Here is a 72,089-nt window from a genome sequence, read left to right on the forward strand (position 1 = left end):
GTTTAATAAACCACCAGGCACACATATAGCAGGAATCTCCCCTTTGTCTGCAGACTGGCCACAAAGAAGTAATTTTCTGTTGGATAATTCCAGTTCTGATTATGTACTGATGGGATCAACCCATATTATAGGAGTTTGAAAAAAGACATTAAAAAAGGCCAACAGAAAGTAATCTGTGGTGTCTTGCAATTAGAGCTGCTCGATACCGTTTGTAAACATGCTCCTTTTGAGCGCAGTGATAGTCTATGGGGATTTGAGCGTGAGGTTAAAAAAAAAAATAATAATAAAATAAAAAAAACAACACATCTACACCCCTCTTTCCACTACAGCATCTTACACTGTGGGGTTGGATCATTAAATAGATTGATTCCCGCACCTCGGATCCACAATGATTACTTTTCCTCGCTGCATACAAGTTAAAACATACAAGTGACCGATATCGCTTGTCGTTCCAACCACAAACTGTTTCTCCCTCATTACATTCCTCATTGCTCAGGCAAACAGAAATTCAAGTTATTTAAGGCTGCTTAAATCTATTGATTAACCCAACAAGTCACTTATTATTTAGACTTTGTAAGGAACAGTGCTCCAGGTAAGCCATGCTGCATATATCACAGCACTAACACTTTGTAAAAGAAGGGGAAAGCAGAGTCGTGTGGATGAGGGAGTGGCTTCTGAGTCATGAGGAGAGAGGAGCAGATCATCATCTTTGAAATGAGCTGTGCTTCAGCTACTCACGCTCATAGAGTTTATCCTGATTGGCTAAACACAAAATGTTTCTCAAAGTAGAACCCTGGTCTACTCTGGGAAACATGTTCCCTTGTTTCTGAAAACCCGGAAACATCCAGCATACACGAGGAAACATTTTGTCGGGAAACATGTTTCCTCATGCATGCTGGGCTTTACGTGCCCAAAATACAGTTTACGCACATGGTGTTTAAATTGGAGAGTACATTGCTCAATGACCCAAAACCTTATCTGGAGCACTAGTAGGAATAATAGAAAACATTTTAAAAAGCTAAATAATTTTCTAAAACCAGGCTTATCTGTAATACAATTGGAATGGTGTAAAACACACACATGCAAGAAATCTAGTACAATAGTATTTTATCAATCCTCATTCATATTGGCCTAAATATCTTCATAATCAATACAGATGTAATCTATTCAATCTGAGATCATGTATTTTTTTTTAGCTATTAAGAGCACTGCCAGAAAGCAAAAATACCTACAATGAGTTATTTTCCAGTATTATCCAGAAATAAATGTCACATGAGTTTGCTATCCAAGAAAAAAAAACAATCTGACATACATATATGTGTTTATTTACAGAATGCAAGTTTTTTTTTTTAAATATTTTCTTTAATTGTTCTTTTGTTGACTTTTTGTGCTTCATTTATTTATTTTATATTTTATTGAATGGAATCTTTTTTTTTTCAAAGTGAGATATTTCCCGTGGTACTACTTAAGCAAAATAAAAATAAAAAAAGCTACTTCTATTGTACCTGCTCCAAACAACCCAGTTACCATGGCAATATGTTTACAAGCATCTCAGACTTCTTAGTTGCAGCAAAAAGTATTTGTTCTGTACAGTTTATAGAGGTTTGGGTTTCAATTTGAGATACAAGCATCATACAGGCCTTTTTATAAACAGTGCCAAAAGCTTGAAAAATGTGCACAATCTCCAAATGGCTGGATCAAGGCTGCCAGACAAATATCTTTACTGCAGGTCTGTTTGCAAAGCTGTTATGAATTTTAAAGTCTCCTATACAGTGAACTGCAATTAACACAAACAACGGTAAAGTACTCATTCACAAAACAAACAAACAAACTAACCCTAATATGTAAACAGGTTTTCTAGTCATGTTTACATGTTACCAACACATGCTTTTAGAATGAATGTATTTGTTTGTTGGATCAAAGGCTCAGTTTATCAATCATTTGTATTTGTAACTTTATTTCCTAAATGTAAAGACACTTACTACACCTTTAGGTTTTCAGACTCCTATTCACCACTGGACAAATTAATAAAATTTGTATGCTTAAAATCAATGAACAGACTTCTCCAAAACTGGACCATAATAAAAGACAATTTGCAGAACTGCTGAAGTGGATTAGTATGACTGTGCAATTGTTTCTTCGACTGGTGCCCAAGCATATTCTTCTTAACCGTCAGTGCATTATTCTTACAGCCCAAAGGGCAATGTTTCATCATAGACCTTGCCCCTTGGCCTGTGGGAATGGACCAGTCACTGTCTGTTATTTAAAGCACCACTGTAAGCAAATGCCTAGCATAAAGGCATTAGCTTGTCCTTCTTTAACCATTGTTTGACTATGGCTTTGCATCATCTCATACATACTTAGCGTTTTGTTGACAGAGCCCTGTTTCAGTTTCAAGCTCTCTCCACCTCACCATGCTTGCTATGATACAGTCCAAGAGGGAAATGACTGGTATACATCTTTGCTGTTTTCTTTAGCACATCAGGTGATCACACGAAAAAATACATTGTTGGAGGCACTGAGAGCTACAGTTCTGGAGAACACGTGATTTTCTGAGCGTTTTCTAATTCTTCCTCTAGTGCCCTAGACACAGCTGTCAACCAACCTTGACAGAATTGCTTATAGTACTCAAACAAAATATTTGGAAATGTGTCAGGAAATCTTGACTTGTGTGTGGCTGTCTGGTGGAGAACACACAAAAACATGGATTTATTTTTTCACTATAATAATTCTGTTGTTTTGAATTAATAGTTTTAATGTCATTGCCCTTGTAATACAGCACTTAGCAACGAATGTAAATAAATAATTAAAATCGACCACATTTATCATATTTAAACAAACGTATTTTCCCAAAAACATTCAGAATGAACTGTCTGTTTGAATTTGAGTTTAATGTAACTACTGTAGCGATCTCGGTTCCCGCACGCCGGCGCATCACGCAGGCGAGGCAATCCACACGCAGGCGGAGAGCGGACGCGAACACGATTTTGTACAGTCGATACCGCTGTACAAGAGAGTCGGCTCCTTTGCAAGGAGCGTATATCAGCCTCTTCATATGTGATTACATCACCTACCAGCCCTGCTGCTGCCTTCCCCGTGCACGCTACAATACATTGTATTCCTAACATTATTAAATGATTTTCAGATCATTTTAAAGAAAGTTACACGATTGTTTGCACCATGACAGTGACCACCCTGACCAAATCAAAGTAATACCTAGGGCGTTTTAGGGAGGGTGATTGATTGATTGATTGATGTATTTATTTATTTTAATTTGCTAAATACCGTATTTAGGGCAATTCATAGAAGGTTAAATTATGACAAAAGTTAAATTCTGATGAGTGATATGAGGTTCCCTGCATGCCTCAGCAGCTCACTTTATAACAGCTTTCTTAACAAGCAAAAAAAAAAAAAAAAAAAAAAAAAAAAAAAGAAAGAAAGAGAAAAAACTCCTCAAGCTTGAACCTTTGAAATGCAAATATCTCGCCACGAGATAGATTTGCATCAGCCCCGCCCCCTTTAACCCCGCTCCTGCTTTTTTATTCTTCTTTGTATTCGTGAAACTCAATCTATATATACTGTCGAGTGGGAGCTCTGCTGTGGGTCTCTTGAATAGCACATAGTCATCCCAGGGTGGTAAAAAAAAAAAAAAAAAAAAAAAAAAAATCTCGCGTCTCGTTTTTTGTTAGTCTCAGTTGAAGTGGCATTAGGAGCTGAGGCAACTGAGCATGATTACCTTTCAGCAGTCCGGAGCTCCAGAGACCCTCAGTTCACTGCGCTGTGTGAGTCTGCAAGTTGTGCTGAATTTGCCCAAAGCTGCTGTAAGTGTAAGTTCTCACTGGAGGAGCTAACAACAGCTACGCATATGCCAGTGATACAGAGCTCTGCTTAGGTAAATTCCTTGGAAGCATCCAAGTTAAAAGGACTGCAAGAGAGAGGTAAGAAATACGCGCTTTTCTTAAACGTCGTTCAATCTGATGTACAGTATATTTGCAATGCCATAATCATAATTCAGTTGCGCCGGAAACATGCTGTGCCTAGTCTAAATCAGTGCAAAATGCGTGAGATAGTACTGGTAGAGTAGTCAACAAAATGAATTGAACGTCTGAGTCACCGCTGCTCAAACCCCAATCACATGGAAAAGTTGTATTAGTCAAATGTTTGCAGCTGCAACACTCCAGTATAGTAAATAACAGTGACGGAGCGAGTGTGATATACCGGGCATGAAATGTAACGGTAAGCCATTCCAAACGTATGGTATTCAGTAAAAAAAAAAAAAAAAAAAAGTGATTGCTTGGAATTTAAAAATCATTAAGTGTATAAACGAGCCACCGATTCGTCTGATTTCAACAGTTGCATGTTTCTGCTTCTAATATTATCAATGCTGGTTTGGATGTTTGAAGTTTTTAGGTCCCTAATTTTAGTTTTTAATTAGTATTCATAGGATAAGGTTCGCGCTGCAGTGCCTGTTCTGTTTGATATTGACCCCCGGTCTATCTTTGTTTCCCTATAATGTAGTAAACCACGAAGACTGGTAGAGTGCAGGATCATTACCAAATCGTATGTGATCGAGTCCAGTGGAACAGAGTTACTACAGGTTGTGGATGAATACGGTTTAATCAGAGTACGTGTAGGTGCATTTTTTTCGGGTTTTTAAATACCGGCACGACAATTATTTTTATATTTCTGTATGTAGAAGAGTGCGCACATAATAGGCTATATAGCTCCGGAATAAAACAGACAGCTGCATTTGACAAAGCATCGAAAGCCGTTCCGATTTTGAAGTGTTGGGTGAGCTTACTGACTATCGCTATACAGTTCCACTAGTACTGATGCAGTAGCTAACACATCAATTATGCATTATAAAACAATCGATGCTTATATTTCTTGACTACAGTAAATGCTTAATTCGTGCGTCTCTATTGTTTAGTATGGCTCATTTTAAGGGTTGATTTGCTATTGTGCATCGATTGGTTTAACTGCTGTATAGAGGTCTGGCATTGAGAAGGACATTGTTAATAATTCCAAGCACTACAATGTACAGTACATAGATAACTAGCGCAGGAACTGCAAATATTTCTTAACCCTGACAGATTTCTAAATACGTCTATTAAGTATTTGTTCTACCTCTGTTCTTAGATCTAGAAGTCAGTCAATAATAGCACAATTAACACAAAAAAATGTGTTTTTGTCCTGGTTTACGTGTATATAATAGTGAGGGTGTCTGGAAAGTTTAGAAAGCTTGTCTGCCACCAGAATTCTTGCCATCATTTGACTTACTGCTGTGTGATATGAATGCTAATGTACACACTCTTCCAATTTAGAAGTTTCTTTTTTTTTATATAAGTGGTGTGCTCAGAGTAACCTACACAGTGGCCCAAATAATACATTAAAGCCTATTTTTGTTTTTTGCCACTAGGTGGCATATGTACTGGCCAAAGGAAATAACCCAGCTCTACAAGCTATCATTTATGCACCCAGACTGTCCTTGGGAAGAAATACATACCACAGTTTTGTTAATGACTGCCACAGGTGCAATAGCCTTAAGTGCCTGGGGGAAGGTGAAAGAGTGGATAAGATGGGCTTTTCTGTCTTGTCACTCATTCTGAAAATATTTAGGATTTAAAGTATGTTAGATATGTATGCATGGATTGGGCTTGAGCAATACAATAACTGAGGAACAAGTAATGCAAGTATAAATCTTAAGTCTCCCTCTCTTTGCATGCATCAAAAAACTATCTATCTATCTATCTATCTATCTATCTATCTATCTATCTATCTATCTATCTATCGATCTATCTATGTAAATAGATATATATGCACACACACACACACACACACACACACACACACACACACACACACACACACACACACATTTTGATATAGCAACAGGTATTTTGTCATTTAAATTGCATCATTCGATTGTAGCTAACCTCTTCCAAGCTTCAATCTAAGGGCATTGTGCCCTGATATTAATAGTTATTCTTACAATTAGGAGCTGATGGAGGTTATTCGAATAGTACTATAACATATCTTGCAGCTGTACCTTGCTTTTAAGCCATTTCTTAAAATCTTTTGAAAGCTTGTATTGTTCTTATTTCATTGTGAGTGCCAAACAATTTAAGCAGTTTAAAAAGACTATATTGCTTAAAAAATCAATATAAAACAATATGGTTATATATATATATATATATATATATATATATAATATATAATATATATAATATATCTATATATATATATATATATAAGGTTCAAGGGGGGGGAATTCTGTACAGCCGGGCTGCAGAACATTATAGCCGGGAGCACTTTTAATGGAAAAATAAACCTTGTTTACTTTAAATATATAATAGGACAAATAATTTGAGTGATGTGTTGTCTTTCGTTGACTGTGTGGCTGCTCTTTTTTATGTTCTACATTTTCTTTTTCATTACTGTTTTTATTATTGGATATTACCCGTGCTTATTTAGCCACTATACGATTTGACTGGGGAAAGATAACGCAGGTTTATTGGAGTTCACAAAAAAAGGTCTTATATGCAAAATAAAGCCGTTGAAAAATATTTTGTTTTGCGTTGACAGGACGCACAGAATAGGACGCAGACATGCATATTAACAGTCATCCATTACACTGCAGCAAAATAACCGTAAAATACTTGCTTCTTTAAAAAAAAAAAAAAAAAAAAAAAAAACTGTTCTGCAATATAACAGCCTTGATTAAGGTACACTCCTGTCCTGTAGGTGGCAACAATAAGCCTCATATTTGGTTTACGCAGCAATAAGGATATTACTTTTAGACCCTGTCCACACTACGTAACTGATCTCGAGAAAAAAAAAAAAAACATTTTAATTAATCCAGCTGTTTACAGTTCCTAGCAGCGACATGAACAGTGGACATTAATACAATGGTATACCACCATGCACGGTATTTTATTTAAAAATAATTAATGTGTTATGCCCCCATAAAACCCGTATTACTAAGAAATAAAACAAGTAGTTTGGAAACAGCAAATGCGAACACACACACACACACACACAAGTAGAGCTTGAAGTTTCTGGGTTTTATTTTTAATCAGGTGACGTCCCTTTAAACAAATTTATCTGATTCTGTTTCATAATTAAACTCAGAAAAACCTGTTAATTACAAAACAATCTTTGCTTTTACCTTCATATCTTGCCTGAGTCTAAGGGGGCGATTACATTTTCACACGGGGGCATTGGGTGTTGCATAACTTTCTTTAATATTATATTATATTAATAAATAAATGAAATAAGTATCAAAATGTTGTGTTATTTGTTCACCCTGGGTCCCTTTTATCTAGTATTAGGTTTTTGTTGAAGATCTGATAACATTCAGTGTCAGAAATATGCAAAAATGCAGAAAATCAGACAGTCAGTCAGAAAAAAATTCAGACAGGGGGGCAAATACTTTTTCACGGCACTAATATATATATATATATATATTATATAATATATATATATATATATATATATATATATATATATATATATATATATATATATATATATATATATATGTGACGGATCCTGCACGGGTGACGGAGTGCCCAAACCCTTATTTATAAACATCAAACACACCAAATGAAGTGTTCAATATTGAACTATATTTAATTGTCAGAATGAAACAGTACGTAATAAGAACATTTTCTACTGCCGTACTTTTTTATTTTGCGTACATCTTTACATCCAACATTACACTCTTTCTAATCATAAACGAACAGGTTTAATCACCAATCCAATCCTAGCAGGATTCTGCGATCACAGAAATTATTACAGAATTCACAGCTACAGCTACAGCTACAGTCATACAGATGTGTAACATCTGCAAATATAAACCGCAAAGGGCAGTAACATTGTTATAAACAAAAACAAAAAAATCTAAACTTTCAAACCAGCAACTCTACAAGGCGCCGCTGCCGTATACGGAGCAGGGTATAGTATGCAAAGCAGTGGGCTCGTACCTCTAGTTACTAGTAGTTGTCTTGCTTCAGTAAAATATGTACTGAATACCTAGTGTACAAGACAGTGTAAGAGAAGTGCTATGGTAGAATCTGTTTGAAACATACAGAATATACGCTAACACTAACAATTTTAATTTCGAAAAGCCCCTCCCGATCATGTTAACCAGAAGCAAATTTCTTCATTTGCCATCTCGACAGCAAAGCGCTGTATAGCGTAAGCGGCACTGTAAGAAATGTCTGGAAACTCCTCAGCTGTTTGGGATTTTTTTTTGTTAAATACCCAGACAACCAAATAATAATAATATTATTATTATTATTATTAATAATAATAATAATAATAATAATAATAATAATAATAATAATAATAATAATAACGCAAATTGTACAAGCGACTCATATCATGGAGGCATAACCAATCTCTGAGGTCACTTGATAAGCGTAAGTTCATATTATTGTTAGTATTATTAATATTTTTAGTAGTAGTAAAATGAGACTGATAACCTGCTTGGAACGGTGACTGAAATAAAGCTTTGTCCGGAGCAATTGGTGCTGGTTCAATGCAAGCTTACTGTATAAATCGCAAGCAGCCACAATCACGTGTAAATAAACTGTGTATTTTTATTTTTATTTAAATTATAAAAACATGATTAATGTTATATACAATGTATTTTTAAGCTATGTGTGAATGTGTTGTTCCATTTATATGGATTACCTGTAAAATAATAGGATTTTCAATCAAATGTAAACAAGTAGCTATGATGACATCACCAATGAATTATGCAAATGAGTACCATTGAAGGTTGGAACCTTCCTTCGGTAATGTGTTCCAAACCTTCAAAGGTCAAAGTGTACCCATTTTTTGCATCCCTTATATATATTAAACTAGATATGCCATGTGCTTAGAGCTGTCTTGACCCCTTGTTTGAATACAGATGCAAACTGCTGCCATGTGAAATTTAAGGCCGGTTAACAGCATGGAGGTGTTGCAGTATCATATGCCAGTGGCAGCTAACAGGCTTTAGCCTGCTGGCTTTGATGATGTTATAGCTATTGGATAAGTCTTGCTAGGATGTGTGGTAGAAACACAAAGAGGAGGAATGCATGTAGTGACGATTTAAATTACTTGATTTAACAGATACTCAAACAAAGTGCTGCATAAAAGATTAAGTCTCAAGCTGAATGCAGTAGGAGATGCATGCACATGGATTAGGGCGAGGTTAACGTGTAGAAAACAGAAAGTACTGAGTAGAGGAGAAACCTCAAAATGGAGCGAGATAACCAGTGGTGTACCACAGGGATCAGTATTAGGCCCTCTGCTATTCGTAATCTACATTAATGACTTTGAATCTGGTATAGTAAGCAAACTTGTTAAATTTGCATACGACATAAAAATAAGAGTGGCAAACACTATTGCAGGAGCAAAGGTCATTCAAAATGATCCAGACAGCATTCAGAACTGGGCAGACACATGGAAAATAACATGTAATATAGAAAAGTGTAAGGTACTTCACGCAGGCAATGAAAATTTCCATTATAAATGAATACTGGGGTGAACACGGTATTTTAATGTTCGGATATTCACTCATATTTTAAATATTCTTTCGGATATTTTTCCGTTTTTCCAAAAGTAATAAATGCCATTATATTGTACTGAATGCAGGCACAGGCAGCATAACACCAGGGGGGTCGTGGCCGTGGCCTGTGCCTGTGTGTGCTTTTATTTTACAGCAGGACCTTACAATATGTAACATGTTAAAATAGAAAAATATCCCAGGAGTAATGAATAACTTGTGTAGGACTTACATTACCCCAGTGAATTAACTACAAAACAAAGAATGCCAAATAACAGTTCAAGTTAACCGTTGTTCTGTTTATACCCGAAATAAACAGTACTTTTAAAACGGAATGTTTGGATGCTGCATGCTGATTGGCTGCTGAGGGGTTTTAAACCGTGCATAAATATAGCTTAATGCATAGCGGAACTTATTTTTGTCTAATTACAGTTCAATTAATTATTTGATCTCAGCTGTATTTGTTGTTGGAAATGTTTAAAACCCCCAATTTAACTGTGTCTGATGGATATTTTTTCTTCAAAGCAGAAGAATATACAATCAAATTTTTTTTTGTTTTTTTTTAATATAAAAAAGTTTATTTTTCTGTGTATTATTGTGTCAGTTTTATAAGCAGAATAACACACTTCAGGGCTTGTGGGTTGTGTTACATTGACATACAGCTTTGAAACGCAATTTTTTGAAACTGTTGCGCTAATTCTGATGAGGCGGTAAATAAGTGCATGGTGTTTTTGTTATTTGTAGCAAATTTTTACATTTTTGTAACCGAATACATGTCAAAAATATTAATTTAAATATTTGGATATTTGTCCCAGAACTATTATAAATACCATATGGGAGATACTGAAATTGTGGAAGGAATCTATGAAAAAAGTCTAGGAGTTTATGTTGACTCAGAAATGTCTTCATCTAGACAATGTGGGGAAGGTATAAAAAGGCCAATAAAGTGCTCAGATGCATAGTGGAAAGTGTTGAATTTAAATCAAGAGAAGTAATGCATTAGTAAGACCTAGTCTAGAATATTGTGTTCATTTCTGGTCACCTCGTTACAAAAAGGATATTGCTGCTCTAGAAAGAGTGCAAAAAAGAGCAACCAGAATTATTCCTGGTTTAAAAGGCATGTCATGTACAGAGAGGCTAAAATAATTAAATCTATTCAGTTTTGAACAAAGAAGACTATGCAGCGATCTCAATCAAGCATTCAGCATTCTAAAATGTATTGACAGTGTCCACCCAGGGGACTTTTTTGCAACCTGACAAAAGAAACAAGGACTAGGGCTCAGAACTGTGGGAGTCTGAAACCAACTCCCCAGTAATGTCGTTGAAGCAGATACCCTGGGATCCTTCAAGAAGCTGCCTGATGAGATTTTGGAACCAATAAGCTACTAACAACCAAACGGGCAAGATGGGCCGAATGGCCTCCTCTCGTTTGTAAAGTTTCTTATATCTATTAAGTACTACTGACAAAAGAACATGGGCATTACTGCTTAAGTCGCGCATTGGTAGTATTTTGTTATAATCTTTTTAGAGAATCTTTTCTCAAAAAATGATTTTCAATTTAATGTACAGATATGGCTAACTTTACCAAGTTGCCCATCTGGTCCACCTGCAACACATGAGACATAATTAAACATGTACATAGCTGTACAGTGAAGGGTTTATTATACACATTTATTCAATTCGTTGTCATATTGTATTTCTGTGTTTGTGTAATGTGGGTTAAATAGATTCATATGTTTTTTTTTTTTTGTTTTTTTTTTAAACTATCTTTTACCAAACCTTTTAATGATCTAAAATAGACCCTGATTATAATATAATACTGATTTAACTTTAATATTGGTAACAATAAATAAAGAAATGGCATGCTAAAACAGGAGTCGAAGGGTAAGCAATTCCCTTGCAAGCTATCTCTATGAGACCACGACAGTATGAGCAGAAGACACAAAATAATTACTGTTTAATAGAACAAGCTTTATGCTCCTTACAGTTTAAATGTCTGCAGACAGCCATGCTTTCCCCTCAGGCATGGTCAGATAGTTAGGGCTAATGAGAATTGAAAGAAGCTGCATTCCATGTGGTGTTAGAGGAAATGCATGATGTTGGAGAATAATCTACATTCTAAAAAGATTCCATGTCCTGAAACATTGTACTTCATGCTATAAATGTACTCTTTTATTTCACAAACCATCCCTTCTAGTGTGCTCATTTTATAAAATAATGACATGATGTAGTCTGTCAGGGATGGGTAAGCCTCAAAAGACTTAGTCAGTTTTGGAATTCAAGCACCAGTGGCTGAGAAGTGCAAATCTTCCCTAGGTTAACAAAACATAACTTGCTTTCAATTCTTGCAACAATACTTAGACCAAATTTCAGTGAATGCAGTTCTGTTTAAGGGAAACTTTCTTTCATATTAGAATGCATTTAATGCCCTACAAAACAATGTTCTTTGTATTTATTGGTGCTATTAAGGAGGTTGTGATAGGGGTAGGTTTGGGTTGTCTGCTGGTCACACAAAGAGGTGTAGCTGACATTGTCACACCACACAGGCATGCAGGATTTATTTCTCAGCAGCAGACAGGTAAACCACAGCTGGTCCTAACGATGGTAACAGCCGGGTGACAATACGTGGTAATAATACAAAAACTAAAAGAAAACACAGATGTAAAATAGAAGGTTATTTCACTCTTTCAGTGATTAAACCACAATCCCAGTATCACACACACACACAGTGACTTGTGGTTGGACACACTTTAACTTTTAAGTTTAAGTTGTTGCTCTCGGCCCAGGGGTGTATCTAGGGTTGCTGGACACACCCACCAGACAGTCAAGGAAATGCCGCCATCCAGTCCTCAGCTCTGATTACCTGTAAACAAAACACAGCTGGTAGTGCATAACAGGCGTAGTGTCTCTCTCTCCTGCAAACATACACATGAGCCTGAGAAGCCAGTGACAGAATGAAGTCCCTGTTACACACCCTTCCCTTCAGAATTGCACGAACAATCCATTGGAATGTCCTCCAACCCTGTGCCTTCCAGAGAGAAGAAGACTGCATTACTGGTGCAGTTTTCCTCTTTGACGGACAACCCTGAAGGTGTGAAGGGCCAGGTGCCAACTTTTGATCCTGGCGTTGGTGTTCCAAATCCAGTAGAGCCACTTCAAGAGGTCATGGTCCACAACAAGGGTGAAGTGCCAGCCCAGAGTTTAAAACTGAACTGTTTCAATTGCCCAGTTTTAAGGCGAAACACTCCTTCTCGATGGTACTATAGCTTTTCTCAAGGGAAAGAAGACTCGATAGAGTTGGTCTCGAGTCAGTTCAAAGTTAAGGTACATGGCGCCCCATCTCGGGGAGACCACCTGACCATTTACCACAGATGCAGCTGTCCCAGCACATTGCCGCATCCATGCTCAAGCCTTAAGTCATGAGAGTGTTCTAAAAAACTGGCCCATGTGGCTTTAAGCTCAGGGTTGCTGATGTCCCGCGCAGATCCAGAGAGGCCTGCTTTGACCGCTAGCTCCACTGGGTCTGCCCCAGAACCACCTCTTGCTTCCACCCCCAGTTACAGAGGTCAGCTGATCATAACTAAGGAAAAACACTTGCAGGAATAAAATAAAGTTTAAGATTGGCTGTTTAAATAATAATAAAACAAAAACTATTGTATTATAAATGTTATACATGTGTAGCGACAGCTATGCTTCTTACAGCACTTGTTTAAAGTAAAAAATGATGCTCACCAAAGTTGTTCACTGATAGCAGTCCTTGTTTCTTTTTTCTGATAGGTGCCTATTACACCATTTTGCTTGTGAAGTCTGCAGCAGTGACCTCTTCCAATCCACGGCTCCTGACTGGAATTGTGCCACAAGAAAGCATTTAGGAAACAGTATCAGCATATTTTTCTTTTGTATTCTTTTTGTTTTAACACTGAAACCAATGAAGCCAGGTGCAGCAGAAATCCATAATTTCCTGGAGACAATAATTATCCTCAGTTGTCTTTGTGGGATTGGTCTATCTGAACTCTCAGGGTCCAATTTAAAGTCCTACCAAACAGAAGAGACCTCCCGAAGGGTGAAGCGCAGCTGGGTTTGGAATCAATTCTTTGTGTTGGAGGAGTACACAGGCGACGATCCCCTCTATGTAGGAAAGGTAAGTACTGTTTGCCACTCTTTAAGACGATTAGCATTGAGATTTGTGGTGGGTATGTGTGTGTGGTGATGATAATGAATAGGCTTTATTTAGATATATACCGTATGAATGTGCTTTTTTATGTTTGCAAAAAACAAAAGCACATGCAAATGCACTAAAAAAAAGAACAGTTTGTAGTGACTTGTTTCCCATAGTGTTACTTGACCAAGTATGTTTGGTTTGATCTTTAAAAAAAAAAATAAAAAATACTGTAGAAATATACCATGGTAAACTTTTATCATTTTCATGCTTCATGGGAACATTCATTTTCTTTTTATGTTTACCTGCGATACTAATTTCTCACTTGTACTGCTGTATGGATTATCCCTATGGGTGGCCTGTTTCTTATTAGGATCTGTACAGCTTTGTTAAAGAATCCAATAATCTTTTTTTAAACACAATGGGCCATATTTTCAAAGTGTTTCCTCCATTTTAACTAAAGAGTAAGCAGTGACATTCAGAAAATGACTTATATATATATGTGTATGTGTGTGTGTGTGTGTGTGTGTGTGTGTGTATATATATATATATATATATATATATATATATATATATATATATATATATATATATATATATATAAATATATGTTGCTTTTAATGAAAATGATAGAGAAAAACAAGTGATAAGGCACAATAGAGTACTAATAATCATAATACGTCCCCACACAAGTCTTTAAATAATGCACCTGTAATTTTTTTTTTCATTGTTCTTACAATTATAACTTTAAAGTCTGTTTCAAAGCTATTTTCAAAAAGGTTGCTGCAGTGCACTGGAGTTTGAGATCCGTCCTCAAAATCACTGCAGGAAGAGCGATTAAAAAACAAACAAAAAAAACATGACAAGTGCTCTGGCTTTTCTGTTCCGTACCACCTCATGGATCGTTATTGCTGTGCTACACTATTTGACAGTGTGGGCAATAATCCTTACACTATCAGTGTACTAGAGCGGACATTTTGAAAAGAGCTTTGAAACAGATTTTAAAGGTATACATGTAAAAAGTTACCAGGATGTTAACAATGCACAGAAAAATTACAGGTACATTATTTAAACAGTTGTAGCAACACGTGGAGACATGTAATGCTATATTGTAATGCTGTATGCTACTTAATCTTTAACTCCTGTATTTTTGGAAAGAAGAAAAATGTATCTTAATTTAACAAAATGAGAAACAAACACCTTGAGTATTTAGGAGAATTTAGATTACTTGGTTTGATTGTAGTTCTGTAAAGAGGTTTTACCTCTTTCAAAAACAGGAGATAATTGGAGTAAATGCTTTGAAAATGTGGCCCAATAGATCCTACTCAACACTTACAAGGTTTAAGAAAATATTAGGACGTAATAAATTCTCATAAAACACACTTTGGAAAATATAATCCAGTTGTATATCACCATTAAGCATTCATGAACTTGTTTGCAGACATATTTAGTCAAAAATGTAAAGTAGAAGTAGATGTTATTATAAAAAAAAGCAAAAAAAAACCCCCAAAAAACAACTGTTTTCAAATAGTCATCACATGGTGGAACACGAATAAAGTTCTGTAGTATAGTTAGTGGTTGATGACATGGTATTGGGTCGGTGGTGTAGTCGAGGGTATACGCAAGTAATTTGGACAGTTTACCCAGTTCTCATCAGACTGGTAGGATTCGTGTCCGGGACTCATACTTGAGTCAGACTCAAGTCGCATTTTTCTTACCTCAGACTCGGACTTGAGTCACGGCCGCAAAAGACTCGGATTCAACCTTGTGTGATTCGGACTCGGACATGAACATTTGGGCACCGTGACTCGGAGACAAGTCCTTTTTTTTATTTTCTGTTACACAAATAATATTACAGTTACTAGGAAACCTGTGCACAATAAGAACCCACCCAACAAAACATTATCCAATCACAGATTAGCCCTGTTGTCTTTGCAGCCAATCATAATAAGAATAAGAAATTGATTGCATCATACACACACACCCACTCAAATCCAACTGGCTATAAAACCCCCCACACAAAACCCAGCTGCAGCTATCACAGACCAAGTTTTTTTTTTCCTCTTTTGCATTAAGTTCTGTAAGGAATAAATGATGTCAGCATGGTAAACAAGTAAGTACTTATTTCTCTTTACTACTTTAAACCTTTTAAGCACTGTAGAAATACATTTCTAAAACTGCATTCTTGAAAAATACATAATTTAATTCTGAGTTTACTGAAAACAAAAACACATGAAAAATAGTAATCATATAAGTTATAATCATACTTTTAGATCCTCTTAATTCATATCAGAAAGTCGCTGTTTGATTAAATATTCTGTGTTTTGCTTTTAATCTCCACTCGTTCCCAGCACACACAATCACTGTTTGCAAGCAATGTCAATGCACAGGCAGATCTATCAGACTGATAGGACAGAAGGACTAAGGACTGATTGATAGCAAAAAAGGGAACAACAAAATAACTTAATAGAGCTTTGTTTACCAAAATGAAAGTGATTTATTGTGGATGCGGGAAAAGCACATTAACAATACGCTGTGCAGCGTCAACCTAGAAATCTGTCTTGTGTGAACTTCATGTTTTTGTTCCATTATGAAACTACACAAAGGGGAAATACCAGGGGCAGCCAGTTAACAGTATTTGCTTGCACTCAAGACGACGAGCCACAGTACGCTACCCTAGTCCAGCCTCCAACATGCCGATTGCATGAAGGCACTGCGGTCTTGACAGACGTGGCATATTGTTTTTTTTTTTTTTTTTTTTCTGTGATTTTCTTTATTGCTTTTATTGAAGCTTGCAGTTCAACAGCTGAAATCACTCCAGTATCCAATCAACTGTCTCACTAATTAGATGATGACGTGCATATGCTTCAGTCAAAGTCACTTAAGAATGTCATGGTCAAGGATGAATGATCGAGTGATTAAAAAGAAACCGAAAACATTTCATCAATGTCCATCATTTATATACTTTTTTTTTTTTTTTTTCCGAAAAATAAATGTGTTATAATAGTGATAAGTTTCTTTTGATGCTTGGTATAGTATGTGAATATTTATCATATGCAATACATTGGGTCTTCTGCATTTTGTTTTACTTGTGCGACTTTGCAGTGGACTTCTCGTGACTTGTTAATTGTCTGTTGCCAGTTTTTTTGCACATGTACCAAAATATGACATTGTACCACTTTCTGCCTTTACATAAGTTAAATTGTGGTACGCATGGCACATTCTGACGATGTACCACTCTCTAACACTACTCCGGCTCTATAGTCCAGATCACGGCTTCTATGAAAGTAAAAAACAACGTCCACAAACTTGAACATAAAGCTTATCTATAAACTTCAGGTGCATTCAAACAGTATCCCAATTCCAAAAGAAAAGGAAATAGTGACAGACATGTTTAAAAAGGCATGCAAATAGAATAATATAGCTAGAAAAAAAATCGAAAGTATTGTATTTTATATGCATTTTTCCTTAGGGATATCAGACAACATTCATTAGGTCGGATGACCCGGACTCTACACTCGGTACCCGGACACAGACTCGGACTCACCCAGACCATGATGACTCGGACTCTGATGACCCGGACCCGGACTCTACACTCGGTACCTGGACACAGACTCGGACTCACCCAGACCATGATGACTCGGACTCGGATGACCCGGACTCTACACTCGGTACTTGGACACAGACGGACTCACCCAGACCATGATGACTCGGACTCGGATGACCCGGACTCTACACTCGGTACCTGGACACAGACTCGGACTCACCCAGACCATGATGACTCGGACACGGATGACTTGGACTCGACACTCGGGACCCAGACACAAACTCGGACTTGGACTCACCCAGACCATGATGACTCAGACTCTGATGACCCGGACCCGGACTCTACACTCGGTACTTGGACACAGACTCGGACTCACCCAGACCATGATGACTCGGACTCGGATGACTTGGACTCGACACTCGGGACCCAGACACAAACTCGGACTTGGACTCACCCAGACCATGATGACTCAGACTCTGATGACCCGGACCCGGACTCTACACTCGGGACCCAGACACAGACTCGGACTCACCCAGACCATGATGACTCGGACTCTGATGACCCGGACTCAGATTCGACACTCGGGACCCAAACACAGACTCGGACTCGAGGTTTAAGGACTTGGCTATAAGTCTGCTTCTCATATTAAATGATACAAAGTTTACTCATTTCTACTCTCTTGTGATATGCAAATTCTGGGTTAAAGACAACATTTTTGACGGCGAAACAGACGGCGTGGCCACTGGACTGCGTTTTATGTTTGTGTGTGTGTGTGTGTGTGTGTTTGTATGTGTGTATGTGTGTGAGTGTTCTGTGATTGGTTGTTTATGTTCTGTTAATCTTCTGTTGTTAGGCACACTGGACCTGCAGGGCGGTGCTAGTAACCTTGACCTTAACCCGTTAAAGGACAATCACAGAACTGTTCACTGAGGTGCACAATTGTGTCTGTTACTGTTACTGTTCAGATGTAAACGGCACTGTATGGGCGGGCTCCGGTTGGATGAGGGCCAATAACAATGTATCGGTTCAATCTATCTGTTCAACTCCACCAAACGGGCATTGTGATAGAGTGGCTGGGTGTCTATGATGGTCAGGAGGCAGAAAGGAGACTCAGACTGAAGTACTGCAAGTTTATTTTAATAAAGCAAAAGTAACAAAAAAAAAAACACAGCTCAACGATCTATCTCTTTCGCTCTCGCTCTCACAGCAACACCTCCTTGTCTTCAGCTCTCTGGTCGTCTCCCTAAAGGAGCTCTGGGCTGTCCTTTTATAGCATGCGGCTGCTCCCAATTAGCACCAAGTATTCTATTTGGAGCAGCCATATTCTCACATGTTTTTAGCAGGGACAGGAATTATCCCCATCCCTGCCAACCACCACCAAAACACCCACACTATTTACAGGCAGACCTCTTGCCCTGCCACAGGCATTTACCCACTTTTTTTTTTTAAATTTACCACTACACCACTGATTGGAAGCTAATGTTGAATATACAGTGTAGGAATGTATTAAATATTAATTTCAATATTTGTGGAGGTCTATTAATTAGAATGACAGCCAACAGCTAATAGAAAGAGTGCTCCCTTGGCCTTTCATGTAATTGATGCCTACTGGTAAGTAATATACAGTACAATTTCCATAATAACATTTGGTTTTACATGGCTGTCTTAGTATGCATTAACACAAGTCTGATAGGTTGGCACAGCACTGAATTAATACCAGATAGTTTAGCTTATTCTACAATTGTGAAATCCAAACTCTTATTTTTTTTTAAATGCACCAATATTATTAGCCAGAAATATATTTATTGTAAATGAACAAATATTGATTGGCTAGATCCCACTGAACAATTTAAAAGGGCTGTCTTCATAACAGTGTAATATAAATAGACAATGCTATTATCCTGGGCCATTACCAGATCAAAACACTTCTGTGTCAACATCTTTTTAAAGTGAAGTCTAGCTGCCATTATTGCTATATTTTAAAACCTTAACCCTTTGCGGTCCATTTATTCAGTGCCTATCAGGCGCGTCACATCTAATTCATTTTCACACAAGCAGTTTATTTTTCATATGCTGTTTAAAAGTAATTTTATTCAGAGTGAAACAGGTGTAAAAGGCACTGCATATCTAAATGACACTCAGTACAGCATCTCTAGCTCTGCCCCACTCCTTCTTCGCTGTATTTATCACATATCTCTTCATAGTAGTGCATACTGACAAGTCATCTCCCGATCACTCAATTTGTCACCAAACTCCTCAATAATGCTATCCAAGTCATTATTTCATTACTATAGCATCTCAAAAAGCCTGGCAAATGTCTGCGATTTTCTTTGCGCGCTGGCTGCGGAAGCAGCTCTCTTGTTTGTCTATGCACGTGTTATGTCTGTGCTGAAGGGACTATGCGTATTGCGCAGATCCACCTCCATTTTTTTTCGTCTTCTCTTGGCCATTGAAAGCTTTTCTCAGCTTTTTCCGGAGAAAAACCGACAAGGGACCTGTGTATGACGTCTTTTTGCTGATGTCAGACTGGGACCGACATCAGACCTCAAAGGGGGTTAATGACAACAAATGTATTGTTAAGGGGGTTAATGACAACAAATGTATTGTAAAATGGTGCATACCAGCCATGAAAATGTAGGATGCAAATACGAAGTGAGTGGTTCTGAACTAGTCACACATGAAAAAGACTTTGCCGTTGCAATGGGCACTGTCAACATCAAGGCAATGTGGGGAGGTAACTAAAATGATAGAAGAGAATCCTTGGTAATAAAGTGAAAATTGTGACGTATAACTCAAGGAGGCTTTAGATGTGGTGGCATAATAACCCAGTGAAAGCACACTTGGAACCCTGTGTTCGGTTTAGTATCCATACTACAAAAAGGACAATGTGGCTTTGAAGAGATACCAGACAAGAGTAACTAGACTAATCCCAAGACTACATGATGTGAGTTCTGAGAATAAGTTGAGGGAACATAACCTATTTTGTCAGGGGATAAATAGAAGGCTTTTTATAATCCTTAAAGGGGTCAACAAAGTCAGTCAAGTCGCCATTCAAATTTAGTGCAGAGACAAGTAGTAGATCCATTTTAAATTTTAGGAGAGGCAGATTCAAGACAGAGGCACTTTTTTCACTGTGGGTGGTATATGGAATTGGTTACCTGCCATGCTGTTGGAGTCCCAGTAGCTGTCTGTTTTTAGAAACCAGTTGAGTATCGATAGGGCAAATAGGAATTTAGCTGCAAATACAGAGATTAATGCCCTGAGATTATATTTTTGCACGTATCCCTACTTGGAATTATTATGATACATTGAGAATCTGGATTTATGATTGCTCAGTGAAGAAATATATTTTCTGTGACTCTTTGCGCATTATATGAGCAGTAAGCAACCTTAATCACTGAAGCACAGTAAATGGCTTATACACTAATATGCTGAGTTTGAAATGTTGTTCAGGCTTTACTCCCCAGCAGAACAGGCCAATACAGTTACATGGTATTTTACATAGACATTTAAAATATTACAATTCGTAGATTGTGTACCTTTCATGTTTCAAACAGAGTTTGAAATGGATTCAGACATTTAGATTAATTCATACTAATTACATTAGAAGTTCACTTTAACTGTTGAAGTTTTGATTTTTTAATTTTTAAGCACTTTTAAAAATTCTTCAAAACTGCTTGGAATTCGGTCTTCTCTGAAGAGAGTCAAATTGTATGTTACAGAATATGACACATACATTATTTCTTCCTAATTTTTGACAGGTCTGACATTTGTGTGAGTTAACCTTGCCTTGCATTCATTTTTCACCAGCTTCACTCTGATGTTGACAAAGGAGGTGGCAACATCAAATACGTCCTGTCAGGCGAGGGGGCAACCTCCATCTTTATTATTGATGAAAATACAGGGGATATTCATGCTACAAAGAGGCTGGATCGTGAAGAGCAGGCCTATTACACCCTTCGGGCACAGGCAGTCGACCGGCTCACCAACAGGCCTGTTGAACCTGAATCTGAATTTGTTGTTAAAATACAAGACATTAATGACAATGAGCCAATGTTTCTGGATGGGCCTTACACAGCTGGAGTCCCAGAAATGTCTCCAGTGGGTATGTCAGAAAAATACATTTTTTAAATTTTTTTAATAAAAATTAAGTCAATTACATTTTTGTTTTTAAACTTCATAATAAGCAATATAATGCAGTACTGATTCACTTGTTATTAGAAGTGATTCAAAGTGCTTCTTTAGTCAAAGGTATATCACCCACATTACTGTAGATTAGATTTCGAATATCATTCTCAGATTTTCAACAATTTAAAAAGTTTTGAATGTAATGTTATATAAGACTTGTTAGATCTGCAATTCTGGCCTTTTTTAATACAATTACTGCTATTTGAATATTACCTTAATAAGTAGGAGTTTAAAGCATTGGACATTTGAAGTACAAGTGCTTTTACAGGGTTCAATTGAAAGAGGCTTTAGATCCACTAGTACAGAGATAATTATCCCATTCAATGGGATGGGCCAACGTGAAGTAGCAGGCATTCCCACCGATTAAACTACGAAGTAAGCCACAGCATATTGAAAACACTCATACTGTTACATAGACTGCAACTGGAACTGTGTGCCTGTAAGGCTTTAAATAAACTAGGGAACATTTAATTATGGATATTGTTGCCTACATACTTATGAATCAAAGGGTAACCAAGTATTTTAATAAAAGTTCAAGTACTTTCCCCTCAGAATTTGCCACAACAGCAGCTAAAGTTTGCCATAATAAAAGCATGTGGAGAAAAGAATTATAAAAGCATGGCAAGGACAAAAAGGTATGGGCATTGCATACTGTAGTATAATGACAGTACAAACATAACAAAGCTGCAAAATTGACATGCAATTCAATCGTGATACTGTAATTTTTAAGAGGGAAAATTGTATTCATAATGAACTTTTTTTTTACTTTTTTTAATCTTACTTTTCAAGAACTCTTAACTTTGTTTTAAAATAAATCTGGCACAACAACTACCAACACTATTTAATTATCTTAGCTTAAAGAAAGGGCTTTTAAATAAATAAAGGTTTTCTGTAGCTGTAAAATATAATCACATTTCAGACCGTTGTCATTTACTTCTTCTCGATCCAGGTGACATGAAACATCTGTACCTATTAAAGCAGCAAAGTTTTCATTTGATATTGGAGGTTTGAAAGCTTACTCCTTTTAATACTACAATCCCAAAAAATCTGTTTGAAGCCTATGCTTGACAATATGCTTTAACTGTTAGTTAGTTAGTCCATGGCCTAGCTTTCATCTGAATTTAAGACAAAGTGTTTTTTTTGTTGTTGTTTTTTTTTAAAATATACAGGCCTATAACATGTTGAATTCAAACAGTGCAGGTGGAACACAAACACAACTGTTTTAGTATGCATCTAAAAAACAAACACAACACAACAATAATGTATTATTATGTAATGGGTTTAGGTCATAATGCAAAAAATCTGTACCAAAAGTACTGCACATTATTAAATCTTAAAATCATAGCTCTTATGTATTCTGATTTTGAAGAGGCTGCCTATTACCCCATTTACTAAAGCACTGAATTGATATGTGAGAGTTAAAAGCGCATGATTTGAAGGTCACGGTTCTGTGCCGTTATTAAAATGATAATTTACATAATGATTTGGAATTGCAGGAACCTCAGTTGTGCAAGTGACAGCCACAGATGCTGATGATCCTACTTATGGAAACAGTGCCAGAGTTGTTTATAGCATTCTACAGGGACAGCCTTACTTCTCAGTGGAGCCTAAGACAGGTAAACCCCTGATTCTTATACACCCTGAAAAAAAAAAAAAAACACATAATGTGATGTCCATTTCTTTTAGTTTTGCAAGTCCTGTTGAGTAGTGGAGCAATACAATTGTCATATTAGGTTACATACACACTTTAGTTTTACTCCACATTGTACAGCATGATAAATTTGGTTTGTAAAATAAACAGAACATACACTATGCCGATGTGCTATTTCTTTCTTTCATGTCCATTGGGACACATGGTTTCAAATCAGAGTCCACTTTGTTTCAGTCTGTTTGTTTCAGTATGACAGCATATGGCCTAGGTTCAAAAAGGTGAGCCTCAGACCGTTTTCTTATGGACAGCCAACATAACTGGTACCAGTTTAGTCTGAATACAAAGGTGAGCAAACAGGATCTGCAAGAACAACACCTTTATGAAGGTCAGGGCTGAGCTCAATGGCAAGAATACGTGTACTGCTGAAAAAGAAACTGCAGTCTGATTAAACCTGACATTGACAGCATGCCAGTCGCAGCTGTCCTGCGCAGACATTTTATAACTTAATGAGCACAAAATCACTGCACGAGTCATTGAGTGAATACGGAAAAATACTATTTTATCAGCAAAATAAACCATCTTGAGTCCTGGTAAAACATTCTCAGTTCAGAGAAAAAGGAACCACAGTCCAAAGATTAGCACAATAAAGCCAGATAGTTAATCAATTGCCTAATTTTGTAAATAAGTCACTGCTGATATATCCTAAGGGGTCAGTTTGCATTGATCAACAATACACCCCAGGTTGGATTTAATTCACTTAAGAGATACAGAATACACACTTGTCAAGAAAGAAACAGTACTTCCAAATGAGAAACTCCAGTTAATGCTATTAATATTAAAGCTATTGCATTCCATAATTATATTCAATTGGTGTCTGTTTATCATCTTAAAGTATATTAAAGAAGCTTTATCTGCTTTTTACTTTATCAGAAAAAGCTTACCCCACCCTCCTCTGAAACCTGCTTGTCAATTTATAACTGTGAGTAAAAGATATGCTTCTGCTATTACTTGCAGCAGCAGGAGGTTATAAACTTCTTCAAGTTCTGTACTAGCTTTAAAAATAGTTTTTTATCTTTTCTCTCAAATGGTGTTCCTGTTGTACTGCTGCTAATATTTTACAGGACACATCCATATGCTGATATTTATCAAGATGAGGGTGATAACATTAGGAGGCACTATACCTGTAAGACGAAGAAGACAATAAATCAGCAAATGCATAAAGACAGCATGATAGGAATGACAGCTAGGCTAGCTAATTTGAGTTATAATGGGCCATCAGTTTATATAACTGTCTATAGACTGTAGCTGTCTATGCTTCTTTTCAGGCATCATCAGAACTGCCCTTCCCAGCATGGATAGAGAAGCTAAGGATCAGTACCTTCTGGTCATTCAAGCAAAGGACATGGTCGGACAAATGGGAGGACTATCTGGAACAACCTCAGTCACTGTCACCCTTACTGATGTGAATGACAATCCACCACGCTTCACACGCAGTAAGGGCCTTTAATACATTATAAATGCTTGTTTTCACTTTGAAAAGTTGAATTAAAAAAATAAAATAAAATATGCTGTTTTTGTCACAGCATCTGTGTTTCACATGTGAATAAATACACAGTCACAACAGTACAGTGTATAGTTAGAAATGTTGGTATTCTGAAACAAACTTGTGGATGGTAGGAGTTTTATCATGAAATAAGTACATGAGGAGCGTCCAGTCAATCAGTCAATCAATCCATCAATCATTCTTTATTTTATATATAGCACCTTTCATAGTGGAACACCATCACAAAGTGCTCGAAACACAAACCATCAACATCAGTTGGTTATCACATTATCAGTTGATTAATGTGTTTACCTTTTCGCTACCATGAAAATAGACATAGATTCACATGGTGTACAGATAAATAAATGTCACAGATACATTTTACAGCCAAATAACAAGTTGGTTAATCTAATTAATATATATTGTGTCACTAATAGTAATGCGATATATATATTTGTCACAGGATGTTACAAATAATTTTTTAGTTTTAGTTTTAAGTATATAACAAAGCATACCGAAATAAAGAAGGTTTCTAAATTGTCTTTTATACATTATTGATTTGAACTTTGTAATGTATAAAATACACCCGCAAACTACTGCATACTTCTGACCCTGTAGTCTGAAAAATTGACAAAGCAGGAACTCACATGACCAGAACAGGGCAATGTAATAGAGCTTATTTGTTGTTGATTTATCACTTTTGTCAAAAGCATAGTGACAAAAAAATTAAACATTTAGGCATTTTATAGACTGTATCTAATACCAGAGTTGTTTTCAATATGCTGTTCTCATAAAACAACAGAATGTTCATTTTATAATATGTAAACAACCATGGTATGTCAGAAGGGTGTATTTAGAAGTGTAGTAGTAACCATGGAAACATGCAGTTATATCAGGCCAGATCCAGCTAGTTTTAATTAGTTGCTAATTGTAAAATCATGAACCACTGGTGTGTTTCGGCTTGTGTAGTCTGCATACATAGTTGGGTCTTGTGTTCTTTTACCAAATAGTGCTGCTAAATTGCTGCTAATGTATTAGTTGTGTACTACCTTAGTAAAAGAAAGCAAGTATTTTAGTGGTACCTAAAATATTAGGTATTAACAGATGCACTAGGCAGCACCAACTGTTATACTGTTTTGGTGCACGGTTTATATTGCATTATTAATGCAAAATTTATGTTCTGATAGATTGTTTTAATTTCTCTTCTCTTTCTGTTTTGGGGTTTATCGTCAGACAGAATCAATATATTATCAAAGCCTACCCTGACCACTGTCTCGTGTAGCTTTTTGCTCGGCAGATCACAGCATGCTCAGGCTTGTGGGACTTCGAAAAGGAAATACTTTTTCCACAGTATATTAAAAAGCCATCAAAACGATTATGAGCTGGCAAACTCTGTTCAGCAAATTAGCATTTTGAAAGAAAATAATACCAATGAGAAATACTTAAAAAAAAAAAAAAAAAAACACATGAGTCTGCTGCAGATTTTCTGGATAGATAACATATTTGTGTTGAGCAAAAAAGGGCATTTTTAATTAAGTTATGGGGGTTGGGGTAAGGATTCAAGTGAAAATGTGTGGGTAAAAATGTACTTTAAACCAAGAATTCAAACTCCATTTACAATTCTGTTTTTAACCAATGATCTATAATTATTTACACAACGATGTTTGGAAGCAAAAGGTTGACCAAGCTGCATTGCAGATGCTTTCACTTGTGAAGGTCGTGTTTATGTGAGAATTAAGCAAACTGTCCACGAATTCTGAAGCACAAAAGCAAAGCACTACAGCAGTTTAATAAACAGGGACACCAGTTTGAAAATGGTCTAATCAATAACTGTGTTGGGTTTCACAGAATCCTATCAATACAATGTACCAGAGTCTTTGCCTGTGGTCTCGGTGGTTGCCAAGATAAAAGCAGCAGATGCTGATGTGGGACCAAATGCTGAAATGGACTACAGGATTATAGACGGGGATGGCCTTGGGATGTTCAAAGTTTCTACAGATAAAGAGACGCAGGAGGGAGTCATAACTCTTCAAAAGGTAAAGATAAACCAACATGATAGGGAAGAAATCATTATGAGACCATTTCTTCAAACTATAAACAATAATATAATTATTTGTGCATTAAAAAATTACTAAATTGAAGAAATTTGATGGAACATTGGGAGAAACAGTCCAGATAAAGGGAGTAAACTTGGCTGAATTGCCTAAATAAGTATCTATGTATTAAAAAAAAAAAAAAAAAAAAAAACATTGGCCCTAGTTATAATAATGGTAATGACATTATTGCATTTAGCATTATTGAATAACAATGTTCACATTGCATCAAGATTATACTGAAATATTATTATTATTATTATTATTATTATATTATTATTATTATTATTATTATTATTATTATTATTATAATTAATATTATTATTATTATTAGTTACTGTTATGTTTCACATTATGAAATGAATGTTTGCTTTGGTCTGTTGTCTGATGAAAATGTTTCTGGCTGTAGATCAGACATTAACATCATTAAACACTGCTGCAAAACAATCAGGTCAATTGCAGGAGCTATGGCAGTATTGTGTCTGGGTTTTATCTGTGTAATTCTGTCAGTCAGTGAAACCCTTTGTACATTCATTTTTTATTGTTAAAAACACCAGAGTTAATTGTTGAGGGAATAGTGTGCCTCTGCTTTGAGTGACAATTTATGTTCATATTGTCTTCATTTATTTGCTACCTAGCCTAGAAGATGGATATGAATGCATAGAATGAATAGACGAAGTACAGAATCTGTTGTTAATGCCAATTTGAAATAATGTCAAGACATTATAAAAAAAAAGTTTTTCTTAAAGCTTTATATAATGCAATACCACTTCTAGCCATGCCTACTGTGTTTTAATTGATTGTTACAAACATTCATTTTTGCATTTTTCAGGAGCTTGATTTTGAAACTAAAGCAAGCTATACCTTGAGAATAGATGCCACAAACAAAAACGTCGACCCTCAGTTTTTGAGCCTGGGACCATTCAGTGATACAGCAAATGTGAAGATTCTTGTGGAGGATGTGGATGAACCGCCTGTTTTCACTTCTGCGGTTAACAGAATGGTGGTTTCTGAGGCAGCTAGAGTTGGGACTATCATTGGAACTGTAGCTGCTCATGACCCTGACACTTCCAACAGTCTAATTAGGTATACCGCTTTGAATCATATACAGTAGTTTGCAGAAGTATTCACCCCCTACCAATAATGTCACATTTTCTTTAATTACAAATGATGTGCACACATTTTTTCAAATGAACTTTTTTTAGTCAAAGCTGTAGTGGTTAAACTGGACACTGTTATATGAGGAGGAGGTTACATGTCAGCAAAACTTGCAAAGAAAATATACAAAATGAAATTTACTGGTTGCATAAGTATTCAGCCTCTTAAGTCAGTACTTGGTAGAAGCACCTTTTGAAGCAATTACTGCTATGAGTCTTTTTGTATAGGTCTCTACTAGCTTTACACAACAGGATTGTGAAATTTTTGCCCATGCTCCAGTACTGATAAGTTTGTTGGGGATCGTCAATGGACTGAAATCTTCAAGTCTTGCCATACATTTTCGATTAGATTCAAGTTAGGACTTTGACTGGAACACTCAAGAACATTAATTCTCTTCTTGTTTAACCACTCCAGTGTGGCTTTGGCTTTGTGCTTTGGGTCATTGTTCTGCTGAAATGTGTAATTTCCTCCCCAGTTTCAGTCTTGGCTGACTCAAACAGGTTTTCCTCAAGGATTTACCTGTACTTTGCACCATCCATTCTCCCCTCTATCCTGACAAACTTCCCAGTGCCTGCTGAAGAGAAGCATCCCCATAACATGATGCTGCCACTACCATGCTTGACAGTTGGTACGGTATTGACTGGGTGATGTGCAGTGTTGGGCTTGCGCCAGACATAACACTTGGAATTTAGACTGAAAAGTTCAATTTTTGTCTCGTCTGACCACAAAACTTTTTTCCACATGTCTGCAGTATCATGTACATGTTTGTTTGTAAACTCCATACATGCTTTAAGATGGGGCTTTTTGAGTAGTGTCTTCTTTCTTGACACCCGTCCATACAGGTCAGCTTTGTGTAGGGACCGGCTTATTGTTGATGTGTGAACACTGATTCTCATCTCAGACACAGAACTTTGCTGATCTCTCAAGGTCAATGTTGGCTTCAGAGTGACATCCCAGACCAGTTTCCTGCTTGCCTGGCTGTTCAGTTTGGGAGGGTGACCTGATCTGGGTAGTGTCTGGCTGGTATGATGCATCTTCCACTTCTTAATGATGGACTTCACTGTGCTGAGAGGGATAATCAGCGCCTTTGAAATTTTCTTGTACCCTTCTCCTGCTGTGTGCCTCTCTACCACTTTATCCCTGACTTGTTTCAAAAGCTCTTTGGTCTTCATGGTTGCTTTGTTGGATCACTATGTGATTGCAGCTTGAAAGTCTTTATATACCCAAGGGGAATTTAATATAATTTAAACCACTTTGAATACACACGGGCTGAAACCATTTCACTAATTTTGTGACCCTTCAAACTAATCATTAGCACCTGAGCTGATTTAGGGCTGCAGTAGCAAAGGGGATGAATACTTATGCAACTGAGATGAATTTGTTTTTCTCTGTAAATTTTACTTATTTACATTCTATATGCATTTTTATACTTTTATCAATGTGGAGTAGTTTGTGTAGATTCTACATGTAAAGTTTAATTTGAAAGCATTGTGGAGTATGCTCAGGTGCCAACAAATGTGAAAACTTTGCACGGGGGTGAATACTTCTGCAAACCATGTGTGTGTGTGTATGTGTGTGTGTGTGTGTGTGTATATATATATATATATATATATATATATATATATATATATATATATATATATATATACACACACATACAGTGCCTATAGTAAGTTTTCACCCCCTTGGATGTTTTCACAGTATGTTGTGTTACATCCTCAAATCTTGATGCATTTTCTTTCTTTAATTTACACAAACTATTCAAAACTTTGAAGAGGCAAGAGAATTTTTATTGTCAAACAACAGTTGATGAAAAAAAAAAAAACTGAAATGTCTTGGTTAGATAAGTATTCATCCCCTTGAGTCAATTACAACAATTACAGCAGTGAGTCTTTTGGGGTAAGTCTCTACCAGGTTTGCATATCTGGATCGTGAAATATTCACCCATTCTTCTTGACAAAATTGTTCAAGCTCTGTCAAGTTGGAAGGAGATCGTTGGTAGACAAAAATCTTCAAGTCTTCCCACACATTCTCAATCAGATTTAATTCTGGGCTTTGACTGGGCCACTCTAGGACATTCACTTTCTTGTTTTTAAGCCACTCCAGTGTCGCTTTGGCTGTGTGCTTGGGGCCATTGTCCTGCTGAAAGTAGACTCTCCAATCTTAGGTCTTTTGCAGACTGAACCATGTTTTCCTCAAGGATTTGCCTGTATTTAGCTTCATCCATTTTGCCCTCTACCCTGACAAGCTTCCCAGTCCCTGCCGATAAAAAGCATCCCCATAGCATGATGCCGCCACCACCGTGCTTCACAGTAGGGATGGTGTTACCTGGGTGAGGTGCTGTGCTGGGTTTTCGCCAGACATAACACTTTGCATTTAAGCCAAATAGTTCAATTTGTGTTTCATTGGACCAGAGAATCTTTTGCCACATCTTTTCAGAGTCTCCCACATGCCTTTTTGCAAATTCCAAGTGGGATTTTACATGGGTATTTTTCAGAAATGTCTTCCTTCTTGCCACTCTGATTTGTGGAGTACCTCAGCAATTGTTGACACATGGACAGTTTTTCCCATCTCAGCCATGGAATGCTGTAGGTCTTTCAGAGTTGTCATTGGCCTCTTGGTGGCTTCTCTGACCAATGCCCTTCTTACCCAGCTCCTCAGTTTGGGAGGACGGCCTGCTCTAAGCAGATTCTGGGTGGTGCAGTATACCTTCCACTTCTTAATGATCGACTTGACTGTGCTCCAAGGGATATTCAATGCCTTTGAAATCTTTTTATACCCCTACCCTGATCTCTGCCTTTCCACAACTTTATCCCAGTTGTTTTGAAAGCTCCTTGGTCTTCATGGTAGTATCTTTACTTTGAATGCACTACCCAGCTATGGGATCTTACAGAGACAGGTGTATTTAATCTGAAATCATGTTCCCCCCCCCCATTAATTCACACATTGAAAGTGTTAAGTAGGTTGTGTAAATCAAAGGAAAAAAAAATCCCATTTTTAAATGCATCAAGATTTCATGTCGTAACACAAAAACTGTGAAAACGTCCAAGGGGGGTGAATACTTCCTATATTGGCATATATATATATATATATATATATATATATATATATATATATATATATATATATATATATATATATATATATATATATATATATATATATAATATATATATATATATATATATATATATGTGTGATATTGTGCCTATTTATAGTGCTCATTGGGATGTTATCTCTGTGCTGTCCAATTTGTTCATTGGACATTAACATTTTGAACATGACTGGAGGGAAAAACAATTAATATGTACTAATAATATGGGTTTATTACTTTAGTCAGTGAGTCACCAAACTTCATGATGTCATCCATGTTGTCATCCAGCTATATGATACTTACATTTCTTTATTCTCCCAAGATATAATCATGCTATGTAACAATATCAGTTTAGAAAGCTGACACTCAGCAGTGCTGACTGGGGGGGAGTGGGGGGGGGGGGGTTAAGCCTGGTTTAATAAATGGTTTCTTGTAGTTAGTCTGTTTTACTGTCTATTACAGGTATTCTATAGATCGTAATACTGACCTTGAGAGATTTTTTAACATTGATGCCACCACTGGTGTAATAAGCACTGCGAAGCAACTGGACAGAGAAACGAACGCAGTTCACAATATCACACTTCTGGCAATGGAAAGTCGTAAGTAAAGAAAAAAAGAAATATATCTGACTTTGCACTATGGTAGATTTAAATGAGTCGCGGTCATTTGCATAAACACTGGAAACCAAAAGAAGAATTTATTTGCAAACTTGTTTTTTCACTCAGTAAAAACAATGAATGGTTACCGGGTGAAGCAGCATGCGCCAGTACCTGCATAATTAATTGCAGTGTGAGAAGAAAAAAACAACAACACAGCAGTAGCATCTATTACTTATTCCCATGGGTTTTCTAAAGTTATTGGGATTTAATGGGCTGATGTTACTGGTAATATTAGAATGCTTTAAATTAAAATGTTTATAATACATATTAAATGCAATTCTACTGCCTACTGCCCACTAGGAAAGCATCAATAAATAAAATATGTTCATTACAATAGTGTGCACAGTATTTATATTACTGTACATAACATGAAATAGAAAAGCTCTGTATATTGGCAAAATGATTTGGCAGAGCTACAACAATAACATATATTACCACTGTGGTGAACTCTGTTGCTTTTACATCTATTCATACAATTTCCAAAGGTTAAATCTCATGCACCACCCTGTAAAAGAGATGTACAGCTCAAGTGTTCTTGTCCTTTGTAAATAATGATGGATATATTATTGATTTAATTGATTTAATTAGTTCATATCAATGTTTAATAGCCATAGTCAGTAAACACTTAATAGACCTAAATTTAGAAATACTAAAAGATACTTAAATTCTAATGATAACCGTTTTGACTCGAAGTCTTATTCAATGCCTTTAACTAAGTATATATTCTAAGTATATATTTTTTAATGAAAATATATTACAGTAGTTATGTATTGTTTACTCGCTGCAGTACATGTTAAAGAAAATATAAAACATTTATAAACAGATCCAATTCATGGAGTTCACCAATTAGCCAAAGTGTGCTAGAAGGAAGTCGTATACGAATGTTTCAGTGTACTTAAGATCGTGGCATAGCTTTGGGGAGAAGCGAGAAAATGAAACGTTGATCTAGCTGTTGCTTGAGCTGCTGTTTTCGATGGCTTGCAGCAAATTAAGTGTTCTCAAAGATTGCTGTAATGCCACAGACAAAACAGGCAGGTTAATGAATGCAGTATCTACCCTACCCACTGGAAAAAAAAAAAAAAAACATTTTAATTGGCGGTGAATTCCTTCTCCATCTCTCATATTCTAGTATCTACACATTTAATTGAACTATTATGGTTCTTTTGTTGATTGTGCTGATTTATATGTATTTATGTATTTTACATACCTGTACTTATTTAATTAGTTTTCTTTGCTATTCATTCCCGTGGCATGAACTGTGTCACTGAGGATTGAAGTGCATACACAAGCATAAAGATAACGTATAAAAATATATGTTTGTTTTGTTTTTGTTAATCTTATGCTTTTTTTTTTTTTTTTTTTTTTTTAACTTTCACAGAAGACCCAACGCAAGTTGGAAGAGGAATCGCTATTATTTCTGTTTTGGATATCAATGACAATGCACCAGTGTTTGCAATAGAATATGAAACTTTTCTTTGTGAAAATGCTCAGCCTGGACAGGTATTCCATTTAGCTGTTTTCTATAGATTAGATTATAATTTAAATTATATATATACACACATTATATATAAAATTTGATTTTTTTCTCAATAAAATGTTTTTTCCCCTTAACAGTGTGGAGTATGGTGTGTAGATAAGTGGAAAAAACATCCTCATTTAAATGCATGAAACTCTGAGGCACTGACACAACAAAATGTGAAAAAAGTTCAAGGGGATGTAGACTTTCTATAGGCACTGTGTGTGTGTGTGTGTGTGTGTGTGTGTGTATATATATATATATATATATATATATATATATATATATATATATATATATATATATATATATGTGTATATATATATATATATATATATATATATATATATATATATATATATATATATATATATATATATATATATATATATATTTATATATATTAAATATCAAAATGATTGTCTATTGTCCTCATTTCACTGTATTGTTATTGTATTTAGTAATGTTAATAAGTGGGTCAATAAACCAACCCTGGCGAAAACACCAACAAGATTAATACAGTAAAGGGCGGCAGGACATAGATCCACCATGGTTGAGATCATTAAAATAGACACCTGCGTTTCGAACATAAATATGTGTGGACTGCACCTTACTGCATATTCTGAAAAAAATATAGTGAGTAACTGTATTCATATGTATGTAAATTGCTATAAAAAATGTTTGATAAGAAGAAATATGAACCAGTTGTTCCTAGTGTTGCATAGAGAACAATTTTTAGTAGAATTTTTTCTATTACATTTTATATGTATTACAGTAGGTGTGTATAGGTGAGTGTAATTTTTTAATCAATGCAACATGTATTACAAGTAGAGTCCTGAATTAGTCCATTGATGACAGTAATGATCTGTGTGCAAGGCCATTCTTGGAATGCTTCTTCCAACTTTCAGGCTTGGGTGAAGCTCAGGTTCTTAACTGATAAGGGGGGAAGGAAAACAATTCAGCAAAGATTACAAGGGTCTTCAGGAATGATGCATGGCTGATAAATTCAAATTTGATGGCTTTGCAGGGATTATTGTGAAATTTTTCTAGAGGTTGATTTAACAAAAATATCCCAAGGACAATCTGCTACAGTGCTCCAATGGAGTTTGTGTCTTTCTTATTCTGCCTATAGCCATTTAGGTAAGCAGTGGCTCAGTCCAGCTATTCTGAGGAAGCGTGGATTAGATTAAACTCTCCTAGTCATCAAGTTCTCTGTATGATACTGACAGACACATTTCCTGTTTTTCTCAGGTTATCCAGACAGTAAGTGCTGTTGACAAAGATGAACCGCCCAGTGGTCACAGATTTTACTTTGCCCTGACTCCTGAGGCAGCAAGCAATTTAAACTTTACCCTTCGAGACAACAAAGGTGGGACTTTAATATTCATTCCAATAAAATAACTCTGAGCTGAACTGCCTTCCCTGACATGAAAGGCTTCTACTGCTGATTCTAAACAGTTATGTTGGTAGTTAGACATTAATTAAGGTGCAATCAGTGTCTAAGTGATTTTTGTCCTTGATTTAGCTGTCATGACTGCAAATCTGCTATTTAAATCACTGGGACACCTAGAAGAAAAACAGAAGGGGCTTCAATCATTTTTAAGTGCAGCTTTTCACATTCTGCGTTTGTAGCACTTTATCTGAATTAGGGTGAACGGCAGTGCACATGCTGACATTTTCCGATGCCTCACGTTGTGCAAACACAGACTGCTGTGAAAAATGAGCCTGTAGACAACATAGGATTGAGCTTGTTGTTTTCATAAAGGTGACCACAGTAACACTGAATACATTAATGTAATAAACAATAGCTGATGATTACAGGGATGGTGCACATTTTTTATTGTACTGTATACCTATGCTGCAAATCAACCTCCGTCAATTGCAAGTTATGTTACATTTTCAGCAGCGAAGTGGATTTCATGTAAAAAATGCTCAAATGCATCAATAGGAATTATTCTAGTAACGCTATAGGATTAATAAGAAATACTTCTAGTTCCCAGTTTTGCTATTGCATTTTAAATTAATTGTTGTTTTAAATCATAAAATGTACAGTATGAGTCAGACACTCCAAATATCAGCTGGCAGACAATTATCAGCAACAAGAAAAATCTTGTTTATTAGATCTGGTACTTAATGATAAGGTCTTAGTGTATTTAGTAACATGACCATGCCTTAAGCCAGTAACACTAATGTATGCATCATTAGTCTTGCATTGTCCGTAGACTCTTTCTGTAAATATAATTTGTACACACAGCATATTAACATATTCATATTTAAATGCTTATTGTATTTATTTAATGTTTGTTTTTGTGGTAATTGCTAAAAATAGCTTTTCTTTGTTCAGATAATACAGCCTCAATCCTGACCAAAAGAAACGGCTTTCGAAGACAAGATCAGTCTATTTACAAGTTGCCAATTTTTATTATGGATAGTGGAAGTCCATCCCTTAGCAGCACTAATACTCTGACGATTAGAGTCTGTGACTGTGATCCAGATGGTACAGCCCAGTCATGCAATGCTGAAGCATACGTGCTACCAGCCGGACTCAGCACTGGTGCCCTTATAGCAATCCTGGCTTGTGTTCTAACATTGCTAGGTATGTATCTTCTTTATACACTTTGAGTGTTTTATTTGTCATTTGATTTTTCGTATAACACAATCATGCATCACATTAACTTGCCATGTTTATAGGGTGGTATGCAAGGGGTGCACTCTATACAAGAGGTGAATGTTACACAAGGGATGTAACTCAAGGCAGCTCAGTGCTGTGTGTTATACACAGGGTGTGCATTATAGTCTGAGAATTACAGTAGAATAGTGGGGGCTAAGCATGTCCTTCACCAAAATAGACATTGCTGTAGGGTTGTATAGGTAAAGCAACCGCGGATTATTGGATAGTAATGTGACAAGAAATTGACCGAACATATTTTCTAAAAGATGAACCGTCCCCTTAGAGAAGATCAAAATAGTGTTCCTAGATCCAAAATATGGAACAGGAAGAATAATTATATAAGAAAATAAACATTTTAAGAGCCTTTTAACTGCAAATATGCTATGTGCTGTACAACAGTGTATGTATTAAACTGTAAAGGAGATGTTAATAATTAACAATGCATAAAAAAGCTGACAAACGCAGCATGCTTCAATTGTAGGAATTGCTTCAGAACCTTCCATGATAAAAGCATAGTATGTTTGTTAAATATAAAAAGTGTACAAATTAAAAATAGATACTCTGTATTCCATTATAAAAAATATTTTCTCCGTAATAATAATAATAATAAGAAGAAGAAGAAGAAGAAGAAGAAGAAGAAGAAGAAGAAGAAGAAGAAGAAGAAGAAGAAGAAGAAGAAGAAGAAGAATCATCATTGCAAAATGTATAAGAGTAAGCCATCAGAGGGGATAGGTGGGGCCTCACAAGAAACAGGCCGAGTCATCACTTCCAGCTTGTTTGGGCTCCTTTGCATTGATTCAGATTCCTTTTACATGTTGAGATGATAAAGGTTCAAATGATTTCAAAGTCTGTCAAATAGCAGTACGTTATTTTTGGCCAGTACATCCTGCCCTGGGGGTATGTCTGTGCTCTATTACATCAGTGCATTGCACTGGAAAAAGAGATGTAGCGTGTTTATCTTTTTAATAAGCAGTTTGGATAACCTCACTTCCTATATTTCAGTTTTGACCCTTACTTTATACTTGACCAAACTCCATTTATACAACTCCAGATTAGGAGGGGGGCATTCATTATTTAAAGCCTTTTTATTTTTATATGACAATATACAGTAACAAAAAAATACATATACTCCCAAATGAACAAAACCTGCATACTTTCAAGAGCAATCAAAAGAATTTAGGAAAACAAGTCTCAGTTGATGTCACTTATCATAAAGATTAGTGTCTATTTTATGGCTTATTATTATATAATTCATAACCCACAGGGTATAGGTAGAGAATTTTAAGGTCAGGAACAAGTGACAGAAGAAAACGAGCAGAGGTCACAGCCCCTCTAAATACTGATAAACTGCACACTGCATTTGATCACACTTCCTTACCACTGCTAATTGAGTTTTTAAGCTAATCATCAAAAGAAAAATATATAATTGTAATAGATGCACTGTAATCTAATATTTCAGTTTGCAACCAGGTTTAATAGCAGAGTGCATATTACTGTACAGCACATGGGGAAGCTCAGGACCTATTAAAGGATTTGAGATCAGCAGGGTGTCTTACCGCTTGCAATAGCAATTTTGTAACTCCTAGTACCTGTATTTGTGCCATTTTATGGGAAGTTTAATACATGCACTCCATGCATTATTACAACAAAAAACCCACTGCATTTTAAGTTTGTGGCAAGTAGGGTGGTAGGCCAAATAATAAACCCCCAGGGCAGTCTTATCTACATCTTACAATAAGCTGCAAGTGGTATTCTATTAAGGTAAACAGAGGAAAGATTGGAGAAAGAACTTGCTGGAGCTGGAGGAAGAGAGAACAGCAGTAAAGTTGGATATTCCACAAAACAAAAACAAAAATGATTGCAATTGTTAATGGCCTGGGTACAGAAAAGCACACAATAGATAAAGGTCAATGTAAATGTAATGAGCTAAAACCCTTTACAGTGGTATTCTAGTTTGGTCAAAAGTCTACATGAGCAGTCAATTGCAGCAAGCGTTTTTCAGCAGCAAAGAATGTACCTGGATTTGTTGCTGCTTTTCAATATAGTTTCAGTAACATTGGTTATAATTAACTGGTGACTATGATAAACCTTTTTGATCCCTTTTGACTGCCTGTATCAAACCAGTGACATAGACATGCTTAATCCTTTGTGGTCCTATGTCGGACATGGTCCGACATTGCAAAAATCCGTTCCAGCCTCATGCCGGACAGGGTCTGACATCGCAAAAAAAAAAAAAAAAACTGTTTTAACAGGCCATTTTTCAGCTCTGAGTGGAGAAAGCCGACAGAGGGTGTTCCCCAATCATCTCTGATCGGAAAGAAGGTGGAACCAGCTGAGTATCTCTTCAAAAGTTGGAGAAAAAACGATTTGAACAGAGAAACGCAGAGACAGACTTGGAGAGAGCATCATTGCAGAGAGCAGACGGCAGAGAAAGATACAGCAGCCTGAAGAATTTGCAGAGATGATGGGGGAAGAAATCGGTGACTAGGAAAGTAGTTTAGATGAAGATTTTGAAGAATCCAGTGAAGAAGAAATTCATTTTTCTCAAAGTGACGAGTCAGAAGAGGAAAATGAAGAAAGCGATCATGGCGAGCCAGACGTGAAAGAGGGTGGAGACCTGTAAGCGCAGATAGTTTTGTGATAGATAGGTGTCTGCTTTGAAAATTCGTATGAGCATACATTTACACAAGTCAATTACATGTTAATAGTCTTTAACAAGTTTAACAAAAACAATTGTGTAGTTTCCTGAGAAACGTACTTGAAAACAACAATATTATACATAATCAGTTCAAACGTATCATACATTTACACAGAAAACCATCATGTAACCTTACAACTTACACGCTTTTGAAAATAGAAAAATTGTGTAAAGTACTCAAAAACACACATACTCAATGGTAAGCACCACTAAGTTCCTATGAAAATAGGGCCTTATGTCAGTGGTCTTAAGTTAAAAACTTTTTCAAGTTTATCTTAGTCTTCACGTATTCCCCTAATTTGTATCCCATTAAGTTCTTGTAAAAAAAACTGTTAAAACTGTACAATGCACTAGTAAGACCTCATCTAGAGTATTGTGTTCAGTTCTGGTCACCTTGCTACAAAAAGGATATTGCTGTTACAGAAAGAGTGAGAAGAAGAGCGACCAGAATTATTCCGGGTTTAAAAGGCATGTCATATGCAGACAGGCTAAAATAATTGAATCTATTCAGCCTTGAACAAAGAAGACTATGCGGTGACCTGATTCAAGCATTCAAAATTCTAAAAGGTATTGACAATGTCGACCCAAGGGACTTTTTTGACCTGAAAAAAGAAACAAGATCCAAGGGTCACAAATGGAGATTTGACAAAGGGGCATTCAGAACAGAAAATAGGAGGCACTTTTTTACACAGAGAATTGTGAGGGTCTGGAACCAACTCCCCGGAAATGTTTTTGAAGCTGACACCCTGGGATCCTTCAAGAAGCTGCCTGATGAGATTCTGGGACCAATAAGCTACTAACAACAAAACGAGCAAGGTGGGCCGAATGGCCTCCTCTCGTTTGTAATCTTTCTTATGTTCTTATCTTTGCTGATTCTCTAAACCAAGTATGAAGTAAGACCCCTTGTGAAATATCAAAGGACAGATAGCTTCCACAGTCATTATTAATTCTACTTTGAGAAGGACATTCAGTAATTGTATTTTTACCCTAGTTTTGAACAGGGAAAGGGAAAATGGAGATACATTTTAAATTGAGTGTGCTGCACAATGTAATGGGTTAGTCATTTAGAAAGTAATTTTGTTTTTCTTTTTTCTAGTTCTGGTGCTGCTCATTGTCACAATGAGAAGGCGGAAGAAGGAACCCCTAATATTTGATGAGGAGCGGGATATTCGAGAGAACATTGTCCGCTATGATGATGAAGGAGGAGGGGAAGAAGACACAGAGGCTTTCGATATGGCTGCTCTGAGGAACCTCAACGTTATACGAGATACCAAGACACGGAGAGATGTAACTCCAGAAATTCAGTTTTTCTCCAGGCCTTCATATAAAAGCATTCCAGACAATGTTATTTTTAGAGAGTTTATATGGGATCGACTAAAGGAAGCTGACATCGATCCCAGCGCTCCTCCGTATGACTCCCTGCAGACTTACGCTTTTGAAGGCAGCGGCTCTGTTGCAGAGTCACTCAGCTCCTTGGAGTCACTGAACAAAGACTCAGACCAGAATTATGATTACCTCAGTGACTGGGGACCTCGCTTCAAAAAGCTGGCAGACATGTATGGAAACAGCGAGGACAGTGTATTCTCTTAGCCTTGGAGCTAACTTTGAGAAGGCTTTAAAGACATTTAGCTTGATGGTGTAAAGATATGAAGAAACAAAATACAAACAATTCTAACCTTTAAGGTTTGTGCATTTGTACCTGATTTGGAGTTGCCCAAGAGACTGAGTAAAATGAGCAATTAACTATTTCAATAACATTAGAATCTCAGTAATCTCTGATTAGATAACTGTTTTAAGCTAACCTGGGATAATGGCTCATGTGGTAAGAGGCAAGGCCCATGCTGCATCAAAATCACAAAATGGTGCTGAGATTCTCATTCCACTGCCAAGCTAAACCTGAAAACCTGTGTATTATTACAGCAATTTTTCCATATGTTTACTGTTCTCCGCATGGCATCTAATGTTTTTTGGCTGTAGCAAATTAAAGTACAAGTTCAGTTATGGTACTGCTTGTATGCTTTTATGGTTATAGATATATGTGGGTCCTTTAAAAAAGGAAAATGTAAAATGGACTTACCATCAAAAGAGTGGTTTTCAGGTCACTGTTTCGTAATGGGATCTGTATAATACAGGTCGAGTAAAGTATTTGCTCTATTACTATGTAAAAGAGATTTTACAGTTGCAATTTTAAAAATGTCAGTCAATTTTAAAAACAGGTTCTAAACAGTGACAGCAGAATGTATGTATGCTTGAAATGTATCTTCTGTCTGTTTAAGACTTCATTAATCTTCTGATTAGTACAGGAGAGTTACTGTGGTTTTATTTTCGTATTTGATAAAAGGTATTGAATTTATTTACAGATGTTAGTCTCTGTTTAGCCCTGTTTTTCCACAGCTTGTATAACGTGTAAACATGTTGATATTGTCTACTTTTATATAAGGTAAGTGAAGCCTGGGAAGATGAAAGAATGATGAGAGCACTTTTTTTCAGAAAGCTGCAGACCATCATAGTGAACTTGAATGAAACATCTAAACATTCCTTCTTTAACTGACTAAACAGCCTTCGCAGGATCATAACAGATGAGTCAGCATTTTACTTTTAAATTACTGTATATATCGGTTCGAACATACAAAACTTTATTACAACCACATCATGTCTTACATTGCAGTTTAAGGTTAAAAAGGGGGATGGTGTTGTATTGTGCAGAAAGACTATCATGTGGTGTTAGTTTATTTTCAAAGTTACAGTTAAAGTATCAGAATTATTTTGTGATGATAAATGCACTCTATTAATAAATTACAGCAACTTTTCATTTTTATTCTTACCATATTTATCAAACATTGTGTTTATAAATTATATCAATGTTACTAAAAGTCATATTTAATGTTAGCATTAGGGAAGGACTATCCTCTGTATACTAAACAAATAACATTTTAAACTCAAATATAATTTAGTAATTTCATTCAGCTGCATAAGATATGAAAAGTGGTGACCAGAAATAATTTTGCTGGAAATAGTTTCGAGAGGAATCTGGGAAGGCTGATTAAATAATAGGTACACAAGTTCCTAATTCTTATCCAGATTGATATCTTATCCAGATTCCAATATCTGGAATGATACTTAGTTTCACAGTGACCCGGACGTCAGACTCCTGGAAAATGAATTTTCATTTGGAATTAAACTATTCAGGCTAACATTTCTAAAAATGTCCCTTTAAAAAACAAACAAAAAAAATGTACTTGTAATTAACAGCGACCTGCCTGGGATTTGTATTGTATCAGCCCTATCACATTGTAGATCTTCATTATTCCAAGAGACCTTCAGTTCAAATTCATGAAATAACACCCAACAACTTTGTAAATCCATCTTCTTTCTAATGGTCTATCCCCACTACATTTTGCTTCCGTTTGTACATTCTGAAGTAAGAGTTTTGTAATAGAATTTTAAATATTGCTCAGGACATTAAGTCACGTGTATAATTTTAAATAAAAAAAGCTGAAAAAAAATGTGGATCTGTTTCAGTGCAAAGAGCATCTTTTGATATACAGGATTGTGATTGTCATTGTCACATTGTCATCATTGTGTGATGCATGTACGATGATAGCAGAGACTATTCCAACTGGGGAGAGCAAGTCAAAAACTTCCCAGAGTGGATACATTTCAAAGATGCCTGGGAGCTGCAAGGAAGTTGAGGACAAATCAGGGAATTACAAAATATGTGAATTGGGTGGAGTTTGGGAGTGGAAGATAACAGCCAATGGCTCAACCACTTGCCCTGTCCACACTGAATAAGCTAGCTATATAAACTAGTCAGCTGTATAAACCAAACAAACCCACACCACAGCAAAATACAGACAAGATTCGTCCAGAACATAATCTAGTGCTAGTAGAGGTGTAGAGGTGCTGATATATACAATAATTCAATATTCTGTTTCCCAACCGATGTCAGTTACCATGGGTAGATCATCTTGAGCATTTTGCTCACAGACATCTGTGTCTATGTTATGTATATTACACAGCAGAAACCCCATGCAGTGGTGGATATCATTTATAAAAAGTGCCACAAAGTTAACATTTTACATGAACAATGCACGCCTAGGATTTATGGCTCTGCATTAGTTTGTGTTACAGAATGCCTTGATTCAAACGTATGTCCTCAGATTCAGTGAGCTGCACAGTTACCGCTGCCACACAATCACTGTTTTTTCTACCTTTATATCTCTCTAGATATATCTATCTATAGATCTACAGGTTGTCTGGTGAATGACCCTGCCATCATGATGCAGAAAATTCACTCAACCCGGACCCGATCTGAAGAAGATCATTGGAAAACACGACCTTACTCAAGCAATGAGCAGCAGTATCACAGTGCGCGTCGGTCTTCTTAAAACTGCAGTACCGCATTAGCTTTATAGTACTGTGACAGGGTCTTCCTCGAGTCACGCGTATGGGTAGCCGCTGTTCAAGCATACAGAGAGACTGAGGTGGTGTTGAGGATTCATTAACAAAAACAGAAAACGAAAGTAAAATAAAGGCGGTCATGTGACGTTACCAGCGATGGTAACGCACAGAGGACAAATACAGCAAACTGTACAACAAGTGCAAAATAAAACACAATACCCCAAACTATAACTCAAAAGGTGACGTGAAAACGACAGGCCTTGCAGCAGCCCCGATCACAGCGATCGCCATGCTTTTATACTGACGCTCCGCTGAGACACGCCCACCTGCCTGCTGGAACAGCTGATTGCTTTGAGCTGCTGCTCCACGCAGACAGGTAATCGTCACCAGCGGAGCGCCACAGCAGCTAAACAATTAAATCAATATTAACAATTAACACAAAAACATACAATAAACTACATATTTCATTGTGCAAGGCTTACACTTTGCCACAAGTACATAGCACAGAATAATAAAATAACATCAAACAGCAACCTATATATTCTATGTTTGTTTAATTCTAACAACTAATAACATTAATAAAATTATCTGAATAGTGCAACTGGTCCAGAATGCTGCTGCTGCAAGAAAACTGACCAGTACAAAACAAACTGAACGCATTACATTGTCTTGGAAAATTTGCATTGGATACCTTTCAAATATCAGATATTTTTTAAGATTCTTCTGTTGACCTTCAAGGCTCTCCGGGGAACTGTCCTTAAATATTTATCGGGCTTGCTGCATCCCTGCATGTCAGCTGCGCTCTTCAAGCTCAGAGCTGCTGGCTGTTCCCTTGACCAGCTGGGAGGACAGAGTTTCTCCAGTGCTCCTAACTTTGGAACTCATTGCCATTAGTTGTGAGAGGCTCTCATTCTCTTGAGAAATGTAAAGCACTGCTAAAAACACTTGTTTTTCCTAGCTTTTGGTAATAGGGAGTTTTTTTTTTTTTTTTTTTTTTTTTTTTTTTTTTTTTTTAAATAGTTTTGCAGTGTTTGTAAGCATGTTTTTATTTTAGTTATGACATTATACTTTGTATTTCAAGACAGCCCTGCCCCGAACTCAAAACGATTTCAGGGTTCTAAACATTTTAATTAACCCCAACCCGATGGAGTCGACCCGATCTAGATGAGGGCGTATTTCGAGTTGGGTTCCTAACGTATAAATGCCTGTGTGTTTTAGGATATTGATTTTTCTGTGTTGTCATTGTTATATTTTTTTAACAAGTTTTGTGTGATTGTGATTTGGTTAAATCTTTGCAGTCTTGCTTGTTTATTTTCCATCTTCTCCTACTTTTATTCGTTCAGGTAAGTTACGGCAATTTGTTTAATCTACCTCTGAGTAGTAGGTACTAATCCTAAAATATAACATGTCCATACTATGTGAAGTTGCACAGTTGAGTTGAAGAACCTTAAGGTTTGCAATCTACATGCCAGAGATTGCCAGTGCTATTGGTTTTCTAACAGAATTAAATATTGGATTTCATAAATTTAACAAAATATCTTTTTATTTCAGTAGCTGCATTTACACTCATTAAAATCAGGCAAATTAGTTCAGTCAGTCCTAGTATATAAGCAAAAACCCTCTGTGCAGTGTGAAACAAAATAATTTAAAGTCTGGCCCTATATATGAACCACTATGTTTTGAGGCTACATTTGGAGCCTTTGAAAGACTGCTAGTCCAAGCAAATATTTTAGGTCCCACTAATTATCAGTATCCGTCAAAATAGAATTTGATAATTAGGTGAAGAAAAAAAAATTCTTAGGTTTGACTGAATTCTTCAGTCATCCTGTACTTTACACAGAGAGAGAGAAAGATTAATTAGCCATTACCTGACTCCAGACCAGCAGAATTTACATTTTTGTCTCTAATTGCTCATCTTCCCATTTAATTGGTTCCTGATCTCTCCTGAAGTCCAGCATTTTGATTTGCTGCCCTTCCCTACCTGCCGAGGTCCTATTGTGGCTCTGCATCAGCCATTGTTGATGCATAGTTCACCCCCTAGCCTTTATAAGTCGCTTTGGATAAAAGTATCTGATAACTTACTAAATAATACTAATAAAATAATGAATATGACCCATGTAATGGTGGTCTCATCACATGACCGGGAACAATAGCTCTGTTCCTGGCCTGTAACTTAATCTGGACTGTGATGAACTGTGTGACAGACAAAATAGACTGTTGGACCGTAAAAAAAATAAAAGACTTACTTGAACCGGAGGATTCCGAGTAAATCAGCAGTATAACAAAATAGGAAAACAAACATTGTATATACAAAGACACGTGCGATTAATTGTTTTTAAATGACATAGTTTAAACCCTTGGGGGCCAAAGCCTTCATTCTGCTGAGGCTGATCTTGTGGTCCCTCCTAGTTGTACTAATACATCTGGCATTCGGGCGTTTAGTGATGTAGCCCCTTTGTTTTGGAATTCTCTCCTTAGGGATATCAAAGACATCTCATCCATATCAATGTTCAAATCCAAGTTTCAAACCTTGTTATTTGAAAGGGCTTGTGTTCTATGATGATATAAAGTGAACTGAGACATGCACATGTATAGGGGTCACTATATAAATCTAAGTTGATTGATTGATTGGTGCATTTTTATATGCTTGGAGGCGCACACCTGTACATCTGGCATCTTTGCTCCAACTGGACGGGGTCTGTAAAGCAGATCCTGTGATTACACAGGGCTTGTCATGCATATTCATAACCTTGTTCCTAAAAAGTAAATGCAGGTATTTGTAAAACCATTTCCTAGCTATCTGGGCTATTTCATGTAATCTGTGAGGCAAAAGATGCATGCTATGCTTAATTAACCAAGCTGGAAAAACTCATGCAGCTATGACCTTAAATTATACCCAAAATACAAACAGTGTAGTTTGTATCAACTTTCTGTTATCAGAAAACACAGTTCACAAAATTCTTGTTAATACTTCATTAAAAACCAACCCCAGGTGATTAAAAAAAAAAAAAGTATCTCTAGATCATTTTTTAACAATAATCATCATTTTTTGACATGTACTTTCTAGGGACAGAATTTGTTCCTTAAGGCCCTGGCTGATGACACCATCTAAATCCTCAAACAGACGGTACAATAATGTGCCAAACTCTACACCTTCATTCATCAGAATTTGGTTCAGGTGTATGCATTTGGCATTGTACTACAGAATGGCCCTTGTGCATTTTTACTCAACATTATCATATTCATGATGTTCTTTTGTACAGCTGTGTTTGTCTTGGTACATTTTTAAGTAAACAGTTATTTGCATGTTTTTAAAGTTTTGTTTAAAAGGTCATTAAAAACATTTGGTATTAGCAAGTTAGATGTTGGATGAAATGTTTTTATTACAATGTGGTAAAGCTTTTAAACAACAATAAAACAATTTAGACAACTAGCTGCATTGACCAACACATGGTTGTTCCAGGCAGAATAGCAGTATGTCTAAAAATCCACTGGAAAACACAACTCTGGTTGCTAGTTATTTTTATTGTTTTCTCCCAAATTTAGTAATGTCCAATTATTTTTAGGCTCAGCCCACCACTACCACCCCTGCACTGACTCTGGAGTGGCGAAGACAAACACACGCTGCCCTCTGAAGCATATGCTGTCAGCCGCCCGCTTCTTTACACACTGCAGACTCACCATGCAGCCACCCAGAGCTACAGGATTGGATGACAACGCAGCCCTGGGCAGCTTACAGGCAAGCCCTCAGGTGCCCGGCCAGACCACAGGGGTCACTGATGCGCGTTGAGCCGAGGACACCCTGGTCGACCTAGCCCTCCCTCCCCCCCAGGCGACACTTCACCAATTGAGTGCTACTCCTTGGGAGCTCCCATCCTCAGTCGGCAAAGGAATTGCCAAGACTCAAACCGGCAACATCCAGACTATAAGGTGCATTCTGCACACCATGCGGAGCGCCTTTACTGGATGCGCCACTCGAGAGCCCCAGCAAGCAGGTTTTGACAAATCAAGTCTTCAGACATGTGCAAAGTATTGTCACAATCACAGAACCTTCAACACTAGAAGACACACATATAAAAATATGCCAGGAGCATTGCATTGTGGGCTATTAACCCTTTGCAGTCCATTTTTCCAGCACCTGTTAGGTGCGTCAGGTCCAATTTATTTTCACACACGCTGTTTATTTTACACGCGCTGTTTAAAAGTTATTTTATTCATAGTATAAAGGTTTAAAAGGCACTGCATATCAACAGGACACTCAACAGTGCATTTCCAGCCTTGCCCCACTCCCTGTAAGCTGTATTGATCACATATCTCTTCACAGTAGTGCATACTAATAAATCATCTCCTGATCACTCATTGTATCACCAAACTCCTCAATAATGCGATCCAAGTCATTATTTTATTATTACTTTATTACTCTATTTATTTACTCTATTTATTACTCTATTTTGTTTGTTTATGTCCGTGTTATGTCTGTGCTGAAGGGACTATGCGTATTGCTCAGAATCGCCTTTTTTTCGGCTTCTCTCGACTTCTATCAGCCTCACTCAGTCATTAAAAGCTTTTCTTGGCTTTTTCTAGAGAAAAAAGACGCCTAGGGACCTGTGCTTGACGTGTTTTTGATGATGTTGGACAGGGTCCGACATCGGACCGGAAAGGGGTTAAGAACAATCTTCCTTTTTAATAATAATAATAATAATAATAATAATAATAATAATAATAATAATAATAATAATAATAATAATTAGCATGGGTACATGATGAACTTTAGTTAACACCACCAGGTTCATGGAATCCTAATGATATTACGCCAGTACATAGAATGAAGCTTTTCCTTTTTTTTTGTTTCTATTTTTGTCCATTATCCATCTCAGCCTTTATGAACCATTGTTACATTGATTCTGAATGACCTTTAAAGAGGTGCCTCTCTCTGCATTTACAGCAGTTAACCTTCTTCTGTCCTCAGACGTGACATTTCCAGGGGAAACAAAAAAAACATTCATTCTGTTGTACATGCAAACTTTACATTTGGAATGCAAGTAGGATAAGTTGTGTTTGTGTTTTTAATGAATCACACGGTTTAGGGCCATGCTTTGATCTACTCTCACTGTTCTACCCTTTTTTTCTATAGAAGCCCCTATCGACCCCTAATAAATATTTATTATATCTCATCCTTTACAACAGTAAATTTTCATTCAAGGATATCATCCAAGGTATGCACTGCATGACCTAATAAATCCAACAAGTAATTCTTCAAAGGAAACGTGTATTATGCTGCCCATGATAGTCTTTTGATCAGTTCACCCTACACCTAAGATTGTTTTAAAATGTAAGTTAATTTTGACTTACATAGCTTCAACCTCTGTCAATCTCTATGCTGATAATCACAAACTGATGCTGCTCTAATTTCACTCACAGATTTGTATGAGGTAATGAAGCTGGGTTGTTTCAGCAAAAGGTTATGCTGTGTTTGTAGACTGTAGCCACAGTAGGTGGTTCGAATTCTGTCTCAGAGAAAGACTGAAACTGAACGGGTTCAGAAAGCAGCCGTTTTACCACTGTACTCTGCCTGTTGTCTTTTAAGTCCTACCTATTACAAACTCTGTCATACGGGTCTGCTTTAGAGAACGATTGCAGGTGAGATATCATCATTAATCTATGTGGAATTTTATGAAATACATTGCATATTGTGGCATAGAGTCCTGTGTACCAATGACTATACACTATACACCAACATTAACACACTACACGCAACATACAACACAGAAATACACATAGGGGAGGGGCAACATTGTCACAATGGTAATATTAGTTTTACATAGGATGTTCTTTTTCAAGAACCCCCACCCCCCAACCAAAAAAAAGGGTACAGAAAAATGCTGCCATCAGAAGCAGGTCCCATGTTTTCAGAATGGAATTACTCGCCACTGTGAACGTGGAAATAGGCACTTTTGACTGGTTTACTTTCTCGTGCGCTGAAAAAGAAACGTGTGCTAACATGAGATGATCCTTTTTCTCAATCAAAAGTAAAATATCAAGAACTGTGACAAAAATGACATTTCTGGCAATTACAGTTCTTTTTTCAGAAGGCATGGGAATATTTCAAAATGTCAGCTTAGTGTTTATGTAAGCCTGTTCCTTGAAATGCCAGGAACATTAACTTTATTAAAACTGCAAGTATTTTTAATAATTCAATCACCCTTTCAAGCACCACAAAAACATTTTGAAAAATGCCTGCACCTTTAAGACAAGTCAATTTGTGTGTGTGTGTGTGTGTGTGTGTGTGTGTGTGTGTGTGTGTGTGTGTGTGTGTGTGTGTGTGTGTGTGTGTAGTTATATGAAGAATTATTCCAGTTGCCCCTACCATATAGACAGTTGTGAATACAAGTGTAGAGTTATACTAAAATGATTTCAGTTCCCTTAAACTGAGGTTCTATGAGGATTTTTTTTTTTTATTTATTTTTTAAAATTTTGACTTCATTAAGCTGAATAACATGCATCTGATCCCTAAATTCTAGAAATGCATTGAATCATCTGATTGTGCCTTTGTAGTTGTGTTAATAATTTAAGAACAAACCTTCCTCTATTTCAAATACTGCTTGTCAGCACATCTGTCAGCATCATGCTAATAACCTTTATATCCCCAGAATCTTAAACTGGTTTCTGAAAGTTACTAAGAATAAAATTAACATAAAATTAAGCAAAATACAAGGCAGTCTCTGCTTTACTGTTTATTTCATGTATCCATGAAACAAAAATAAATTATTGTTTTTAAAACAATATAGTTAAGAGATAATGGGGTCTATTCAATTGATGTAAACAAGTGACAGATCTAAACAACTCCATAGGCACCTAATCCATAGGGCAGAAGGACATATGTAGTTGACTCGTGATTTTAAAAAAAAAGGCTACTGACCGGTAACCTGCGCCACACTGCAGTATCACGCACCGTGCCTATCGCAGTAATGGAGACGGTTTCCATGGAACCCTTTTTATTCACCCAGACCAAACCAAGCACATGTATAGCAGGTATTTCCCCATCACAACTATTTAATTGCTGAGTACAAACTGATTGAGATGGGCAAATTCATTAATCTTTTGCATCCTGTTCTTCCTCCCAAAGGTTTTTTTTTCAGCTGTAGGGAACTCTTCAGCTATTGTCATATTATGTTATGTTGATTTTAAGTTTATATTAATTAACGGCAATGCAGATTAGTTTAAGCCCACTCGAGGCTGCTTTATCTTCTTTGAAACTGTGAAATTCCAAAGTATGCCACATTGGCTATAAACAACATAAACACAGTTAATCTGATGGATAGCATGGCCACTGCAATTAGAAGATTATTCCAACACATGTACCCTTCTAAAATTATTTTGCACTTTGAAATTGAATTTGTGTTGCATTTTATGCATTTTTTTTTCTTCTAAACCACTGTTGGCTGAATGAGATCCCTTTGGACCCAATATATTAACTTAAAGTGGTTGAAGCTAACACAATATTTACATCTGTTATGCATTAATTATCTGCTATGCATTTCCAAACCTAGCAAATTTTATACGCTACTGAAAGTGTATAGGATTCTGAATAGGATAAGACTGTGCAGAGCAAAGAGTAGAAATGAGCAACGAGTATGGAAATTTTTTAATTAAAGCTCGTAGTTCCAGTAGGGCAACATCAAAACTGTACAGCCAATCCACGTGGGAAGCAATATATCAGACTTGGAAGTAAGAAAAGCATCATATAATCCATCATAATCTCAATGGAGGACAGTGAAAGCAAAGCTGCGCTCATCACATTTTTACATAAATTAGTTCCCAAAGATATACTGTACTTTCTAAAAATGTGCTTTTTTGCACACATCCATACAAATATTTGTATTTCATTTTTTCAAAGAAAAAAGTGACTTGTGTATACTACTGTTTTTAATTATACATTTTGTTGAAAAGCAAAAAAAAAAAGTATATTGTCCAGTAAGAGAACTGTGTACATCACTGGTGGCTTGTCATAAGAGTCTACAGAGGTTAAGCCTACATGTAATTTTGTAAAAGTGAAAAAAAAAAAACTTCCCTTTCGTCATGCTTTCCAAGGTCCACTGTATTGCTATTTGCTAATGTAGCCTCCAAATGGGTGGGATGCTGTGTGTATTCTGCTCAGCCAATTTACGATATAAAAGCATTAAAAAAATGCCAAGCCTCTGTGCATTGGGTTTCTCATATGGCGCACAGGATATTATGTTGGGTCATTGACTTCCCTGTTTACGAACACAGCTAACAAAATTATTTGCGACAGCATTTATGCTATTATTATGGATGAAAAAAGCAAAATAGAAGGGTACTTACATGAACCGTTGAGGTCTGACTGCCCCAGTTTAACTTTGTCAGGCAGTGATAGTGAATATTAAGATGAGGATAAGAGGACTAGTCTGCAACCAGCCTAATCCGAGAAAGCTGAACCAAGAAGCTTCCAAATAGGTAATTGGTGCACTTGGAGTAAATGTGTTTTATGGAAAAACTGCTGCATTAACTTTTGTCTATGTGTCAATTATTTTAATACAAAACCTCCATACCATGCACATTTAAAGTAAAATCACTCTAGAGTTGTACTTTGAGGTACATAGCCTACACAGAACAAATCACTGTGTATTGTAACTGGACAAGACATTATTATTATTATTATTATTATTATTATTATTATTATTATTATTATTATTATTATTATTATTATTATTATTATTATTATCAGTAGTAGCCATTTACAGCCCTATACATTCTTTTAGAACTCCAGGGGTTTACAGCCTTATGTAGGCTACCTAGTAAGAAGGTTTATTAACCTGAAACTAAGACCCCGTTCACATTTACTGAGCCAGCCTTGGGCCGTCTCTCGGCTGCCTCAAATTTCCGTTCACAGTTGAGGTTTTAGGGGGCCTAAGTGTGTTCACATAAGTGGCTGAAAAGGAAGCCTAAATTGTGGCGAAGTGCTTGTCAGGAATGTAAACAGTGACGTAAACATCACATTCTTGGAAGTCAACATAAGAGATTGAGCTGGGGAAATTTGCAAACAGAAATATGGCCATCTTATTTTTTGCAACACTGTTGGTACTGTACTTATTGCATAAGATACGATAAAGGTGTGTGTTGACAGTGCAGTCGGTTACTGTGGAAAGAATCGATCATGTTGGATCATGCGTAGATGCAGCAAGCAAGGACATGTACATTACATTAATCGCAATACAGATTACAGTGGCGCTCAAAAGTATTCACTCCCTTGGACTTTTCCACGTTTTATTGTGTTACAACATGGAATCAAAATGGATTTAATTAGGAGTTTTTGCCACTGATCAACACAAAAAAGTCCATCATAATGTCAAAGTAAAAAATAAAATCTACAAATTGTTCTAAATTAATTACAAATATAAAACAGAAAATAATTGATTGTATAAGTATTTGCCCCTTTGCTATGGCACACCTAAATAAGCTCTGGTGCAACCAATTGTCTTTAGAAGTCACATAATTAGTTGAATGGAGTCCACCTGGGTGCAATTAATGTGTCTTAGACAGATCTTGAGCAGATACCAGAAAATGGCTATATATATATATATATATCTATATATATATATATTATATATATATATATATATATATATATATATTATATACTACTATCCTTTATGAATGGTAAGTACTGACTGGGTACTGTAGTAGTAGTTCATCATCAAAATAAGTACGTGTAAGAGGTAATGATTCTCCATACTATTTTCAGGGATGGAGAGGGCCCATAGGGTCCATAGGAATCCACCCTAATAGGATATTCGACTCGACGATTCAAAAGGTTCTCAATTTCCAAGATTGTTTCAGAAAAAAAACTTGCTGTTTTCTTGACTTTTCCCGCCCTTGCACCACCACGGAGATAACATAGACATAAAGGAGATAGATGCTTCTGCATCCAGCACTCAAAGATGCGATGTTCGTACGTTTCAATAATGACTGGATCGCATTTTTATTACTGAACCTCAGTTTTGTGGAGCGGATTTTGATCAGGAGCGGATTTATCAGTATGTCTATAAAGAAGTATGTGAAAAATACAGTGAACATGGGGTGGGGCTTGGCTGGAGATATAGTACTGAGTGTACTTTTGCGATTAAGTTGCTTTTAAGTCTGTTTTACTCTGAAAAAAATTAATAAAAACAGCATGTGTAAAATAAACAGCACATATGAAAATAAATTGGACCTGACATGCCTGACAAGCACTGGATAAATGGACCACTAAGGATTAATTTCTGCAACGTCACAGTTGCTACTTTTTAAAACCGACATTGTTTGATCTATTACTTGACCTAGTAGGGGAGTAGCTTGAGCTACGTCACCACATTGACGCGATAAGGCCGGCCCAGCCTTGAGTCAGCTTTGCCTACTTTAGGCCGCATTAAAAAGCTGGTCTAAATTTCACCCGGCCTAAACTGCAGGTGTGAACGGGGTCTAATAGAAAGGGAGAGGTACTGGCCTAAAAGAGAAAGGAGGAAACACACAAACAGGCAGATTCAAACTAAAAATACAGTCATTGTAATCGATAAAAAATTACAAAAAGCACTTGTTTAAGTACAGATACTAACGAGAAATAATATCACTCCAGGCAGAGTAAAATTGCAACAGAGAGAAAATTATAATTTGTAGAGTGAGAACAGAGGAAACAGCATGCGAGCCTACACACATATGCGGAGACAGTGACAAACTGAAGTGTAACAATTTCCAAAATGGAGGATAATAAAGAAAAGCAGAATGCTCTTTCTATAATTCATAAAAGTGTTCTTTTTCAAGCTTCTGTAAATGGATACAGCTGATACAATATAAAGTACATCAAAGTGTGCAATAAAAAGCCTGTAATACTACTATCTCAGGCTTCTGGTGACATTGACCTTCAGTCACGTCATTTATCTTGCACACTTTGATGCAGTTTATTCCTTATTGTTAATCAATTCTACTGAGTTATATACAATGACCTACCTTTTGATGATTTCATTGTGCTAAACCAGGGGTTCTCAAACTCGATCCTGGGGACCCCCTGTGTCTGCTGCTTTTCATTCCAACCCTATACCGTGTGACGTTTTCTTCTTGTTGTGGACAAATATTGTTGACATTGCATCAGGTTTTAGCTTTGTCTTGCATTCATACCCCAGAAGCTCTGCCTGCATATTCCTTTTGTATGGTTCAGGTTCAAAGTGGTCCTCAGACATGAAAGAAGTTCAACCTAATGGAAAGATTGTCAGTGTGTTCCCCGTTCTCGAATTATGTAGTCATTGTTTTTGCTATGATCGCCTGTTTTGAATTAACAGGCTTTGGCACACTAAATAACTTTTTTGTATTATTTGTGCTCTTATTATTCAAGCACCTGAAAGCTTTGCAGAATATTGCATGCTATGGGTTTTCACCACTGTATCCCATAAACCAATGCGCTCAACCTTTGGCCTATCAGGGAAATCAGTGACTTGATGACTCATGTTGCTGCCTGAAAGGCTCCAATATGTGTTACTTGACCCAGAAAGTGGACAAAGAAATTAAAAACATTGGTAAATGTGTGACTTCTTGACCAAACCACTGCAGCAAGAAGCATTTATTGGATATGTGAAGCACGAAGGGAGCTTTATTATTTTTGGGTACAGGAACCTTTTAAATTTAAATTTCTAAACAGTATGTTGTAGATTTTTTTTTAGTTGATATGCCGTTTTCCTTGCTTTCAACTGAGGTAAAAATAAGAATAAAAAAATAACAATAAAGGTCGTTCAAAGCCTAAATTGGACCTTCTTCAACAAGGAAGACCAAAATAAAATTCCCTTTTTAATTGCTCATGGTATGAAAAAACAGAATGGTTGAGTATTCACAGCTTTGCTTTTCAATTCAATTCACAGCTTGGCTTTTCTTCATCTTCCAAATATTTCTACAAATTACATCACTGTCGAGTTTTTTTTGTACTATTAATATTAATATAAACAATTAATATAATACAATATCAAAATACTATTTCACATTAAAGACATCTTAGTTTTATTTCCGATTCCAAAAATGTCCATACTTCAATGTGCACTCTTCTTTATCAGAAAGCTTAAACTGTCAGTTATTTTTTATATTATAGTTTTAGCTGTAGGAAAAAAAAAAAAAAAAAAAAAAAAAAAAAAAAAACCTCCATCCTACAGTATGGCCACCAACAATTCCGACTTCACTATTTCTGAAAATCATACAAAAACTTTATTGTCTTTAATTTTCTTGTACAAATTATCTTACAAGTTATAAATCAGGATGCTTCTGTGTTTGTGTTTTGTCCAATCTGTGTAATAAAGTCCCTTGTTAAACATCTGATTCACATTTTCTCCGATATGGCTCAGAGTGCTGGCACACAACTCAGGAGGATCTGAACTTTTTAGTTTCCATAACACCTGCCTAAGAAAATTACTCTGCATATTGTGGCTAAACCAAACCACAAAGCAAGAAGACATCACCTTCATCTTGAAGGAGAGAAGATGGAACTGGCTCACTTTATGCACATGGAAGACTACATCCAAACTGAAAATTGTGAGGGTCTAGAACCAACTCTCCAGTAATGTTGTTGAAGCTGACACCCTGGGATCCTTCAAGAAGCTGCTTGATGAGATTCTGGGATCAATAAGCTACTAACAACCAAACTAGCAAGATAGGACGAATGGCCTCCTCTCGTTGGTAAACCTTCTTATGTTCTTATAAGGATGACGCAGAACTGGAAGACCTAAAACAGGGTGGCGAAGAACAAATGAGAAAGAGCTCAAAGTTTTTCTTGGTTTTTCTTTTTTTTAAATGTGAATGTTGCTTTAGCTTTGTAGCTTTACACTTGCTTATGGCAATTCAGTACAGTCATTATATTCATGTTACGCAACTCCAGGGGTGGGGAAGCATCTGTACGAGTTGCTGCCTCTGCAACATTTTCAATAATCTATTGGTTTTCATGTTTTAACCAAACATCCCATCCCTTTATCATCCTGTAGTAGATAATGTCAGAAATGGTGAAATTAAATGAATTCCTTTAAAAATGAAATATCACATTAATAGAAAACCATGGTGGACTGTCCAAAAATGATTTACACTGCTAATACTGTCCTTTAAAGCTTGCTCCTCGTTTCACACCCCAGTGAACTAGATATTAAATAATGGAGCTTATTAGACTCTTTTACTCCTCGTTTTGAATTGAAAATTGGACCTCTGTAATGGGTGCTCTGAGATATTGAGATGGAAAAAGCAAAGGCATAAAACTCTGAAAAGTGGAGCAGGTCTGTAGTTGGGCAGCATTCTCTTCTTAGGTTGATGATCAGTCCTCAAGAGTCAGACAGAGTTGTGTGAAGTTTGTGTGAAGAGCATTGACGAACATGTCATTGAACCGCATGATGTGTTTCCTGTGCAAGCAAGTACACTATTATATCTTGGCAAATTAGATTACCCTGCCCCTTCACAGCATGGGAGTGTTTTTATCAGAAATGTCTTGCCAAGGTGCATGTGTATCATCACTAAGCCACATCTTATTATTTTAAACTGCAGGGGCGGGTTGCTTTGTCCACTGAGAGCTACATTTCACATATGACCTGAGCCACATTTTAACTAAGACCTTTACACGTGAAGGCATAAAAGGCTAGTGAATTAGTCTGATGCAATTACTGAAATGTCAATGAGGTTGATTATTTTTTTATTATGTAAAGAAAACTGTGGAAAAGTTTTCCCAACGATATAAGTGATAACTGCAGCATTTTACCCTTTTGTCATTATGAATGTATGGGTACATTATTTAACTGTTGCACTTGCACAATTAATGTAAGTAATGAATGGTGCTTTTCAGGAATGCGGCATGTCAACTAAAACCCTAAGATCGGCATCTTTTCCCCTCATTACTTAGTAATCAACAGCACTAGTGTATTATGCAAATTTTATGGGAGATTTTAAAAAATGAAAGTCAGCAATCTGTGTGGGAAACGATAAACATGTTTTATTTATTTATTTATTTATTTATTTATTTTTTGTATCTGGTTCATTTCACAGCCCATTTAAATGGAAAAGTTGTGCTTAGGATAAAAATAACTTGTTTGATTGATCTCTTGCATGTTGCTATACTTTACAATTGGAATTGTTCTGCTGCTGAGAAAATTAATTGCAGAAGTGGTTTAAGGTAATTACTAACAGCTATCTTTAGCACAGGAATAAGCTTTTAAAAAAAGCAAATGTGAAATAATCAATAAGGCTATTAACATAACTAAGTTTATGGGTTGTATGTATCACATTGTTTGCTGTGATTTCATATATTTTGATTTTCTAATGGTTCTGTTTTGGTACGTGCAGGGCTTTTCTTCTGCCCAGCCGCACACTCGAAGATTGTTTATATCCATTGCAGTACTTGCAACAAAAGCTCAATAAATCTGACACACATGCTCGGTACCTGTGGAATGGAACTTACACTAATGTTCAATAGTGCAGGTGAAAGTAGCATGCTGCAAATACAAAAACAAAATGATCAGGGTTTATGCAGAAGGGTAAGGAAGATATATACCACACTGGCAAAATATTGCCAGTTATTTGAATACTTTAGCACTAGACCCTCCGCGGTTATACTCATACCTGAGAAATTTTGACATGACATAATTAAAGTCTGCATGCAACTGTTTTTTTTTTTTTTTACTTGTTTTTTTCAATTTGGTATTAGAAGTGGGCTATCTTTTAAAGAAATCTCTTCCTTTTCTCAAACTTATTTTTCTTCTCAGAAGCTGCACATCTGCTATGTTGAATTACACTGTGTAACAATTTTTTTTTGTTTTGTTTTTGTTCCTGGGTAGTAAATGTTATTTCCTACTTGCTTATGCCTCAAAAGTATAGAACATGGCTATTATTCCCCACAAACTTTGCTTTTGTGACCAGGACAGTGATATTTCAAAATATCACTATTTCCAATGGGAAAATGGGAAAATGTGTGTCTTTTCGTTCACATAAAGTCAGAAAAAAACTACATATAAATCCAAATTAACATGTATTTATACTAAAGTAATACAAAGATGACTACAAACGATTTAGAAGTGAGTTGTTTTTCGAGATTTACAATTATACTCATATGTAGTTTTTTTCTGACTTTATGTGAACGAAAAGACACACATTTTCCCATTTTCCCATTGGAAATAGTGATATTTTGAAATATCACCGTCCTGGTCACAAAAGCAAAGTTTGTGGGGAATAATAGCCATTTTCTATACTTTTGAGGCATAAGCAATTAGGAAATAACACTTATTACCCAGGAACAAAAATTGTGTATTGTCGCTTAGCCCTTTAAAGTTCAAGGGACATAGGTGTCCCACAAATAAAACAATGGTAACTTTTCTATTTTTGCAATGAGCTGGTCAGAAAACGTTTGAATAACCGCTCAATTTCTTAAAGAATAAGTAGCGGGATTCCGAAAAATACAGCGTTATACATTATTATTATTATTATTATTATTATTATTATTATCAGACGTTATCTTATCCAGGGCAACTTACAGCTGTTACAAAATATCACATTACAGATAAGAGCAGTTATAAAATACAATAAAATCAGTAGAAAATAAAATCACATTCATATACAAGCAAAATAAAGAATACAGTAAATAATTACATTTAAGAGTGAATTTGACTAAAAGCAATTAGACTTATAGTAAAAATATTTGCTTATAAGAGTAAATTCCATTAAGAGCAAGTAGTAAGTGCAATAAATGGATAAGAACGATTTCGAGTAAGAGCAAATTACAAAAAACATGAATATGGAAACCTATAAGAGTAAAATCAAATACAAGATACAGGGTGGGTGGGGAAGGAGGCGAGGTATTGAAGGGTTTGTGGTTGTTGTTGATTTTGGATGCGAAGAAGGAAGCAAAGTCATCAGTTGAGATAGAGGAAGGTGGAGGGTGAGGGCTAAGGGGAAAGGTTTACAGGGATTGTTAAAGGATAACTGAATGATAGAGTTGAAGCAGGAGCATTTGACAGAGTTCAGTGAACAGGAGAAGGAAGAGAGGAGAGAGCAATAGAGATCCCAGCCAGCAGGGAGACTGGTTTTCTTCCATTTCTTTTCAGCCGTGGGCAGTTCGGTACGAGCATAGCACGGAGGAGAGCCAGGGTTGACGGGGGTTCTTGGACACGATGCCTGCCTCTGTGATTTGATCTATCCACTCTGATTTTGTTTTTAAAGGAGCAATGCTCTGTCGGCTACTCAGAAACACCCGATTTAAAGTCTTGTTCTTAATATTGAAGAATATACCGTTTCATTTTGAACACATTAATAAAAACAATTTGACATGCTGATTTTGTATATATATTGTAAACAGGGCTTCACTCTCCACGGTTCGTTGCCCCTTTAAAATGCAGACCCAGACACACAGAATTGATGTTTCAGCTCTACGACGCACTTTAAATGGTACAAAATAAACAAAAACTAAATAAATACCTAGCTCCCACTGGAGCACTAATTAAACAAACAGGAACCTAACTCAAACAGGACAGCTAAGCTGTTTACCTGTTAAAACAAACAAAAAAAAACACACAGTTTTTACAAATAACTTTCAAAAGGCTTTTTTCATAACGATTGAAAACACTATCAACCAGGCCCTCCACACAGTAGCAGCCTTGAGCAGACTGACTGCTCTCCTTAAATACCTTGCACCTGGCTCTAAATTTACAATACTAGCCAGATGCAGGTGATAACTAACAATAAAACAACAATTAACAAAATAATTAACACATGTTTTTAGGCAGGGAGGAATTTAACCCTCTCCCTGCTTACAATATATAGATCTTTTTTTCGTATTCAGTATTGTCAGCATTACAGAAATGGGGATTTTGAATGTGATTGCTAACATAATTTTCAGCTTTAACATCACGAATTAACATTAACAGTTAGGGCCCTATGGAAATCTGTTTATTAATTTCTAATAATATTTTTTACCGTTTTAAAAATAAAAGTAATTAGGTGATTTAATTGAACCTATGTACACTGCAAGAGCAGCAAACAACACAAAACAGTAAATCTACAAGCTTATATATATATATGTATGTATATATTTGGTGTGTGCATTGGAGTAAGAGTGTTTTTTTTTATTGAACTGAATTGAAAAATAGTATTGTTAACTTTAAAAACGAGTTGTGTAAGTAAATATTGTTATTTTTTTTTCTTTTTCCTCTCCAAGCAAAAAAAAAAAAAAAAAAAAGTTTCTCTGCATTAGTCATCATTAATTATTACCTACACCAATATGGAATATGCACTTAACAGATTCCTGTTTCAAGCTACTATTACAAAGGTGCAATAAATGTTAATATAAAGTATTTACATTTTAACACAAACTGCAGTGCAGCCGTCTGACGTACACACGAACAGGGGGAAGGTAATTAAAATGTTGTTATTTTGGACATAAATAACTTGTATTTAATGAGAGTGTGACAATATATATTTACACATCTTAAATGATGGTACACATCAGAAATAACAAGGTTTTTTTTTATGACAAGTGCGCCATTTTTGCAAAGATTTTTAATTATAGTTAAAGTAAAAATTATGCATTTATGTTTGTGTGTAGACAATAAACATTATACATTGCATAAGTTGGTGATGTATCTGTTTAGGAATGCAGAATGTCTCTGACCTTTTTTGGAAAAAAAATATTTCCAATTTAAGAATGCATGTTTTACTGGGAAAAGAATTATAGAGTAATGTGTTACAAGTTTTAACAGTTCTTTAAAAAAAATCCCTAATTAAAAGGATTTTGTGTTTCTTTTTTTACTTCAACTTTTTATGTCAGGTTCATTGGTGTGAGTAAGAGCTTCATGGGGTGCCTGTAGTCTTCACTTCAGTATAAAAGTTGCACAAGTGATTAAAGATGCCCTGGTGATAATCGATTAGATCAAAACTGTATTAATGACATAGCTGCTAATAGGTTCTTAAGTAATGTAAAAGAAGACTTTACTTCAGAATAGGGTCTGATAACCCCTTTATTAATGACCTATATGCTACTAATAAGCTCTTAATTAATGAAAATGAAACCTTTACTTCAGAATGGGCTAAAAAACTCTTTACTAATAACCAACATCCTCCTAATAAGCCCTTTTTTGGAAACAGTCCAACTCTGCAATAGAGTGTTATCCATGCATGCTTGATTTTGCTGCTTTATTACCATGGTATTAATCATATACTAATAGTTAGTAGGACATAACATAGCCAAGAACAGTCTTCACTTCAGTATAAGGCATGCAAATCTGTTATTAATGTACTGTAACCTGTTAATAAGACATGTTTGAGAATAAGCATAATAAGTACTGTACCCTAACAAACCCTTATTAGGAGGCTATACATGATGTATTCTGTACTAATTAGTCACAAATAAGTAGATAATAAATGCCTAATATGTTGTGCTTAAAATAAAGTTACCAAAAATCACCATGCCAAAATTAGAACTACATATTATGTATCTCAGATTTCTCATCCTGTTTACTGTCTTTTTATTGATATCTTTAAAATTAACTTTCAATTAATAACATGACATCAATATTAAAGTACTAGCATTAATACATTTTTGCTTAAAAAATTGTTAGGGTTTAAGCTTGAAGCCCTAAATATCAGGAACTTCCTTACAAAAAGTCTTTTAGCATAGATATGGAGATGTGATGGGCATGGTAGTATTCAATGATAAGGAGAGCTAAAAATGTCAGTGGTCCAAAAAATAATAAAAAAATTAAACATTTTAACAACTTTAACAAGGAAAGCAGGAGAGCAGTGACTGTGTTTTTAAAATCTTTAGCAACCAGGTATCCCTATCAAAGATGTAAATAACACATTAAAGGAATCAGTAGAATTAATAAGTCACCATGACCTACATCCACTCTATGTAAAATACAGTATATCATAATAAAATGCCTATGTAAAGTCACGGTGACAAAGATTTGAATACCGTCAAGTACTTGTGCTAATGAATGAACAATTCTCAAGATATACTGTAGTTAAAACAAACAATGAGTTAACACAATGAATTTGAATACCACCCTCAATAGAATACACTAACAACATGCAACAGCAGATGATCAGGGGAGCAGTGAAAATGTGATTGGAAATGGATTTTCATGGCTCCGCTCATCATTTTTTACTGGAACTTTTCTTTGTTACTGGTATTGTCTCTACAGTTTTAAAATAAATGTTTCACTGTTCCCCTTATCATTGAATGATACCCTCCCCATCACATCTCAGTATCTCTGCTAAAAGCCAAGTTATGGTTGGTATGGCATTTCCTGACTTTCTGTGGCTTAAAGCTGCAGCATTAATGTTCATTTACTAGTTAAGTTTTTTTAACTATGTTTTTTGTAATGAGTAATATAAATAAATTAGCTCCCAGTTACAAATGAGCAGTATTGACTGTCAATCTTAAGCATAGGAATAAATAAACAATTTGGAGAAGGTACTAGAACATCACAGGTTTGAATAATGCAGCAAAAACCAAAATACAAATTAAGTCTTTAAAAATCAAAATCTTTGTAAAACTATCTGAAAATCTGAACCAGAAATGTCAGGTTTCAGCTATTCGAATACTATCCCAGGTATGAGTCCCTGTAAGGGCATGACATCTGCAAATATAAATACACTGAACAAAAATGTAAACGTAACATGCAACAATTTCAAAGGTTTTACTGAGTCACAGTTCATATAAGGAAATCAGTCAATTGAAATAAATTCATTAGGCCCTAATCTATGGATTTCACATGCCTGAGAATACAGATATGCACCTGTTGGTCACAGATACCTTAAAAAATTTGCCTCATGCAGCGTGACACATCTACTTTGCATAGAGTTGATCAGGCTGTTGATTGTGGCCTGTGGAATGTTGTCTCACTCCTCTTCAATGGCTGTGCAAAGTTGCTGGATATTGGCGGGAACCGGAACACGCTGTATTACACGTCGATCCAGAGCATCCCAAACATACTCAATGGGTGACATGTCTGGTGAGTATGCAGGCCATGGAAGAACTGGGACATTTATAGCTTCCAGGAATTGTGTACAGATCCTTGCGACATGGGGCCGTGCATTATCATGCTGAAACATGAGGTAATGGCAGCGGATGAATGGCACGACAATGGGCCTCAGGATCTCGTCACGATATCTTCTTGCATTCAAATTGCCATCAATAAAATGCAATTGTGTTCATTGTCCATAGCTTATGCCTGCCCATACCATAACCCCACCGCCACCATGGGGCACTCTGTTCACAACGTTGACATCAGCAAACTGCTTGCCCACACAACACCATACATGTTGTCTGCCATCTGCCCGGTACAGTTGAAACTGGGATTCATCCATAAAGAGCACACTTCTCCAATTTGCCAGTGGCCATCGAAGGTGAGCATTTGCCCATTGAAGTCGGTTATGACACTGAACTACAGTCTGGTCAAGACCCTGGTGAGGATGACGAGCATGCAGATGAGCTTCCCTGAGATGGTTTCTGACAGTTTGTGCTGAAATGTTTCGGTTGTGCAAACACACAGTTTCATCAGCTGTCCGAGTGACTGGTCTCAGACGATCCCGCAGGTGAAGAAGCCGGATGTGGAGGTCCTGGACTGGCGTGGTCACACGTGGTCTGCGGTTGTGAGGTCAGTTGAACGTACTACCAAATTCTCTAAAACGACGTTGGAGGTTGTTAGAGAAATGAACATTCAATTCTCTGGCAACAGTTCTGGTGGACTTTCCTGCAGTCAGCATGCCAATTTCATGCTCTCTCAAAACTTGAGACATCTGTGGCATTGTGTTGTGTGACAAAACTGCACATTTTAGAGTGGCCTTTTATTTTCCCCAGCACAAGGTACACCTGTGTAATGATCATACTGTTTAATCAGCTTCTTGATATGCCACATCTGTCAGGTGGATGGATTATTTTTGCAAAGGAGAAATGCTCACTAACAGGGATGTAAACAAATTTGTGCACAAAATTTGAGAGAAATAGGCTCCTTGTGTGTATGGAAAATTTCTGGGATCTTTTATTTCAGCTCATGAAACATGGGACCAACACTTTACATGTTGCATTTATATTTTTGTTCAGTATACAAGCAATGAGTCCTCTGCACACCCCAAGTTCAGTGAACAGTTAATTAATTCAGTGAACATTATTTCATTCAGATGTAACTGTTAGGTGCTGATAAGTTACCTGCACCAACAGGGACCTAAGAGGAAAATATAATGATATATCATTGATTTATAGTCATGCAAAAGTCAGTCAATCATACATCGGTCTAGATAAGAATTAATAACAAATATACGTATAGGTTTTCCAACCCACTAACATATTTTAAGTGGAATTCTCATATTTCTCACATTACATTCTGTATCACACTGTCATTTTTAAAGTTATTGAATACTGATCAAATGGCAGTGAAAGCTCATTTTAAAGTGAGCTTGTCTTGTAACCTCAAACTAATAGGATCAAATCTTGACGATCATTTTTTGTTTTGTTTTGTGTTTTGTTTTTTTAAATGAAGTTTCTTATTTCAAATGTATCACTCATATCATAGTAATCACAGTTCAGCCCCCTCCCTTACTTATTTAGTTTAATTTGATAAATCGGGTCATTTTTCATCATGTCAGTACTGAGAGTGTGCATTTCATATTATTCAGCTTAACCTCCCCATATTGTTTTGGATTTAGCCCACAAATAACATTAATTGACATGACTCTGTAGAATGTGTAACAAGATGCATACTAATTACCTGTGGTGCAGCTGATTGGAACATTGCATCTGGATTTTCAAGGTTGTGCCCCCCTTGTTGTCTCCCCGTTTACTTGTAATCCTAAACAGTTCATTTAAATTTATAACGTATGCAGCCTTGATTTATGAAACTGCTACAAGGCTTTTCTGCCCGAACAGTAACAGTAGCTGAACTGAGTGGTCCCATTAAGAGGAATGTGCATATGTTGATTGTGCACATTGCAGGCACTAGCCTTGTAGAACTATGGATGGCACTAGTTACTAGGGCACTAGGTCATGTAGGCAAGGACAAAGTGCAATGTGAAAAATTGGTATGGTGGTGTTATTTTGTTTCTTCCAAATAGCTTATGTATTCTAAGTTGTGTTATTCATTGATGATCCCTTGTCTGTTTTTGCGAACATTAAGAGATCATTCACACATTATCAACACTGAATATATTGAGAAAGACTTATAGTTAAAACGTGTGCCATTACTTGTTATGCTTCTTTTAGTAATGCTATGTTTTTGAAAGCATTATATTAGCTAGCCTAATACCTATGTTCGTCCTTGTCAAACAACTACTGTATTACATGATACCTATACAACAGAATACTAACAGGTTCATAAAATTGAAAGCATATGAAATACACGTTGAGTTGTTGATTTGTGGTTTAATAACTTTTTTAGATGATTTTTTCTACTAAGTGAAAAAATCATGTAATTGATTTGAAGTGAAGAGATGTGTGATAATCAAAGCTGTAAAAAACAAATAAAAAAACTAAACAATTCTCATATAGAGCTCAGCCAGTTGGTTTGCTTTACATGCAACAATAGAAAACGTTTAACCTTTTGGCTTGTTATTTTGATAGTACTGTTATTTTTATATGGTTACCAAACCCCCTTGTATGGTTATTAATTACTGTTATTAAAGACAGTTGCCAGTGTATATTCTTTAGTTCTTAAGTAAGAATTGCTTGGTATGGCCTTTTTCCTACTAGAAAGTTGCATTAAGTTACATCATAACAGGATCTTCAAAGAAGAATCCCAATAAACATAGAAGGAGATTTCCACCCTTTTAGCCGTACCTTATTTTGGCCACGCACTTCCATACAGCTGGAGGATTATGAGTGGTATGTGAAGGCTACTTCATAGTCACAAGACAAAGGACAGAGAATTTGAAGTGTTTAAGCTGTACGTAAACCAAGCCAGAGGATGTGATAATTTGAATGCTGATAAAAGGGCTTGCAATTAGATGTTATGTGTGGTCACTGTATTGACTTCATCCATTTTATAAATTAGAAGAAAAAACAATGTGTTGGGAACAACCCCTTCCACTTCAGAAAACCAGACCATGTATTGTTTGCACAATCCCCTATTTGTTGTACATATAGACCACTGTGCATAAAAAAAGTATCATACTCGAGATGTACTCTTTAAAATGTAAAGATTCAATCACATAAACTATAAATTAAACATTACAGAACCATTCAAAATGACGTGTTTGGTGTCTAGTTTACACTATCAAGGGTTAGGGTATATAACAGAACACAGTTGCTGACAAATTTGTATCATGAAAGAATGCACACCATCTGAAAAAAAAAACGATACAGCTGAAATTACAGAATATGATTAAGATTTCTTAAAAAAATAAATAAATAAAAAAATAAAGAATGACATTTTATTTTGATCATTAGAAAATATTTGAACACTTGCAATCCAGAACTTCTGTGTAACTTTTGAATATTTATTCTGTGAAATATTTTACATGACATTTCATGTATAAATATGGTTAGACAATCTGGAAACATTAACATTGCCAGAAAAACAGATGATGACAATTTGTTGTACTGTTTTTCTAATCTATGATAACTAGGACAATAAATAAGCCAAGGCACGTTGCACAGGGACATTTTGCTCTTTACTAGGCAGCAATCCCCACCCTGACAAGAGCCTCTGGGGAAAGGCACTGCCCCTTTATATCAATGCCACTAACTGGAAACAGCAACAGAAAAATGAGATAGAAGGCTTCCCACAGTGGGCTGAGGGAGCTCAACCCACTACACAGACTCACACACACATTTATGGTGACTACACAAACACACACAAATAGCCACCAAACACTTGCATGGCACGCAGACAAACACTGGGGAACACATGCAAAAGGATGGGAAACAGATGCATTTAAAGTATTTATAGAAAACCATTTTAACAACAAGAGTTGTCCCACTGTCCCTTGCGGGAACTATTTACATAGGTCTTCGGCTGCCTGATCAGCCTTGGCTTGCTGCGCTGTCCAGTCCAGTAGATGATGCTGCAGAGAGTGCACCGTCTGATTCATTACAATATAATTTCAAATACAGCTTCATATATTCACAGATATACAGGTCAGGTCTTCACAGTGTCTGTCACAAATAAAAAAATCTTTATTTTGAGGCACATCTAGCAATATCTTTCCGTTTTGTATGCTGTGCACTGTTTATACATGTTGGGTCGATGCACTTGGTAACAACTGTATTCTGAAATAGTTTTTCCTGGTGTGCTTTCAGTAGTATCTATGACCCATAAATGGTTCCATTCTGCATTTCATAATTATCCTTTAAAAGATGTAATTAAAGGAAGTGCTACCAGCTGATTGCTTAAGCTTTTCAATTAAATTTGATTACAGGTCAACCATTCCCATCTCTTGATAGATGTAATGATTTGGATATGATTTGGCTAAAACAACATTCAATTTGGTTTGTATACATTGGTTGATTTAAGGATTTATGAACAAGGCTTGTAACTCTAATCATTTCAGTACATTTTCAATAGAGTAATAATATAACTGATTTCTATTACATTAGAGTAGATGTTGAACTTCATGCTGATTTGAACTCGGCTCTCGCCAAGATAAGCATCAACTAAGATGTAGCTTTGCAGTAAACTAATGTGATCCATCTGTATCTCCATCCATTTGCGTTGTTTTCCATCTGATGATGTAGATATCTTTCTGTCTGGTGTTGATTGCTGAAGTGTAATGCTGGCTCCAGGGATCAGCTCATTTTGCCTCCCCAGTGCATCAGCACACACAACGGCTGCGATGCTGGCTCCAGAGATCAACCCAGTGCGGTCTCCCCGGCGCATCAGCATGACAGTCGTCTGGATTGAGCTAAGTAGGGTACATGTATGGGGCCTTCAAGTGGGCACCTTCCATCCTCAGTGTTTTGTTGACTAGCCCATGACACCTCAAGAGGGCTCAACAGTGATTCTGGTGTCACAGCATCACCCCACTCCATCCCCCACTCAGCTCAGCCCAGCTTACTTACCTGTACATCTGTGTTGCTTTCTTTCTATTGTGCTTGAAATCCCCATCCAGAATCTTTCCGTCTCAACCACAGCCAGTTGCTGCTCCTTTCTGCTGCTTCAGATAAGTTCTTCATGTGCGACGCAACTCTTGGCCACTGGCCTGACGTCTCTGAGAAACTGTGTTGTAGAGTGTGCCACAAATATTGTTTTTTGTGTGTAATGCTTTGATGGAACTGGTGGCAACTTATTGGTCAGGTTACGCTTGTCTTCCAATGCTAAGGCCAAACATCGCAGCACCTGGTCATGGCACCAAGTTAATCGTCCTTGGCTAAGACCCACCTTACATCCTGTCAAAATGTGCCTTAATGTTGCAGGTAATGAACACAAAGGACATGAGGGATCCTCACCCACCCACAGGTTTAGGTTCTGTGGTGATGGGAGAACATCATATGCTGATCTGATGAGGAAACTAATCCTGCTCTGTTTCATTGTCCATAGGTCTTGCCAGCTGATCTTGCATTGTTCCACACTCTCCCATATCATCCCTTCTCCCTGCTTGGCCTGGGAAACGATCTTTACACACCTGACCCTCTCCTCCTGCTTTTGCACCTCATTGACTATCAGCTTCCTCCGTTGAGCCGGGGTTGCCTTGTGCCATGTAAGAGGAGATGAACTGAGACCAAAACCTCCTTTTCCATTCTGAACAGGGACACCCAAACTACAAGCTGCTGCTATATTTGGCCTGCGGAAGGTTAGCCTACAAATTCATTATAAAAACTGCACATTCAAAAATAAAATGTGTTCACTTTCTTTATTTTCAAAAATATGTTAGCAGTTAAAATATTTCACAAGTCACAGATTGTTTTTGATTTATTTTAATGATATCCGTCTCCTGGAGTTAACTGCAAATGGACTCCTTGAAGGGGAGGTCACATGTGCTCAGTGTAAGAGGAAGTTCTGATGATGTGAATTGCGTCATTGCATTGTTAGAGGCAATATTGTGAAAATGGAAAGTGGGTAAAAAAGAAAGAAGCTGTTGCTGTAATAGAGTATAATGTGAGATGACATTATGAAACCAAACATGCATCATCAGTTTACAGGCGACACACAAAGAGAAAGCCAAAGAACCGAAAATTAAATTAAGAACCCGATAAGATGTACTTACCAGAGACTCTCACGTGCAAGAGATCTTGTTCCACTCCAAGATCTACACATACATAGATTCAGACAAATACCCAGGAATAAGAAAGCACGCTCAGATGGTGCTGTCCCTTTTTAGAAGTACATATATTTCCAAGCAAATTTTTAGCTTGGTGAAACTCAACAAGCAACAACTCAAAGGAGTCCTTAGCGATTCTCTCTTGCAGGATGTGTAGCAGTTGTTGTAACGTTCTTTGGTCACTCTATATAGTGTCTCTTACAATATGTCTAATAAAGGGCATGATACTCCCCGGTTCAAGTCAAAGTGCGTCTTTATTTCAGATATCTCACAACATCACTAGCCCTTAACTGGAAACACCAGCATATTGGTCCTAGTTACCTGTCAATCAAATAATGATGATAACATTACTGGATGTTACAGATGTCGGTAATCCAACTGGGTCCAGATGTGGAGAAAATTATTAGATATAAGGATCAGTTTCATACATTACACTGATAGATATCTATCAATCTCAACATTTTGAAGGACACTATTTTTCCTTCAGTGCTTTTTTATTCCTTTTCTAAAAGTATTGAAATGTACTGTAAATGATAAAAAAGCCTTGAAGAAATTATACTGTTGCATATAAGGTGCCTTAAATGAGAACAAGTTGTTTTAATTTCTTTGTTATTTATTGAAATATCTTGCAGAATTTGTACTGAAGCAAACGCTTAGTAAAGTAAAATTATACTTTTAAACCTGCAAATGAAAGTAGTAGTAATTCAGTTTTTAATCCTGGTGCATTAAGTGGATAATGGTAAGGCAGTAACATTTTTGTCTCCCCTACTTCAGAACAGAAATGTAAATGGCCTGTCAGGCATGAAAGTTGGGCACTCCTGATATAAATGATCACACCTGAAGTAAACTGCAGAGAATCCAGGGTAATTTTAGGGTAAACTAGAACTAAAAGTACAGTCTATACCAGTACTGTCTTGATCTTTGCCGCCATTCTGATATATAAAGATAATTTTAGCATCTTCCACCTAACATGTGCTGTCAAGTTTTATTAACATAACATCTGCTCTGTTCTCATTTTTTTGTTTTTATGCTGTGTTTTTTATGATACATTTAGTCCTAGAGTGATGGGACCAAAGTTTTAAATCTAACTGCAAAGAATTTAAAGAACAGTAAACAGAAGTGTAAGCTTTTCCGCACCACCTTTTCAATTATCCTCTTCTCTGCATGCTCTGCTAAATCAATTTCCAGCCCATACCTACCCAATTCTAGGCCTTGCAAAACACTGTCTACAAAGATCACAAATTAGTGTAATTATGATGGTGTTTTTTTGATGTGAGCTTGTATCCATTCTTTTGACAAGTGGAATCTCTCTGCCATTCATTTTATCCGTCCTGCCATCCTGTCCTTCAGTCATGTAAATACAATGGATCATCTTTAGCAAACCAAAGCAAACAACCAAATCAGTGAGGCACCTACAAATTTATCATTACTAGAAATTTCTCAAAAACAAATAATTATTGGAAAAATCTTTTGTAGCAAATGCTTTGCTTTTGTGGATGAGGATAAAAAAGATACAAGAGGTAGATGTCTACAATTATTTATGTCAGCAATTGTTTTGGCAAAACTCCAAAAAAGCTACCCTGACAAGGAAAATGAAATTAATATCTAGTTAGGGTACTTTTAACAATAAAAACCTCTTTTAAACTATTAGGATATTTGTCGAAAGAGCTTTTAGCATGATTCTTTATTGTTTTTTGGCCATTCTTCCATGGAATTTTTTTTCCAGTTCATTCAAATTCTGAAGACTTCTCTTGTGTACAGCCTTCTTCAGCTCATACTAAAGATTTTGAATAGGATTTAGAGCGGGACTTTGACTAGGCCATTCCAGAACCTTGATTTTACCTTTAACCAGAACTCATATCCATCATTCAAATGCCGTTTTGCAAACTTAAGCGACTGTCCCTGTGATGTTTTCCTAAGACCGGCTTTTCCTTTCACCTGCGACCCTTGAGACCTTCACCATGCAATACTCGACCTATGGTTGAAATGGAAACCCCAGTCCCACTTGCAGCCAGTTCACCTGGAAAATCTTTGACAGTCAATCTTGGGTTGTTATTAACCTTCCTCACAATTCTTCTACTTGTTCTTGGTGAAAGAACCTTCTTTCTTCCAGACCAAGGGAGCATTGTGACAGTACCATGAGTCTTGTACTTCTTGATAATAGAAACAGTAGTTGAAATAGGTATACTCAGGTGCTTGGAAATCTTCTTGTATCCTTCTCCAGCTTTATGACAAAAAATTATTTTCTGCCTAAGGTCTTCAGATAGCTCTTTACTTTTTCCAATATTGACTTATTGGCAATGACAGCAATCATCCTGTGCCTAACCCTTTTATACTCTTTAAGAAATGTTCACCTACAATCCAGCACTTTCTAGAATTAGCTTCTGCATTATCATATTGAAATTTCTAGCACCTTGTAGAAAATACTTCCATAGCATCAAAGGGTATGAATATTTTTGAATGAGCATTTTTGGAGTTTAAAGGTATAGTATAAGGTACAGTTCCCATGACAGTCTCAGGTAATACTGATCTATTTTTTTGACTGTTAAACCTAGCTAAACGGTATGTTCCATTTAGAGTATATTTTGCAATAACTGTTTTGCTTCTGTATTATCAATAACCAGTCAATGTTACTGTTTTCAGAAACTGTGTGGTTCTATTATTTTTAAAATATTGTTGTTATTTGTCTCTGCTATTCACTATTAATTAATACAAGGCTTGGTGTATTTGATATAACTATAAATAAATAATACCACAACCCTACAATACTACTACTAACACTTATCTTTCTATTTCCTATCTATCTCAATCTCCCTACTTGCAGCTTAGCTCCAGTTGTTTGTAAACTGTCTGATGAGGACCCTATTCTGCTGTGCAGCAGGCTGATGCAGAGTGCTGTGCTGGG

The 72,089-nt window shown here is 36.4% G+C and overlaps 1 protein-coding gene across 1 annotated transcript; it reads left to right on the forward strand.

Moving 5' to 3' along the window:
* Nucleotides 1-3,660: 3,660 nt before the first annotated feature.
* LOC121312718 (cadherin-7-like) lies at nt 3,661-41,581 on the forward strand. The gene is made up of 12 exons (XM_041244417.1): nt 3,661-3,938; nt 13,334-13,697; nt 21,073-21,367; nt 22,947-23,066; nt 24,427-24,594; nt 26,493-26,680; nt 27,570-27,823; nt 31,452-31,588; nt 33,027-33,148; nt 34,416-34,533; nt 35,509-35,760; nt 39,630-41,581. Exons 2-12 carry the CDS (start codon nt 13,485-13,487, stop codon nt 40,121-40,123), a joined length of 2,361 nt encoding a protein of 786 aa, XP_041100351.1. The 5' UTR covers nt 3,661-3,938; nt 13,334-13,484; the 3' UTR covers nt 40,124-41,581.
* Nucleotides 41,582-72,089: the final 30,508 nt, after the last annotated feature.

This window comes from Polyodon spathula, chromosome 3 (assembly GCF_017654505.1).
Source record: "Polyodon spathula isolate WHYD16114869_AA chromosome 3, ASM1765450v1, whole genome shotgun sequence".
NCBI lineage: Eukaryota > Metazoa > Chordata > Actinopteri > Acipenseriformes > Polyodontidae > Polyodon > Polyodon spathula.

Excerpts from the sequence above, each read along its gene's own strand:
- LOC121312718 (XM_041244417.1), top strand. The coding sequence starts at position 13,485 with ATGAAGCCAGGTGCAGCAGAAATCCATAATTTCCTGGAGACAATAATT. Across the intron at positions 24,595-26,492 it reads TCCACCACGCTTCACACGCA|AATCCTATCAATACAATGTA; the intron begins GTAAGGGCCTTT and ends TGGGTTTCACAG. Across the intron at positions 26,681-27,569 it reads GAGTCATAACTCTTCAAAAG|GAGCTTGATTTTGAAACTAA; the intron begins GTAAAGATAAAC and ends TGCATTTTTCAG.